General features: G+C 31.5%; 3 protein-coding genes across 6 annotated transcripts in view; 1 reads left to right on the top strand and 2 right to left on the bottom strand.

Moving 5' to 3' along the window:
- The window catches only part of LOC108764986 (putative odorant receptor 85d), a 3,150-nt gene extending 2,711 nt beyond the window's left edge, over positions 1–439 (bottom strand). Inside the window, exon 1 of the mRNA XM_018513435.1 lies at positions 353–439. Within this exon, the coding sequence (XP_018368937.1) occupies positions 353–439 (87 nt within the window). The remainder of the gene's footprint in view (positions 1–352) is intronic.
- A 6,217-nt stretch (positions 440–6,656) lies between these two features.
- LOC108765080 (peroxidase) lies at positions 6,657–38,010 on the bottom strand. Of its 4 annotated transcripts, none has more exons than XM_018513602.1 (13): positions 37,778–38,010; positions 22,038–22,181; positions 21,239–21,548; positions 20,174–20,391; positions 13,498–13,674; positions 11,928–12,124; positions 11,548–11,731; positions 10,854–11,193; positions 10,602–10,758; positions 8,930–9,103; positions 8,654–8,852; positions 8,061–8,166; positions 6,657–7,969 (listed from the first exon to the last, which is right to left on the bottom strand). In XM_018513602.1, the coding sequence occupies exons 2-13, from the start codon at positions 22,168–22,170 to the stop codon at positions 7,882–7,884; spliced, it is 2,283 nt and encodes a 760-aa protein (XP_018369104.1). In that variant the 5' UTR covers positions 22,171–22,181; positions 37,778–38,010; the 3' UTR covers positions 6,657–7,881. The 4 variants fall into 4 exon arrangements, with proteins under 4 accessions (XP_018369104.1, XP_018369103.1, XP_018369101.1 ...); XM_018513601.1 differs by lacking the exon at positions 37,778–38,010 and adding an exon at positions 31,261–31,437; XM_018513599.1 differs by lacking the exon at positions 37,778–38,010 and adding an exon at positions 27,048–27,439.
- A 9,875-nt stretch (positions 38,011–47,885) lies between these two features.
- Positions 47,886–57,117, top strand: part of LOC108765023 (synaptic vesicle glycoprotein 2B) — a 14,435-nt gene continuing 5,203 nt past the window's right edge. The window contains exons 1-6 of the mRNA XM_018513482.1: positions 47,886–48,235; positions 48,318–48,380; positions 52,061–52,222; positions 54,055–54,217; positions 55,326–55,447; positions 55,734–55,978. Of these exons, the coding sequence (XP_018368984.1) occupies positions 48,160–48,235; positions 48,318–48,380; positions 52,061–52,222; positions 54,055–54,217; positions 55,326–55,447; positions 55,734–55,978 (831 nt within the window). The 5' untranslated portion in view covers positions 47,886–48,159. The remainder of the gene's footprint in view (positions 48,236–48,317; positions 48,381–52,060; positions 52,223–54,054; positions 54,218–55,325; positions 55,448–55,733; positions 55,979–57,117) is intronic.

Below are 57,117 nucleotides of genomic sequence, written 5' to 3'. Positions count from 1 at the left end.
GTTTTTCTTCCCCAGCCACAGCAAAGAGACTGCAGACATGTTCAATGTAAATAAAGAACGTGCAATCATGGGTGACTTCCACTATAATAGCCATAGTCCCGAACACAAACATATGAATTAAAATATAGAAATAATATTTTTCTTCGTCCACGAAGTAATAAGCATAGTAAGGCATATTTATAGGCCGGGATTCGTTGAGGGGTAACACGATGTTCAATAATTTTGGCATAAAGGAAATTAATACGAATCCCCAAGAGCTAATAAATACATATACTGTAACAAAACGAAATAATTGTTCATCATTCGTTAAAATCAAAAGAATACAGATCGATTTATCCTTACTCAAATATACCACAGTAATCAATCTTGCGTTCGTGGCATACTTTTTCATAATTTCATATTCCTCCGCGCTATTCAACTTCTTCCAATCGTCACACATGTGGTCAGTAAGACTTTGGATCTAAAAACATCCTCGATGAATGTTGAATTATATCGGACAATTCAATGATTAAAGACAATCGAGATCTTAAAGGATTATAAAAATTTGAATAATTTTCGATCAAATATTTAATATAAATTTCGGTATTGGTATACTTTGCTACTGTTAAATTGGAATGTATATAGTTTCACCAGAAACGAAATCATCAATATAAACATCGGTATAGTCAGTTTAATACATCGCGAGTTTCCATCGCAATGAAAAAATTGGGCCACCTGGAAGTATTCTTATTAAAAGAGTAACTTTAAAGTATTTATGGTGTAGTTTCACAGAAAAAAAATGCTAAAATTCTATTTTTAATTTTATCTGCCGTGCATTTGGATATGTGTGTATTTTAATATAAATTTTTTATTCGTTTCATTAAATAATAAAAAGAATCTATCCTTAATTTTGTCGAGTTATATATCGTCTATAAGGCTAGCGTAACAGATACAGATACATTACGTATACACTGCGTACTTCAATTTTTTTTTTATTCAACCTTTTTGTCATCAGATTTATATCTAGTGTAACGAATTGTAAAAATATTATGAAAAACCTGTGGAACCATCAGCGATAAAATGATCAGAGTCAATGAGCTCACTCGGAAAAGCCTTATTCGTTTTTCCTGATAAGGCCACAGACCGCAGAATATCAACAATCTCTTTGTAATACTGTAGTAATCTTTCCACACCAGTACCATAATTTTAAAAGTAACGTTTTACCTTTGGCAACACGCAATTGACTAAACTTCTCGTCTCGTCTCGTCTTTGATATTTGAAGAACGAATTAATATTTTAGCAGGTGTAATAGAGAAAAATACTATGTGCGATGGAAACCCTAGACAGCAATTTTGCGTGTCATGCTTGATAAAAGGTGAACGTGAAAGGTAACTTATCAACGGGGAGATGGGGTAACTTTTTTCCGTGCAGAACGTATCGATCGAAATGTTCAAGGAAATGACAATTCCTCTGACAAGATGTATTTACGTGTACTTAGCTGCCAGATATATATATATGTTGTATCTGTCATATATAATTGCCTATAGAGTGTACGAGTATCTCCGTGTATGGTTTTGTCTTGTACGTCATATCGTTTATATTCAAAGTAACTATGACGTTCTTTGCTTCTAATCTTTTCTAGTTCTGACACTTTTCAACTGCAAACCTTTGCTGTACTTTGGGCATTCTTAGAATATTTCTTGAAGAACTGTGTTGTGTGATGAAAGGATTTGAATATGACAAAATATCTTACAATATTAATTGATATTAATGTACTGATAGGATATCCGTGGGATCACTTCGTCAATATGGGACAATTTGGGATATCCTCACGATAAAGTGTGCTGTATAGGGTAAATTCTACTTTTTACATTTGTTTATAAAAGTATATTAGTACTGTACAAAATTGTATTCCGTTATTAATACTTGAAATTATTTCGAGTCATATGTATGTGTATAAATTATAACTTCCCAAATAATTGTATCAGTTTGTGACTCTAAAAAGATTGACACTAAAATCGATATACATGGTCTGCCAATAAAGTTCCCGAACTAAGACAATAAAGAAACACAGATCTGTCCGAATATTATGTTATATTTTATCTTTCAAAGTAATCCTGCATGACGTCAGTACACTTGATACATTTTTGATATAAAGGGTCCAAACACTTTTTTAGTTCCGTAGTTGAAATGTGTTTAGATCACTAGTCATATTTTTCTGAATATTCTGTCTTGAAATTAAGTCTTGAAATTAATGTTTAATTTTCATGATAATTTTGAGCTTTGGAAACAGCATAAAATCCAAAAAAGAAAATTCCGGCATCTTTGAAATGATCTTAATAATGTTGAATGACAACATATTAAAATCTGTAAATAAATTTGTTAAACACAATCAATACTAGAAATTTAAATGCCTATTACGGACGAAGCTGGATCTTCGTTGCTTTTTAAATAATTTAATCTTGAATTACTAATTTACACTATATACGTACTTGCATATATACCATATTGTAGTCCTTTTCAAACTGCGCGCCGAATTATTTTTCCGGACTAAATAAATGCAATTAAAACTACTCTAATAATCGCGAATTAAATTGACAAGCAATTTAATAATTTTGATGCTACCATCAAGCATCATATATTATAAAGATGTTAATATATTAAAACTGTTAATAAATTGCGAAAAATATTACCTCGGTCGGAACTTGAACCCGGATCTCTTGTAAATCGTACGAGCGTCCTAAGCCATTAGACCACCGAAGCAAATGGCTTAGGACACTCGTACGGTTTACAAGAGATCCGGGTTCAAGCCCCGGCCGAGGTAATATTTTTCGCAATTTATTAACAGTTTTAATATATTAACATCTTTATAATATATGATGCTTGATGATAGCATCAAAATTATTAAATTGCTTGTCAATTTAATTCGCGATTACTAGAGTAGTTTTAATTGAGTTTATTTAGTCCGGAAAAATAATTCGGCGCGCAGTTTGAAAAAGACTACAATATGGGGTATATATGTAAGTACATATATAGTGTATATCAGTAATTCAAGATTAAATTATTTAAACAGCAACGAAGATCCAGCTTCGACCGTAATAGGCATTTTAAATTTCTAGTATTGATTGTGTTTCTCACATATACGGTCTAAAAATAAAAGATATTGTTTAAATGTAAAATTATTGTTTGTTAAATTGCTAGTCAATTTAACTCGTGATATTACTGCGGTAGTTTAATAGAGTTAGCGTTTCAAGACCGAGAAATCATTTCGGTGTTTCTGGGGACTACACATGTAATATATAAAAATTCACATAAGAATCATACAAGTATTAAGATCCAGCTAGACCCTTTAATTAAGCGTTGATTTCTACAGTTTGTGTTATCACATATACGGTCCTATAATATATTTAATATTTTATTGTTTAAAAATTTAACTTAGTTAAGATACAAGTTAATTTATAATGAAATTAATTGAATTAAAAGTTAAGTTAATAAAAAGAAGTAATTAAAAAGTTAAAAGTAAAATTCGTTTTTTTTTATTTTTTATTTCATGATTCCAGGGTTTCAGTCTTACAAATAACGGAAGTGACAAATATATACTTCATTTAGAAAATACTCTATTTTATTTACATATTTTGCTATACTTTATTCAGATGATATATTTAATTATTTGCTCGTACATACTCACACACTGTATATTGTTAGTCCACCTCATTTTCTTTCTTAAATCTCTATTATTTTTCTTATTCGGTATTATTTGATGATCATCTTATTATATTTTGAGGTCTAGCAACGCGCCAAGTTTTTTTACACATAAAAATTTTATTATTTTAATAAAATTTTCTCATTTTATGATGCTTCGTCTTTAATTTTTTGAGATTAAATGTTGTATTCCATTGCGAATATATGTTACGTCCAAATCCTTGGAAATTTTTAATTTTATGATCCTATTGGAGCGGAAAGAGCGGAAATGATGAGGGTAGTTGGAAGGATGGTCAGACTCTTGTCTCGCACGTATCCCCATGGAGGCGAGTACCGCGAGTCGAACGCACCCCTTTGTGCTCGCTTCGGAATATGGGTCAACGTCCCACGAGCACGCTTTATCACCTGTTTCCTACGAGCGGTGCGATTGTCGGCCCAAATTTCGAGTCAAGGAATCTAATCCTTTTAACTCAGGACTGGACCACGTGCGATCTCTGAAAAAGCAAGGCTAACGACTACGAGGTCTCAGAGTTTTAAAATTAGTGAATGAGAGAGATGTAAAATTATTAGCATCATTTATTAATACTAATCATTACTAATCTATCGTTAACAGGTTACAATAACAAGAAAAATAAAGAAATAAAGTAAAAGAAAGGTTACATATTAATAAAATTATCATTACGAACTAAAATCATTATTACAAACTAGAATTGTTATTACAAACTAAAATTGTCATTACGAATTAAAATTGTTATTACAAATTAACTTTGTTATTACAAATTAACTTACACACAATAAAGGATTCGATTTATTTGACGACGTTATTTATATTAATATTTTACATATAAATCGCCAGAGAATGAAATTTAGGGTGAGCAGTGCTGAATGGTTTTCTTTATTCTATTTCGCATATAGTAGCGGAGGAAGGAGGAAAAAGATCGAAGAAGAATTCCACCGGTACTAAATATGGATAGGCGGAATTCGGAATAAACACAGGAACATTGGAATGAGGAGGAAGAGCGGCAATTGCACACCGGGTTTAATTTAACTCGTGATATTACTGCGGTAGTTTAATAGAGTTAGCGTTTCAAGACCGAAAAATCATTTCGGCACATTTCTGGGGATTTCGGCACGTTTCTGGGGACTACACACGTAATATATAAATTCACATAAGAATCATACAAGCATTAAGATCCAGCTAGGCCATTTAGGCTGATTTCTATAGTTTGTATTAAATTTTTAAGTTTATTAACTTTAACTTAACTTAGTTTAAAAAAAAGTTAACACCCAACCCTGTGTCTTTCCATTAAAATATTGTATTAGAATTGAAATGTGTTAGGATTTAATGAGCAGAATATATATATATATATATATACTTATATAATTATATTCATATAGTATGTACAATTGATAAAAAGTAATTTATTTATGTATAATATTGCTTACAAGTTACTCGATATAAGTCAAGTAAATTACAATAAAATGATCGTATCTTCCAGTATATATATTTAAATACAATGTATAAATTGAAAAATTAAATTAACGAAATTATTGCCTGCAACTAAATAAATTGATTATATATATGTAACAATTATTAAATTTATTTTAAATTGTTAATTAAGTAATTATCTCTCTCTCTCTCTCTCTCTCTCTCTCTCTTTCTCTCTCTCTCTCTCTCTCTCTCTAACAAATTTTATGTAAGTTTTTAATGTATAAAATATTCTTTGATAACGCCACATAATGCGCGGAAATATTCATAAATTTATGTAAAAAGGTGAAAAATTGATTTTTTAACATAAGTTAGTTTTTTATGTAAAAGTTGATTTTTGTTTATTTTCATGAAAACATTCTTCTTCTTCTTGAGAGTGAGCGTGACAGGCAAAACTGACAACACACTGGTCTACTATGCTAGAGATCCCGGGTTTAATTCCCAGTAGAACCAAAGTATAATAAATATTGACAAAAGGGGACCCATCCCCAATGATCTTGACCTTGACATATGTTGTCAATGTCAACATGACACGTGTTTTCTCTTTGAAGGAAGCGGCATTCCACCGAAAGTATTTTTGCCAAACAAATAGAAGCAAAAAAATAAAAAAAGCCAAGCTATAAATAGAAGCAATAACTTAATGGAAGTTTGATATCATAGATTCTATGAAAACATTAGAATCTATAATATCAATATGTTATTATTTTTTCCTATTTTTTTATTTATTGCCTCCTTCTATTTATAGCTTAAGGTTCTGTCCACTTTTCGAGTTATTTTCAGAAGTGAAAGATGCTTTTTATTTCTTTCGTATTATTTTGTGTTTCTGTCTCGCGTACTACCCTATTTTTAATCTTTTTTATATATTATTCGTATAAATATTTGTATTTGATTTACATACCCCTTTATATCCCACATTTATTGACCAGATGCTTACAATCTTTTGTAAGGGCAAAATAACTGACTAATTATAATCTTGACAATGTTCTTATGACCTAAGTCTTTTGTTTTTAATAACGCACGATGATTGTCTTGTGACTCATGTCTTAAAGGTGTATATACAGGGTGTTTGGAAATTAGTGTAAGTTTTTCGCACATGTGGTAGAATGGATTAAACTGAGAGGAAAGTCCTCTACCATTTTACAATTGTCGCAATGATTAACGAGTTATTAACTTAAGAAAATAGCCAAATTCGCCCAGCCCACCGCCAAATGCAAGCGCGCGACAGAATAGTACCCGTCCCGCGAGCCTCGCCGCGCGGGACGGGTACTATCTTGTCGCGCGCTTGCATTTGGCGGTGGGCTGGGCAAATTTAGCTATTTTCTTCTTAGTTTAGTTCATTCTACCACATGTGCAAAAAACTTATCACTAATTTTCAAACATCTTGTATACATATGAGGTATCACACCTCGTACACAGGGTGTCTGGAAATTACCGACAAATGTTTCGTGCGTGGGTAGAACAGACTATACTGAGTCGAAAAGTCCTGTACCATTTTGCGGTGTCAGCAATAGTTAACGAGATATTAACGTTTAAAGATAGCCAAATACGCGCGTTCGCCCAACCTACTATTGCCAAAGGTACGGCCCACCGAGCGCACGGCGCGCGAGCCACGAGGAGCGGGGATGGCCTAGCAGGCGAGCCTCTAAGCTCGAACGGCGCGGCGCGCCTGACACACTTTTAAGACTTAGGTCACAAGACAGTTATTGTGCGTTGCTATAAAGACAAAAGATTCATAGTCTTAAGATTATAAGTCAACCAATCTGCTAAAGCCCTGAGGGAAACAATATGTTGCATTTTACTGAGCGCGAGCATGGCGTAGCAAACAGCGCACTGGTCTTCTATACTAAAGATCCCAAGTTCAATCCTCGATAGAACCAACAATTTTCGTACACGCTCATAGCTCCTCTTGGAAGGCAATGACAAACCAAGTAGTATGCTTGTCCTCGAAACTTCTCTACCAATTCGTCGTTCGGAATCAACTGTAGATCTCATATGACTGTATACAACCAGCGCGTGTATCACAACCACAGACATATGAGAGAAGTTACCATGTTCAACCACGAGTTAATAGGACTAAGAAGATATTACGGTTATCGTTTAAATAAAAATCATGTACTTCTACATTCTAAATCATCACAAATTGTTCAGTCGCTAAGTTTTTTTAATTTCAACTTCGATTCAATATAATCGTCTACAGAAACATAAGTACACCAATAATACTCTCATGTCCCACTATCTCCACACAATCTCAATCGTATGCATGAGACTAACTGGATGCGCTTATACACGTATATCAGACTATATATTATCAAACCGTCGCTTCGCATAATACAGTTCTTTAAGAGAAATCAGTCGCAAAGAAAAATCTAATGCTGATTTTTGCAAAAATTGGTCATTTACTTGTTTATTCACTTGCAATCGTTGATTTTTCACCTGAGTCATTCGGTCTCATTGCAGTTGCTGGGTATTTTCTTAATCGACTAGTCACGTGTTTTCCGCCGTTGCTCTGCCTTTTACTGTAATTACTTCGTCATAGCGTGCACGACATCATCGCTGCAGCACTTGTGATAATTCTGATGAGACTATTACGTAACCTCATACAATCGCTTCTTCTACACGCCAATTTTATGCGTTTGTCGTAAGCCTTCTTCCCGCAGCTCACAGTACGGGCGAAACGGACTGTTGTGTGACCAGTCAATTAATTAGAGACTTCAACGATATGCTTTTGCCCTCTCCGCCCAAGCAAAAAGGTCCACGCTAGGTATCGCCTCAAAGTCTGTGCAGCGTCTCAATTCGTTTCTGAAGTATTACAGAAGCGATATTGAATTAAGCGTGTAATAAATATTGAATATTTTATTAGTTAAGTTATGCCACAGAATTTCGAACTTACCCTGCCTGCGGCTTGAGAAACACATTGATCTGCATATGCGTGACGTTATTGCCGTTGTCGCAGAATATCCGTGCTAAGGTGACGTTACGCAGTTGAGCCAATTGTTCTAGGACAAAAAAAGATAATTAATCAAACTTGAAAATTTTTCTATAAATAAATGAGTAAAAAAATTCTCATATAAAATAATATTTTTTTTTAATGATCGTATTTTATTTTACATTTACAAAGATTTTTAAAATAATAAATTTTAAGAAAATATACTTTTAAACTTTTTTAGATTTTATAAATATTTTTTTAGAAATTACAAAATGAAAAATTTTTTTAATCTTAAATTATTCGCACATACAATAATATAAAGAATTTTAGAAAAACGTGGACTCTTTTTTAGCACTTCTGAAAAATATTTTAATTTGTATAGAGAATCTGAGAAATTTTCTAAAATATTATAAAAGTAAAAATATAAAACTTCTGAAAAATTATACAAGATCTACCACACAATTTCTACCAGGATAAATTTTGACCGAGTAAAATTTTTACCAGAGCAAAACGTACGATTTAAAACATTAAACAAATATAAATGATATTAGGCGTACCAGATGTGAAGGGATGCGGTTGCGTCGCTGAGTCATAAAAGAACCTATCAGTACGTCGGGATCTAGAGAATTGCTCGTAAATAAGACAACGGAAGGTCGGGCCGATCATGCCGTCGTCTGTTGGTCTTTCTGCCATACCACCCACGATAAGATCGACGTCATTGGGATGAGAATAGATTGTGCGAAGTTTCCTCATCATCTAGTAACCGAACGGTATAATCACATATTAACCATAAGAATGTCAAATGTAAAAGGAGCGATTTGTTTCAATCTTACCTCCATAGGAATGTAGTCTAGGAAATCGTCAAAAGTCTTAGCAGCAGGAAGTCCACAGTATCTACGATAATAATTATAACCAGAGAGACCATGATCACGGCCACGTGCAATGTCCAAGCTAACGGCGTCCAAACCTAAATTGTTTACATCGCTGGCATACAATTTGCTTGTCATCTGTAATGCAAGAATAACAATATCATAAAAATTTCTTCCTAGTTATCAAACAAGTGTTTTTATACACTCTAAGAAAAAGACAGTACAAATACAAAGTTGACAACTACGCAAGTTTTATATGTAGATTTGATACGCAGGGTATTCAGTAAGTTTATTGACAATGCGCTGCTGGCTAACCAGCATCGACTCCAAAACGAAATATCTATGATTACAAAACAATACTATAATTTGGTGAGATATGGAGGATGTCATTATGAGCTGTTGAAATCAAATGAAACAACTACAGCTTAATATTATCGACAACAATTGGAACGTTTGAATGATAATTTGATGCAAAAACGACGACGATCAATTGTTTCAAATCTTCTCTATTATGACACTCGACTCTATGTTGCTATAGCCACGAAATAAACACTCATGGAGCTTGAATGAAAGGTTCTCCCGCACCTAGCGTATTCTCCAGACTTGGCACCAATAAGAGATTACTATCTGTTCCGATCGATGCAACACTCTCTGGAAGATACATACTTCCGTAATTATGGCAAAGTCAAAAATTGAGTTGCCGAATGGATTGGTTCAAAAGACTTAGAGAGCCTCAAAGGGAGAAAGTGGCAAATTGCATCACGTGATCCGCCATCGCGGAATTCAACTTTTGCCAGAAAAGTGGGAAAAAGTCATATCTTCGGAGGGCAAATATTTTGATTGAGGTATTCACACATTTTGTTATTGAATTAAATGCTCAAAAAACACAAAAAACAGCGGCTTTCAATACAATCCCCTGATGTATAAGAATGAAACAGCATTATATAAAATTATAATTATATAATGTAATTGTAATTATGTATATTTTTTGTATAAAGTTATATAATTAAATATAAACAATTTTTTACTGAGAAATTGTTTATTTCATTACCAGAGAGAAACCTGAGAGAGGTCACGAGAGCCTTTTTCCCGCAACGCAAAATGCCCTCGTGCACTACTGTCCTCTACAAAAATAGATGTAAACTACACAACAATATCCATTTTTTTATGGTGCTCCCGATGGAAATAAACGCTGAAATTGTTGAAATCTCTATTAATTTTATTTAGATTTGTTATTTCAGCGATTTATTTCCATCAGAAGCACCGTAAAAAATGAATATCGTTGTGTAATTTACATCCACTTCTGCAGAGAGCAGTAGTTCGCGATGGCATTTTATCGTTACAGGGTACCTATCATAGAACAAGTCGGAATCGATTCCGATCGGAAATATTCAATTATTCCCTAGATTTCTATTGTGTTTTCTAGGGAAAACGGAATAATTCCGATCGGAATCCATTCCGACATGTTTCATGATAGGTACCCAGAAAAAAGGCCCTCACGTCGTTTCTCAGGTTTCACTCTGCAATACGCGCGTACATTAATTCTGCATATAAAACTTGTAGAGTTAGTTGCTACCAATGTGTTTTTCTCTAATTGTAAGTATACGAGAGAAAAAGTATTTAATGCCATACTTACGTCTGAAATGAGATTAATGTCCATCTTCTGACTAGTTTGAGTAGCAAGACCACGAAGCAATCCATCAAACACCTCCTCCGATTCGATTATGCGCGGATTAAAGAAATGCTCCGCTAGCTGTAGCGTTTTATTCTGTTGGCGAAAATTATCCGGCATACTAAAACAAAAAATTACGCATATTTCGCTATATTTGCGCTTTATAAATAATTTGTGAATAAATAGAATTCATTTTCGGCGTGTCGTAGCGCTTACCTTAGTTTTTCCTGCATCAACGAATTCAGGAAACGTAACGCTGCAGTGGCAGCTTCATTGCTGACCGCCGGCTCGTCATCAGAATTATAGTTATGACTGTAACTATTTCCTATGAGACCGATAGCTCGAGTGTACCTTCTGCCCAGAAGAATGGGCAACCACTCTTTGTATGTGATATGCTGAATCTCAGCGATTACAATGCGCCTGCTCTCTTGGAATAAAATCTCGTCCGACCATTCCGGATTCAACCTGGCAAGTTTGTCGGCGACACGATTATGCTCACGATGCCAAACCGTATGAATCACAGCTAACTGAGGATGAACGTTCACACGATCGTCACCTGGTCGACGCATAGTTGTTAAAATGTTGTAAAACTTTTTATGACAAATATATATATATATAAATGCTTAATTATACACGGAAAAAACGATTTTGCTGAAGTATCTAAAAATTTAGCTAGATAAAGGTTTGAAAGTAATTTTGTTGAATCATCAAAATAATCACGTACATGTTTCAAAAATAATGAATAATGCTGCAAAAATTTTACATTCTATATTCTATGCCAATCAATTTGAGCAGATTACACAATTATTTTGAAAATTTAACGAAATTATTTTTGTATTTAGCTAATATTTATAGATATTTCAGCAGAACGTCATTCCGTGTATAAATATATATATAAGATAAAATTCACCGGAATTATAGCAATTCTCTCCGCATTGCGATGTGAGTTCAATTTCTCCTCTTGGCAAGTACGTGTGATTATTTTGCACGTCAATGCGAAGACGTCCGTCTTCGAAAGTGCGAAGTTCGCGAGATTTTTTCATAGTAGAACCGTAAATCGTAGAACCGTCCAAAAAATGGCTTACTTGATTCATCTACAAATTATATGCGAATTCACATATAATTTTTAAAGTCATGAATTATAACCACAAGCAGTAAGTGATTATGCTCTAAAATTTTGAATTGTTACTAAGCAGTTCTGAATTTTTCAAATTAATTTTCTTATATACATTTCCTTAGAGCAAAAGGTTTAATTCCAACAATCTGATTTAATATATAACAATTATTTACCTGTTCTACAGGTCCAAAAGTGCACTCCGATCGTAAGACTGGTAACGACCGAACGTAATTCATGCACCGAACGTAATGATCGCCGTAAATGGGATCGTGATCTGGTACGCTGATCGGGGCACAATCTGGATGAACGTGACGCGGTGATAGAGTATCTCCATCTGGCTGACAGCAAGAGATTGGTTTTCTCGTTGAAACTACAATATATTAAGACATAATTTTTTTATATATATATATAAATACAAAAATATAATAAAAATAAAACAACAGCACTTCCTACATTCTTAAAGAAATGATAAAAACAATATTGTACAAAAAGAGGCCATAATCCGTAATGTGTCAAATTTATGACGAAGATTATAATTATTTTATATATATATATATATATATATACAGGGTGTCCAGTAAGTTTTGACAAAGCGTTCGTGTGCAGACAGGGCGGACTAAACTGATTGTGAGTATACGAATCTTCATGCAATTACTTCACGCATTTACAGATCCATCTTATATTGAGAAATAAGAAGTCGTCACTAATTTAAACACAGAAATACTTACATAAACCGGATTATGTCATTTCCTGATAAAAAACAGTAAACTTTATGTCGTAAATTTCTTGCAATACATAACATATTTAGAATTGCAGATGTAAACAGATAACATTTTTATCTGGGAATCTAACTATGTACCATGAAATGGAAATGCTTATATAATCAGATTTAATATTTACTTGGATGAACTTTATGCCAGTTAAAGACCAATTTGTCCATATCTATCCTGATGTGAGCATGTACTTTTTATTTGAACATAATTGGAATTTTTAACAGAGCTCTTAAATTTATGCTGTTTCATAAAAGAATAAAAGAATAGAATTTGAATTTACTTTTTTCAGAATAGACACAGAGGCGATGCCATCCAATTATGTAATTGTATGAGCAGCGCGTTAAAATACATTTGAGCAACGAATAAATCACCTTATATCTATATCATGCGGAATTTTTCAATCATTGTTTTGAAATTACTAACACCGCTGAGGATGACTTGAACCAATGCGCGATCAGACGAATGAACGATTATCATACACAAGCTCGTCACTTATGATTACTCTGATTTTAGCGAGCTCAGACGCGCGCGAGCTCTCAAAATGATACGCTTGGCAGAACAGCACGAGAGGCAACCATAATGATTATAGCATAAATATTCTGTTCTAATTATAAATAGGCGAGTGCAGTGTCGAAATGTACAGTGTATATAACTATATTCGCCAATTTGACACATTAAATTGTATTTAGTTTTGAAGAAAAAATTGTATTTTGCTCCAGTTACTGCACTGACTCTTTACGGCCCTCTTTTTGTACAAATGTTTTTATATTTTTTAAATTACTTATTTGCATCGACAAGAATTATTTTTACAACCGATACAACGTGTCTTTATTTGACATTTATCCAATTTTCGATTGGAAGAGAAACACTATTTATAATTCTTTCAGTCTCCGGCAAAGTTTAGAACTGCAAATATGGTGTAACAATTTTTTATGAGTTTACGCTTAAATTTATCCATTCAGCTACTCACCCATCTTACGAACTGGGGTATGAGCCATATCATGAGCGATGAATTGGCTCCATTCCATCACAGCCAGTGTTCTGCTAGCATCCGATTGATTATTCGCGGTAGATAAAGTGGCGCTTACAAGCCTTGGACTTGGTAGTGGTTTCTTAGAGTGTCCGACACGTCTCGGTTCTTGAATACCTGCTTCCCAAACCGAACATTAGATCTTTGTCGCATAAATGATTAAAAGTCGTAAAATCGGAGTAGATCGGTGCTCTATTTTGATACGCGACGTAACGCTTTACTCTTGCAAATCATTGAATCACGCAAGCAAAATTATAAAACGATACGATTTCGCGAGGTCGATTCGTAAATCAATTCGTAAATTGACGATCAGACGAACGAACGATCATTATACATAAGCTCGTCACTTATGATTACTCCGATTTTAGCGAGCTCAGACGCGTGCGCGCTCTCAAAATGATATGCTTGGCAGTGCAGCACGAGAGGAAACCATAATGATTATAGCATAAATATTCTGTTCTAACTATAAATAGGCGAGTGCAACCGCCGACTGTGCTAATCTTATGATCCTAACTGTACCTACAACCTGCCTTCTCCGCGCGATAAGTACAGGGAACGATCAGAGGAGTATAATTGCGAACGTATTCGAAATGAGAATCGTAAATAGGAATTATTATCACTAGACGGTCTACATCCTACATTAGCGGAGACAATTTTGCTCCTGGCGCCTGATCGGTCCCTGAAGGATCCTAAATCTCGTGCTGCAATGCGAGGCTGCTAGCAAGTATTGCTTCGACTATATATATCTAACTTCGACGTTCTGATGCGTTATCGAACGACGAGCCGTCTGTTGCGTCTCTGTTAAAGCATGACAAAGACGCGATTGTATAACTGCAATCTCGAAATAACGGCTTGCGGGTCTAATCGACGCCCTGTCATCGAAATTACGGCCGCTCGAATCGAAAACGCTCGCAGAAACGTCTTTGTGAACTTATCTACATATGTACATGATAGAGGAAGGCATTCGAACGAATGAACCAAGCTAGGAAGAGGTACCGAATGTAGCTTTAAATGTGTCGAAAATTCCCTACAGCAGAAACGTTGATAATTTCTAAAAGCAATTCTAATAATTGATTTATCACAAACAAGAAATTTGTGCACTGAGAAAAAATATAGTGTGATAACAACAGCACGAAATATTACAGCAATATTTTAATATTATTACACAATATTACAAAAATTCCAACAATATTGCTGCAATATTGAAATTTTAATATTTTATTGAAAATATTGCAAAAATATTGTGAAATAATGTAATGTTGATATCATAATTCAACATATAAGTATGCGGTTCCACCATGAGATGGACATGCTTCTCGTAACAAGAAAATATCCAGGTCTATAAAAAGGCGTACGCAAAACGAGTTGGTGACTCTCTTAGAAATTCTCAAGTTCTTTCGAATGTGCTTTCTAGGCCCCCGAATGTTTTTTTATCGTAACTTTATATCATGTGTATTATTTTGAAATGTCATGTTAAGCAATAATATTTTAACAATTAATAAAACTGGATTAATTATTGAAATGTTGCATAATATTGCAAATATATCTGTAATATTTTTCTAAATATTGTAAAATATTACAGCAATATTCAATTTTTGCGAACATAGGAATATTGTTACAATATTGCAGCAATGTTTTATGAAATATTGCAATATCTCAAAGTAATATTGTTGCAATATTGCTGTAATATTTTGTGCTATAAGGGCGGTACTACACAAATTTTATAAGTAGAATTACATAGTTGAATAAATTATTCTCAAGTTCGCAGTAATCTCACATTTGCAGTATTCTCACATTAACATTAATTATAAAATAACTTGGTGAATTTTTTTTGCTCGTCCATATGCATTTAAATAGAGTATAAAAAATCGGCTGAATTTTGAACAAACAAAGGCATTTGCTATAAAATTATTTCATTAATGAATTCAATCAAAAACGGTTTGACTTTACTTAATTTCAGAGTTTAACCGGATTAACGTATTAAATAATACTCCAAACTGACGCAATATAATTATAAAAAAAAAGAAAACTTAATGATAATTCTGTCATACATTTTCACGCAATCTTAATACATTTAACCGTTTATCAATTACAAACACTGATCTAGAGGTCATTCCAAATCACACCGACAATGTCAACATATTTTAATATTAATTTATATTAATAAATTAAATAATAAAAATTTTGCACGACTTTCTCAAGATTTCTTAATATTTTCTTCAATCCTCTTCAATACTTTTAATAGTTCAAATTTAAAATTCTTAATAATTTTGTTCTTTCTAACATATTCTTCGGTCAGAGGCGAGAATATTGTTACGTCCGAGATATTTAAAATGTCCCGTTGCTTCCTAAAAGGTCCATGAAATTGTTACTATATTTACTATATTTACTATATTACAATAATCAAATAGCAAATCTTTTTGTCAGTAATTTATAGAAGAAAGTGAAAATATATAAATCTGTAACGTGTACAACAGTAATTTCTAACATGTAAACAACAATCTATTATCTATAAATCGACTGCCCCTCTCTCTCTCTCTCTCTCTCTCTCTCTCTCTCTCTCTCTCAGCCACGATCTCTAGATCAGCGTTTGTAATTAATGAACTGAAGACGGAATAAAGTCGAAACGTTTTTGATTGAATTATATAATTTTATAATGAACATTCATATTCAAAATTCAGTCGTTTTTGTATCCTATTTAAATATAAAATAGCTGGTTCAATGTGTGTATATCAATTCTACATGTAAAACTTGTATAGTTATCAACTTCATAGTTGCTATCATTGTGTTTTTCTCTTCGAGTGTGCTGTATGTATAATATGTGAGAGAAAAGAGCATTCCATTTCATCAAATTTAAGCTAGAAATACTTCTATTTTTGCTTGGAATTATGCGTCACAATGCGTTGCATTTGTTACATATTGAATGTTGCAATTAGAATTATTAAATACAAGTGGATCGCACACTCCCAAGCCGAATCCTCTCATTCGTGTACCTTCGCGTGAGCCACGTATTGTCGCAAATTGAACAGAAAAAACAACTCGAACTAGTGTTACATAATAAATATGATACATTATTAGGTATATCCGAATTAGTTTACATACACATTCTACTGCTGGATAGAATCTCTCGACCGGGGCACCCTATTGTAGGCAGTATTATTCACTGCTACACTCAGGCATTTTATGCTCTATGTGCCTTATCGCACAACAACTGTAATGCAAATCACAGAATATAATTTGTTAAGCCAATCGACGAACGTTTATCCATTAGCGCCTAGGATCAGTGCAAACATGTTTATGTTTCTATACATATGTATGTATGTACGTATGTATACATATTATATGCATTCATGTAGTTGTATATACCGCGCGCGCGCGCGCGCACAGCCACACACACACACACACACACACACACACACACACACACACACACACACAAAGTACACTCTAAAAAATATGAATATTGATTTAAGGATATATTGAAGTCATTTTTACAAATATGTTAATAATTATACTTTAAACAAACAATACGTATGTATATACATATATATCTGTATATATATATACATATATATATATATATATATATATATATATAAGTTGCGTTGAAATCATTCCGTTTTTATTGAGTAACACATTTTTATAATTTGGTTATTTTATTTGTTATTATTTTTATTGTCATAAACTAAAATTTAGAAAATAACAAAATTCTAAATTTTTTTATAGGTACTTTAAATATTCAAAACAACTTATGCAAAGTTTTATTGCAATTCACTGATTAGTGAAACAGATATAGAACAAATAAATATTTTGTTTACTGGACAACTAGTTTATGCATCGCAATGTACCTTTACATAAATAATCTTGAATATATAATGTACTCATATTAAAAATTTGAGATTTCTGTCATTCATTTTATATATTTAATACATTTTTATTAGAGCACAAATTAAACAAATATTACTATTTATTAAAATAGTAACTATCACCAAATTTGTCGTATATATTTTTAAACATGATTTAGAATAATCTTCCTAAAAAAAGTAATTCTTTCATAATTTTGTTATCATTTTGAAGATATTTACAAAACATCTTTAACTTCATTAGTATTGAATATCATTCCCTGCACCGTATTTGTGTTGATATAAAACATAAATATAGCGTGAATTTAATGAGTTTTAAACGGTCATAAACAATAAATTCACATAATATTGGTGTTTATATCAACATCGACACGGAAAAATGCATTTAACACTAATGATGTTAAATCTACATTCATATTTGTTTTAGAATGCATATACATGTACAAAACATATGATGTACATACATACATACACACAGAACACAAATACATATATACGTGAGTATGTATTATGGAGATGTTGTAATAAGTAGGATAAATGGGTTAGTAGGTCGAGGTTGCTGGTTGACAAGACTGAACATCCAAGGCGCCGTTCTGCTCGAACTACCAGATCAAAACACAAGCGGCGACTTGTAATGATCGTTAAACTTCAAACGATATCGTACTCAAAAAATACAAAAAAAGATCTGCTATGACGCAAATCGCGCAAGTGATAATCTTTCATAAGATATACATTTTCCACAAACCTCTCTACGTCAAATTATCATCGCATCGTGAGTTCCACGTATGTAGAGCAAGAGCAATCTTTAATTGCACTTTCCAATATCGTTGCACTATTTATATATATAATATGATACATTGGAACTTACTCACGATATTATAATAAAAATATCAATTATTTTGGACCATTTATTTCTTATGAGAGCACGATATAACCGAAATAGTATTTATACATACATCTATATTCTATTTTACATATAATATTTGTAAAATGTCGAATCTTTCCATCTTCATTTGATATCTTTGATAAAATATACTAGTATATCTTTTATCTCATACTTATACGATTATACATTCGATTTTAATATTTGAAGTAAATTCGACATTTTATTATAGTTTTAATACTATATATTAAAGACAGAAGAGAGAGATATAGAAAAATAATGATAATCCCTGGCTTGTAATAATAATTAGCATTTAACTCTAGAATACAAAGCGATTATATTATGATTGATTATGTACATACAATTTGCTACAATTCTTATTTATATCCGACTAATTTTTTAAAAATATAAACATTAATTTTTAACGCGATATACAGAATCACGTACGAAATGTAATACACTTGGTTTAAATATAACATTCTATTTTTAGAAAAATTGGTACACAACTGGCATGAAGCTGATTATCAAGCCTAAACATTGGATAATTAATCGCTGTAACATTTCGTGCGCTACTTTGTATATAGATATCGAATTGATCCGTATTTCTAGAGTTAAGATATGTTAACAAAACGCTTAATCTTGATGAATCTTAAAAAAGGTGCTTCTATAAATTCACTACATCTCGAGGAGAGCGTGTAAAAACGCAGAAGTTAGTGTGACACATCAACGAAAGGCATATTGACGTAACGTGAGGAATGCAATGTGATGTTGAGAGAATTTTTTGTTCCATGTAACAAAAAGCTCGAGAATTTTGCGAATCTGCAGAAAGAGGATACAATAATGCTGGAATCCTTATCTGACTCGAGTGGCCCAAACAAACTAAGCATCTCTCTTTATCTCATGCGTTTCGGAGGAATACGGTATGACACATGTATCTATTATCGTTCCACTGCGACTATCCAAGCCAATAACGCGTAGTAGTCCATCATTACCATTGTTATTTTTGCGCCTTATTATTTTTACAAACGAAGTTTTGCCTATGTGCATGACTAACCGGTTCAAACTTTTATCGTCGTAAGTAGGTATCATTTATCCGATGACGCATTCCCATCGCTACATCTTCTACACACATGGTATCTAATAGATATGCAATTGCGACAAACATCGCATGAAATAATAACATTCAGCTAATACCGATTATCGTAACATATACGCACTAAATTCTCGTCCGCGTAATTAAAGATGAAAATTGTATTCTCCCCTATAATAGTCGCAATCTTACAATTTTTTACATTGTGCATTATTATTATATGCTGTCGTCATTACTTCCTGACACTGTTTGAACAACTGACATATATTTATAACTTACTTTATCTAGAAAAAAATTCATTTTGTTCAAAACTGACTCTATTATAGAAGGGAACAATCTCTCTCCGAAGATACAGGATGGGCGTTGGATCGGAAATCGAGGGAGAAAGAGGGAAGCGCCAAACGTTCAGAGGCTGCAAATAATTGTACGATTATTATTCCATACAAATTTAACAACAAAAACTTTACGAGAAGAAAGCGCGCGTTTTCAACAAATCGCTCTATTACACGAAATTTTTTCCCGTGCAAAGTTCGGAGGGAAGAAAAGGGGGTTGATTTGCGCGCGAGGACTGTTTACGATCCGCGACAGGGTCGAAAGTATGATGACGCGCGGTCAGTAATTATTTTCCTAGTATAGCGACGTACCGTCGGGATGTAATTCAAGCCTGGACGAGTCGAGTGATGAGAGCGATGTCATATCGCGAGCTAATGCAGTTGATAAATCCGGGAGTAGTAGGCTAGAGAAAGGGGGAGGCGCGACACAATCGGAGGTGACACTTACCGTCGAAGTATTGAGAGAATAGCACTCTGGTGTACGCAGTCATCGCGCTGCCCCAGCTCGGATTTTCAATATTATTACAAGTGCCGTCAATACTGCGGTATTTGGATTTCTCGTCGCATTCTATGCTATGCACCGCCGCACAAGATTTACCAAGCGGAGTGTCACGCAAGCCTAACGTCGATATGTAGCGAGCACAGTCGTTTTTATCTAAGCCAAATCTGCGATAAAATCAATAACGCAATCAGACATCGATTGAATTTTAGCTTTTGATCAAAGGGCGCCGATTCGAAAATCAATGATCACGTAACAGCAACAGCTAGTACCGATTAATATAGCGAATTATTAGTAAACGGCTAGTCCTATTACTTTAAAAGCGATGTAACAATTTAAGAAACATAATTTTAGAGTTATTACATCATTGCGCGAATGGGCTAAGTAAACATTATCCTAACAATCTTAATAAAAGCCAACTAACTTAATTTCAAAAAAATAATAAAAAACGTCTCAACTTTAAAAAAAATGATTTTAAAAAAACTAACTCACCAAAATCATCACAATTTAAAAACATATTTTATAATCTTTAAAAGATTATAAAACGGAAACGACAAAAAGATATATAATCATATTAAGTATATGTATATGTTCTTTGATATTACTTAATTAGTTATTAATACCTATAAGCAAAACAAAAAAACGACATCAAAATAACATCTAAAATGATTCTTCGATAAAAATCACTTTTTAGTTTTTGATCAATCACGATTCATATCAATATCTTTGATGTTATCGCATCATTGCTATTGTTTTGCTTGAATCATTTTTTGTTAAGTTGAAAAATCATTTTTCCTCTTTTCTGAGAAACTTAATTTCTTCAGTTGTGTCATTTTTAAAGTAAGCATGTGTGATATATTTATCACACAAAGTGATATATTATAAGATATACATATACACGATAATTTACGTAAAATATCACATTTTGATGGTTGATAATTAAAAGATAGTTCAAGGTAATAATTTGAACGGGAAAGTAATTTTAAGTTCGATTTTATCTATTCGAAAACATACCTTCGACAATTTTGGTGCACGAGATACGATGATGCCTTCGTTGCCACGATGGCATCGATGCTCCTGTCGACAGCATCCGCAGAAGGATAAGAATTCCAAAATTGTTTCTCGGCCGGACTTTGTGTCTTGAGTTCAACTCCGGCGTTCGCGATATTGTTCTCAAGGGTGCTCATGCGATCGATTAACATTTGCGCAAACGCGATCGAGTTGTTCAGAATTGTCCCATCGATTTTTGGAAACCTTCGATTTTGAAAACGACCGGTATCCACAATGGCTTCAGAACCATAATTGGATGGCAATCCTGAAAGCACTTATTTGAAATATTTCGGAATAGTAAATGATGCTGTTTAATTTAAACAACGGTTAAAACAAGGACGGCTGCAGTATGTAAAAATATTCTTTGATTAAACTTTCCAAGTACAAATCCTGATTTAACCTAGGCCTTCGTTCCGAAATACACCAGTTAATTTTGACAACATACCTGAACTGTTTCCAAATATTGCTAAATCGACTCGAAACCAAAAATAGATATTAGACAAAATTATGTAAAAATATAAGTAAATTCATTTCTTCGAAAACATACAACTTTACAGGGTAAATGTACAGAACGATGTAACGTATGATGTAATGCTTAAAATGCCATTTGACACGATATGATTATAACCGCAACATTTTTCCCAAATTTTTATGGAACTATTTATGGAAGATGAATCGCTAATACAACTTCCCTCCCTCGACTTTCCATGTTTTATGTCGTAAAATTTATACCATTTCATCTGTCTGAAAGGTAGATACTTACCAGTGTAACTGGCAAGATGATTCTGCAGAGATTCAGGCAACTTATAAGTGCTGATCGAATGAGAATGACCCAAAAGTCCCATCGTCTGCAGAGACATCCAAAGGATCGCCAGAGTGGCTACGGAGCCCGCCATGACACCGCCGGCTGCACAAAACAGAATGACTAACTAATATAAGATCATCGAGACGGACTCTTCTTGCATCCCAATACATGAGACTCACACTACGTTAAACTTGCATGTGCGGCGCAAAGAGAGCGACGCGACTCTCTCGCGAATGAAAATGTTATATTAATATCGCGTGCAGTTCGTCCGAAAGGATGTCACCATATGCCCTGCTTGGCTCTCGTCCCGTTGATAATGCCGAATATACACGCGTGTGTGTATAAGTAATCGTTGATTAATAATAAATAAAAAATACTCCGTTATATTTTTTTACTTTAATGTGTTATATGTCATAAATGGCGTACTTTGCAATCCCTTTGAGAACAAATAAAAAAACAAATGAAAAACATAATTATTATTGTTATTATTATTATCATTGTCATCGTCATCATCATTAGCCTTATTATTATTATTATTGTTATTATTATTGCAGATCTGTCATTATACAATATAACATTACTATATTTTCATTACACATTGTCATTAAATATGATTCGATAATCAGATCTTGATTCTTATCCTCATGTTTGAGATACCGAGCACGAGTGAAAATCTTTAATTTTTTCAAATAACACTAAGTTATTCGAAAAAATTAAAGATAATTAAAAAAATGAGATTTTCCACGAGGGAGAAAGTCCTTAATATAACATTAAATATTTATTAGTTTTTAAATAATAAATACACGCACAATTTTTCAATTTGACGTTTCGAATCATCATGGTACAATCACATGTAACATTGGCTTCGTCTAACTCATCTACACGCGCCATACGTATATGTATCTGGTATTTAGAATAGATTTCTATATTCTTATTTGTAAGATAAAAATATTCCTTACATTTTCACTTGAATGCTATAGTTCTTAAATACCAAATATTTTAAAGATTTTTGCCGAGACAATCGAAATGCTATTATCAATTTGTGTCGATTTAATATGAATGATAAAAGAAAGTTGTCAAGAAATTAGACATAAGGGAAATATCCCATATTATATAGAAAACAAAACATTCTTTAGGTGTGTCATATAATATCGCTTCTTAATAAATTAGGCGGTGTGAATACAAAATCATAGATGAATGGTTTAACCTCAATACGAACTCATGACAAGATACAGATATCTTATTAAAATAACGATGATACTTCCACATAAATATTTTTAAGAGCAGTACGCAAATCTGATAGATTTAAAAAAATGCGCATAATATTTCAATATTTAATAGATTTGAGTTTAGTTAGTTTTTTATTGCTCATATCTATAACTTATTAAAGATATGGGCAATAAAGAAATAAAATATTTTTTTCTTATCGGATGTTTTGAGTAACAATTAAGACAATAATCAATCTATGAGTTCAAATGTCGTGCATACGAATGATTCATTTGCTTCAACACAGGCATGGAACAACGAATTCTTTGATGGTCCTCTGCGACCTTCGCGTGTGTTCTTCTCTTGGTTATTTATAGACCATGTTTTAGCGATATTATCAACGAAACGGTACACACACGTCTGTGTGCAGTTCCTATATCCATATCACATTAATGTGGTAAACATTAAAGCGCGCGGATGTTCACGCGCGTTACACGTGACTATACGTAAATGCAGCTAGCTCATATTCGTTATCACTGATAATACTGCTAAAATGTGTTATCGTTGATAATATCCGCTAAAACGCGGTCTATAAATAACCAGGAGAACACACGTGAAGGTCACACAGAGGAACAGCAAAGAATTAATTGTTTGGTATGTGTACGCGTCCGTGAGGAAGAGAATGAACCCGCATTCGTACATTTGAACGCAGTTAGTGATTGTCGTGACAAAGTATGCGATAAGAAATATTTTTATTCCTTCATTGTCCATGTCTATAATTAGTTATACTAGTTATAAATATGGACAATATATACAAAGAACTGAATCTAGTGAAATATTATGCATATTTTTTAAATTTGTAAGATTTATTGTATACTGCTTACTTTAAAAGTATTTACATGATTTGGAAATATTATCGTTATTTCAATAGGATGCTAATGTATTTCAAGTTCACTGAAGTCAGACGATTCGTTTATGATTTTGCATTCTCATCACACAATATCTCGAGAAGCAATATTATATGACATAACTGTTAGAGATCATAGTAACTACTTAAAAAACTTAATAACATCACCTATGTATTAGTTGGACAACTTGTTTTACATTTATCGCTTATAAGTTGCCTCATTTATTTCTTTATCGCTCTCACGTTTTATTTTCTAAAACTACTATAACGTATCTGCAACTCTGAGTAAAATATAATCTTTTCTTTTGTATAATAAAGACTTCAATTGATTCTGCTCTATTGCCCTTCACTTCCGTAACGACTCAACAATAATCCAGAAAGAATGTTTCGTTTTATATATATATATATATATATTAGGTATACAACTTTGCTTCCGCCGTTTTTTTCCGAAATTCGAGGCTTTCCTTGCTTCTGAATCATTCCCATGGCTTTGAGGTGTTTTGAAATGGCTTGTTGAGTCACTCCCAATGATCGTGCCAATTCTTCTTGATTTTGACACGAGTCCTGATCAAGTAATGCTTCCAATTCTGCATCTTCGAAAACCTTCTCCCTTCCACCGCTATGCCGGTCTTCGACGTCAAAATCACCGTTCTTAAAGCGTTGAAATCATTCACGACACGTTCTTTCACTAATAGCGGCCTCACCATAAGTATTTGAGAGCATTCGATGAGCCTCAGCCGCAGATTTTTTCATATTGAAGCAGAAAATTAAAACCTCCCGCAAATGACGAGAATATGGCTCGTAAACTGACATTTTCAATCGAGAGTAACTTTATGATGCAGACACAAATCGACTAATGTTTCTATAAGGTTATATTGACAGATGCCCAAGTTTATTGTATGACGTCTATGATCTATTTATTTCGACCACCACTTACCGCTAAAGCCATCTATAGGAAAACGGCGGAATCAAAGTTGTACACCTAATATATAATAATGTAGGGTGTTTCTTTTATTTCAATTTCTTGACAACCTTCTCTTCTATAAATTTTATTCATTAAATTGATATAAGTCAATAATAGTATTTCGATTGTCTCGGCAAATATGATCTCTTCAAAATATCTGGCATTTAAGAACCTTGATATACAAACAGTGAAAACCTCGGTGAAAACGTAAAGGATTTTTTTATCTTACGAATAAGAAAGTAAAAATCTATCGATAAAAGATTAGTCCTTAATTTGCAAGTAAAAGTACTAAAATCTTATTGGTTCGTTATTAAAACGCTTGTTACATACAATGAAGGAGGAGCGGTGTAGCATCAACATCTTATCAGAAGGCACGGTAGTTAAGTCCGGATCTACAATAAGTGTTTTAAGTCTTAAGCCATAAGAAATTGACCAATTACAATCGAACGTGAAAAGAATAACCAATTATGATTCATCCATTTCTTATGGCTTAAGACTTAAAAATCTATTGTAAATCCGGGCTAAGCAAGCGCAGCGACATTACCGTGTTCCTTTACGCGAGACAACTATCTCTCTTAGGCGCCTATCTCATAATAGGGGGTTTTCCTATATATATAATTATTATTAGAAGTTAGTATGTAATTATGTATTACACATAGGTTAAAATTTTCTCGAACACCTAAGGAGAGATATGGATTTTTAATTGATAAAAAGTGCTACAGTATAGCAATATTATAGTATAACAATCTGTATTACAATTTGTTAATTAACAATGTAATTGTTACACAGTATAAAACTTGTGTATTTGTATTGAAAACGATCCACTCGATCACGTTCTGTACGTTTAACAGTTTGTGTTGAATTTTTTAATATATTTGAGTGTTAATTTAACATAATGTGATTATGTTATTTAAAGATTTTGTATGAAATTGATATTCAACGTTTCTCAGTATCAAAATGACACAATTTAGGAGTAAGTGAACAAGTAATATAAAAATAACGTGTTTTAAAACATAAATTCTGAATGAATGAAATACGTGTTATTTAACATATCATAAATGTCAATTTTCTAAAAAAAAATTCTTCGACAGTTTCTTTACAAACTCTGTCGATATTACCTTTTTTTGTATTTATTCTCTTACACATAATATTTGTGTAACCTTATAACATATTCATCTTGTGTTAAATTAACCCAAAAACTTGAGTGGACCGTTTGTGACATGCGGTATATGTTAAATTCGACATATTTTTTTCAACAGAGTACGTTTATTATATTTATATGGTTCAATAAGAAATTATAATATTGATAAAATGTTAATATTTGTATTCTGCAGTATTGTAACTAATTATAAGCTTGAATTTCTTCGTTTCTGAGCTCAAAAATTATCAGATAACTATATTTCAGTATTGAGTACGTTTCAAGTTAAAAATGTCTCAACGACAGTGTATATCACTTCTACTGTTCTAAGGATTGAAATATTTTGAGTCTCGAAACAATCCGTCAATACCAATGTTCTCCACATTCAAAGAAAAAATTATATAGTGGTAACAACTATGATATTAAGATGACAACTATATATTTATATGTAAAATTAATATGTGCATAGTTAAATAAACTAATAGTATGTAATAATAATATAATTAAGAATATAAAAAATTTTAAGCATATATATATATATATATAAATGTTAGTATTATTAGTAATAATAATAATATAATTAAGAATGTAAACTATTTTAAGCATGAAATAATTTATTTAATTATACGTTAATTATATTATTACGAATATAAAACTCATGTAAATGTTATTTCATATATACAATTCCTATCACTATATCTTTTTCTAGGTGTATCGATACACTCAGATATAGGTACATTGACAAATCATTACCGGACACATGATCCATGGGCTTTTCTAATCCGTGCATTGCGTAGACCCAACGATTATCGTCGACCGATGTGATGAGAAACATTCTCCGATGTGTAGTCAGATGAAACAACGGAACGTAATCTTTGTTATGATCACGTATTAATCAACTCGTCAGCACGATTCGCTCTCGTATTGTAGCGCACAGATCTATATTCTATTTCATTGATTTTCGTGAATTTGCCGGCTTTGAACGGAGACAAAATACGAAACTCACGACAATCGCAACGCGTCACTAAGTTAGCACACCTGTGTCAAATATACGTGAGTTGTGAGGAGGTGAACGCGTGGCGACCGATAAAGACGCACTTCGAAGATGGCAATATACAACGACGGAGTTTCGTGTCGCGAATACACGGATACCCTCTCCATTCCTTTCTTCCTATCTCTCTCGCAAGCCTGTCGGTAAACCTTCCTGCCATCTTATTCATTTGTTTATTTATATGTCTCTGTCTCACTTTTATCTCAGGGTCGACATGATTTGACCTGAATTGGAATATCGACTGAAACTGATAATACCCGATGACTGTTCAAGCACTTGAGTACGTGCTCACTTTTTTGACATGTACAAGTAATATCCGGTAGTCTGGATATTCGGAATAAATTAAATACGAATACTATATTAGCTACACACTAATGTCCTGATATTCAGGTAATAACGATAATCTAGGTATTTTGGATGTCTATACATTCAAACAAAACAAAAATCATTATGATGTTAAAATAGCTCTAAAATGACTATTAAAATTTATTTTTCGATCAGAATTATTGAATTTATTGTAACGTCATTTTTACATTACTTAATGTTGCTCTGTTTGAGATATTCCCTAAGCAGAACAATAACTAACGCAGAACACAAGCTAAACAGTAATGTTACATTAATATTGTAATTTCCCACTTAACAACATAAGTATAATATAACACACATATTATGTACATAATAATTATATCATTAAGTAGGAAATTATAACATTGACGTAATGTTACTGTCAGTTTGTGTTCTCTGTGGGCCTTTAATAAAACCGATATTTAGATGATGTAATTTGAATATTTTAATAAGGTTTTGTACTACGACGATTACCTCCACATTCATCCGGATGACTAATCAGATAACTAAAATTATTGAATTTAAATCATCAGATCTATTATGTTGATTCTTGTTTTCAGAAGATAAGAAGCCTATAATCCTCTGACATCCTAGATACGTTACTGGATACTTCGCACACATTTGTCCATCTTACTTCCTCTCGCGCTTATCCATATGTATTCTGTATTCGTTTTCTCGTACATTTAAATCCTCTCTCTCTCTCTCTCTCTCTCTCTCTCTCTCTCTCTCTCTCTCATTCAAACTGTCTCTCTTGATCACGTGCACACGTTACGCACACTGATTCCTCAAAGGTTCTCCAGCTCACTCGCTCCCTTCGCTCTTTCCATTCATCTCGCTTTACACGACGGCTCGCTCACGTATTCATTGGCTCGCTACTTCCCCACCAAAAGCAAGTTACCTTATTTAACTCGGAAAAAAAAATTCTATCACTCGGTGAGCACGTGCTCGTCCACCTCCATCTCTTCACCGCGGCTCGTTGTACGCCGGCTTTCAGAGCGTTGCCGTTAAGTTCTTTCGATAATACTTCAACTCTTTAATGGGCATTTCTATTAACATAGTAAAAATTTAAATATTTTTGATAATATTTTTTCGCAATAAGAATTAATTATTTACAGATTTTAATATGTTATTCATCATTATTAAGATCGTTTCGAAGATGCGAATAAGCATCAAAAATTTGTTAAATTGCTAGTCAATTTTACTCGTGATATTACTGCGGTAGTTTAGTAGAGTTTAGCGTTTCAAGACTGAAATGTTTTCGGCGCGCGTTTCTGTGGAACTACATACGTAGTATATAAATTCACATAAGAATCATACAAGCATTAAGATCCAGCTAGACCGTTTAAGGCTTTAATTTCTATAGTTTGTGTTATCACATGTACGGTCCTATAATATATTATATTAAAAATTTTAATGTTTGATATTTTACATTTTAAAATATCTATACGTTTAATATTTAAAAAGTACAAATATGATTTATCTAAAAATTTAATCCAAACAGATCCTTGTATTTTGCTTATCTTGATATTTGATATTGCAGTTGTAACGCTGCCCAAATGTATTTTTTTACTTATTAGTGTTTTCATGTATAATTAAGGAATCTTCTTTATTGTTATCATTGTATTTAAAATTGTAATAACATTTTGAATTTGCTATCTATTGTTACTTCTATCAAATTAAATTGTAAATCTTATCTAAAGTAGAAAAAAGGAATAAATGGTAAAGTATGGTAATAAATTTATATGCTAAATTCTTCCTTTATAATTTCCAAAAAAGTACGTCACTTTTATCGTAGATAAGATTCACAATCCAACTTTGATATATAATAACAACTCGAGCATATAATAACAACTCTGTACAAAATCTATAGCTTTGGTTAGAGACATAAAAAGAAAACTGAAAATTGTAAAATTTATGTAAAAGTATTATTGAGTACCAAGACTCACTTTGACAAAATGTAGCCTTCTTTGCTTATTTTTCTTGAATACAAAGAAAAATGTTTCATTGATCTCTATGTTTTTATATATCATTCCTTTACTTCGAAAACGACACATGTCAAAATACGTGATTTTTCGAGTCATTACCATGAACGAGTTAAATAAACATTGCTGTATCAATCCATTACAAGTGAATCAACTTAACTAACTTAATTAAAAAATCGTCAAAGCTTAAAAAAAAGGTTCACAAAAATCCTCACAATTCAAAAGGAATGGTTTTTTAAGAGTTATAAAATAAAAATAACAAAAATATAGTAGTATTAAGAATATATATATATGTATATCTTTGCGCTTACGACATTATTTGATTAGTCAATTTTCTATCATGATGAAAAATAATTTTTTTCTTTTTTCCAGGAAACTTATTTTTTTGTGTCACTTTTCAAGTAAGAGAGTAATACATTTAAGATTTTAATTTATTTTGGGCTTTTTTTAATATAGAAACCTATAGATCTTCTCCACTTTCGTGCAGTTCTCTACTCTATAGGTCTCCCAGTACTTTTCCACTACTTTCGCTGTAGAAATATAAAGGTGTTCCGGGAAACGTAATATGCACGCATAATACTGTCAGTTAAAATATAATACTTTTTTATTAAGTATAATTGGAATTTCTCTTTGGTAAAAATAGAAACAACGATACCTATTTTTAGTCTTGATAAACAAACTGTAAAAATAGTAGCATCACCTTTAAAAAGGATACGTTTAACGACACTTCTATATTTGGCATTGAGAAAAATTGCTCCGCTCGTGTATGACGTTCACCTAATTGACTTAACAAATCCATAAATAAATTGTTAATACAATTTATTAAATTACTGTCGAGTGATTTGCATGTGAAACAACATACTATTGTATATAAAATTTGTGTTTATATACGTATGCAATTGTCATGTAAGTCGCATAAAGACTCGATTAAAAGGCCTTATTACCAATGAAAGAATGATAACATGTATATAAAGTTCTGGCACTCACTTAATTAAGCCGATCGATATGGTCACTTATGCACAAACAAAAGTATAAAAATAATTATATAAGTAGCATTGCGTATTTTAGTCTTTTATTTATATTTATATTTGTATTTTTCTTAAAATGCTCTAGTATATTAATATGTGTATACATATATATAAATATATAAAAGTAATATTAGATTTACTTCTGTATGTAAATAACTTGTAAATAATAATTTAATAAACTTATTGATAACGTTAATAAATATTTGTACTTTGCTTTATCTTCTTACTAATAATAAAGATAACTGATAAATATCAATTACAAGATTAAAAATTCTTTTTCATATTTTTCATTTAAGCCTTGGTTTGCTCAGATTAGATCACAGCAAGTTAATCAATAAGATTGCAAATAATTATCCTTTTCTCTCTCTCTCTCAGAATTGTAATTGCAGTTTTCTAAAAAAACAAATCAGTTTACTCGATCTGGTTTAACGGCACAATGTTCTCGACAACTAATCGATGAATCTGTCGGTGATGGAATTTGCTCGTTATAATGATGGATTCACATGAACGATGCGACGCGTCGCGTCGCCGACTTGAACGAATCAGGAGTGCGGGCTTACCTAGGTACGATTTCTTGCAACGCTCTACTAGCAGATAATTGTTTAAGCAGTCGAACACCTCAACGCCCATCTTTTTTCCTCCTGGAATATACGTCAAGCGGGCCGTGGGCAGCCCTGCCTGCTCGCAGAAGTTGAACCGTCGACGACGAGACTCCTCACGGAGACACGTCGGTGCGCACTGGCAACGTATACAAACACGCCAAACGTTTGCCCTAGATCAATATAAGTACCCGCAGACACCGACTTTCCTCTTTAATGTCTTTTTCCACGCACCCTAAAATCCCCTCGCAAACACATAAATATGACTTCGATATGGAATTGCAAATTTTTTCTGCGTGTGAAATTAACGTAAACGCACTGTTCAAATCACGAAACAGCTGATTCTCATCGACCACCCAAATTCATTTCTTCTACCCTACCGTTGTATGGCAGCTCTCGGAAATATGGTACACACCTAGTGCCTTCAGATATCAATTTATCCTTGTTTAACATTCGATTAATAACAAGAATAGAATGATACTTGGAGGCATTCGGTGTGTATTTTCAAACGCAGCTTGTTGTTAATTCAGACGGATAGGTTTTTTTACTCCCCCGTAATTGGCGCATGTGTTAATGCAAAAACCAAACCATTCGTAGCATGCATCGTTTTTTATATTAATATGTAGATATGTATTAGGGATGTCAATATCATAACGCTAGAATTATATATCGATTGATATTAGAACACCATGTCTCAAAATCATTGACTTTAATTTAATAACGGATTTTGTTTAATTTCGAGTCAATACTGTTTTTATAAAAACAAAGCATTAATGATTTAGTATGATTAAAATAAAGGGATTATATAATATAATCAAATTTTTAAGATATAATTTCAACAGAAACCCATTATATTTTTAAAGAAATTAAAGAGAATTTAGAACTTTTAAGTGATTCTCTTATTAAAAGTTCTACAAAAATTCTCTTCAATTTTTTTAAATAAATAAATAAATAAAAATTTTTAATAAATTACAAATCTGTGTAAGAAATTTTATATGGAATCAATTCAATCTTGTAATCATCGCAATCAGAAATAAGATTTTTTGGAATAGAACATCTGATTTCGATGCAGGGTTGGTAAAACTAAAGAGTAAAGAGAAACAACCCACACATCACAGGGAGCTCCCGGGGACCTGCCCGGGAGCTAATAAAATTTTTGTGAGCTTCATTTAAGCTTAAAATAAACTCGCACGGAGCTCCCTGGGAACTCCTATGTCCGCTTTGGTGAATTTCCTGGAAACTTTATTTTGGTTCGCAGGGAGCTCTTTTTAAACTCGCAGGAAGGCTCGTAAAATTTTTTGTTTAAGCTCAGCATTATGAACTCCCTAAGAGTTCATTTTGTCGAATTTTATAAGCTCCTCGAGAGCTCAGCGAAATGAACTCCCAGGGAACTTGAACGGAGTTTTGTGTTGTGTGGGAGGAGGGAATGTATCAATAGCGAGGGGGTAGCTAAATCCGCTGACGGATGTACGTCACGGCAGCCATCTTAAGCGTCCACTTTTTTTTACGTTTATACGACAGTTTTAATAAGAAAAAGATCTTGAGCAACAAAACAGTTCATTATTAATAAATATTGTAAAGAGCACCATGGTTCTCATTGCTGGGCGTGTGGTGTAACAACTTCAGCTAGAAATTATAGGATAACCTTTCATCGGTTAGTATTATGTATAGTAATAATGAGAATTTTATATTTTGGAGGTTATACTTTATCGTATGTATACTAATGTATACTCAAAGAGTAAAGAGAAACAAGAGGGAATGTATTAATAGTGGGAGTAGCTAAATCCGCGGACAGATATACGTCATGGCAGCCCTCTTAAGCGTCCACTTTTTATGCTAGTATATATCATATAGTCATTTCCGTCCGCTTATTTAGGATGCGTTCCGATATTCACTGCCAGTGCTGAAACTATACAGTATATGTTACGTGTGTTACAGATTTTCAGTACTGGCAGTGAATTTCGGAATGCACTCTTAGAACCAAACATTCCCTCCTGTTTCTTTTTACTCTTGGGTAAAACAGTTTAAAACATGCTTAAGGGGATGCTGGAGTCTTCTTTTTTACCGATAAAGCAAGCGTTTATGTTCCTTGCGCGGTTCTTCGAATTAGTTGCACAGAATAAAAATTCCTTCTCCACGATTGAAATATCCGTGCTAATGTACCTGCTACTGGTGTATTTTGTGTCCAAAACTGGGAAAAATAATAAATTACAGATTCCTGTATCCATGTGCTATCAGCTCACTAAACATTTACTTCGTGAAAAAATTATATGCACGTTATATGCTCGAAATTAGGGCAGGAGCACATGTAGAATAAATAGACGAATACAATCGTATCTTTAGAATTAAGTTTTGACGCCTAAATAAAAAGATTAGTGCAAGGAACAAAATTGTGTGTCTAGCGCGTGAGAAATCGACGATGTGTACGATAGTTTAGACTGTTTAGCTATGAAACCGAGCAGTATTTTAGTTGATCTCTTTCTTAGAGATGGCGTTGCAATATGTTAGATAAGGACAGATGAATGCGTTTGAGCGAGACACAACGATATATAATAAGTATAAGAAATGAATGAAAGATGTCACTATTGTCGAATTTGAAATTTAAAAAAGTCTTTACTATCGACCTTGATTAACTTCGACCGTCACTCCAGCATCCCCTTAATTGATGTTTTTAATATGTTTTGAACATGTTTTTTTATAATATTATTTGAAACATATTTAGAGCATTAAAAATATATTTAAAAAAGAGAAGAAACATAATCATTTATTCTTAAAAAAAAACATTAATCTTTGCCAACTCTGTTTCGATGTAAGTCAAATCTTAGCTTATTGTTAGAGTCTACAATGTCTACATGAAAACAACGTGTTCGGAATGTCAACAAGAAGTAATAAGACTTTGGCCGATTAATAGCGTGTGATATGAACGTTATAATTAACCATTTGTGCAATATTCCTACGAACTTTCGTTGTTTTCCTTATTTCGTTTCTTATTTCTTTCAAAAAATCAATTACATCAGCTATATAATTTTATATTTTTTTTCTCGTTATTCGTTCCCTTTTGTGATTTTCATAAATTCGCAAATAGAAATGTAATTTCTTCCATCCTGATTTTGATTACCGAAATACATCGATTAAATTGCATACTATAAATCATATACATACGATCTGTTTTCTGTTCCTATACTAGACTGTTCTAGAACTCTCTTTCTCGCTTTAAACAAATGTCAAATGTATATCTATCTCACTTTAAGTTCCAAAAGTGTACACTATTTCAGCCACAGAAAACAGACCTATAGTAGCTAGTCTTCAGAAGTGATGCACATTTGGCTCCCGGCACCACGGAAAACCCGCCCAACCACTTTTACCCCCACCAAGCAGACACCTACTGGCACCGAATCAGCCGACTTTGCTGCTGCGCGAGAGCGAGCGAGACAGCGAGAGAGTGTCCATCCTTCTCGCTCTAATACTCGCTTGTGTTTACAAGTTACTGGAGCGAGAAGGGCGGACGCTCTCTCTCGCAGTCTCCCTCGCTCTCGTGCAGCGGCGAAGTTGGCCGACTCGGTGCCAATAGGTGTTTGCTTGGTGGGGGTAAAAGTGGTTGGGCGATTTTTCCGTGGTGCCGGGGCCCAAATGTGCATCACTGGTCTTCAGTTGTATTATAAATAAATTTCTTTTAATGCCTTTCCTGATTAATAATAGAAATATATTTATTTAATTGTTTGTTTATATTTCAGTAAAGATTTGGAATTTCTGTAAAATAGAATTTGTGAAAGAGATTTATTAAATTATTAAAATTCTTTTCTCTGTTAAAAATCATTCTATTCATTCGAAAAACATAAAACCTAAAGTAACTGCAACGATATACAAAATGGAGTTCCTCTTAGTAAGAGTTACAACTAATCAAAAGCTTTTCTTTCCTTTTATTCCATGGAAAAGAAGAATTTCGATTGATTGATTCCCTTATGCATTACTAACATTGTTAGCAAATTGCTATTAGAAATATGACAAAGCCTGTTAAATACATTATGCCAGCAGATTAGTGACAGAAACCGAGCAGAGTCTGTTCGAATTAAGTTCTGCTCTCGATTTGCTCTCATTGTTAATCTGCCGTCAGATTATACTGTAGGTATTGACGTATTACACTTAAAACATATAAAACTTTTTATTTAATTTAATTTTATTTGTTCCGAACTTTATATTTATATACACTATAATCTATGTTTCGATCTATATAACCTTTCCATCATGTGTCCTTTATCAGCTGTTATTCACAATATGACGACGAAATGTTGTAAGTTATTCCATTCAGCGAACCTGGCAGTATACGGAACATTTTTCATGACTACTTTCAATCCATATAGTTAGATCTCCTTATTCTTACTTCATGATCCTAACTCTCAAGAAGAACAAATATAAAAGGACCTACAGAGTCATCTGAACATTTACAGGAATATCCTATAGAAAAAGTCGAATGTTGACCTGACGATGTCGATAAAACAGACTTTTCAATTCTAAGAGCCCAGACACAAGCTTTTGCATAACGCATAACGCATAGTGCATAAAAGAATCAACCAATCGAAATTCTTCTTTTCCATGGAATGGGAGGAAAGGAAAGATTCTGATTAGTTGATTCGTTTATGCACCATGCATTATGCTTTATGCAAAAGCTTGTGTCTGGGCTCTAAACCTTTTTTTCGTAACCGCAAAATGGCCCACGCGCTACTGTCTTCTGCAGAAGTGGATGTAAACTACACAACAATATCCATTTTTTACGGTGCTTCTGATGGAAATAAATCGCTGAAATCGCTAAAATTTATTAAATTAATAGAGATTTCAACGATTTCAGCGATTTATTTCCATCAGGAGTACCGCAAAAGAATGGGTACTGTTGTATAGTTTACATCCATTTCTGTAAAGGGCAGTAGTGCGCGAGGGCATTTTACGGTTACGGCAAAAAAGCTCTTATGTCCTCTTTCAGGTTTATCTCTCTTAGACCGGAATCCATAGTCTGTCAAGACAATTTAAATTTACGGAAATTTCTAAAAAGAAAGTACCTTAATCTCTTAATAGTTTTACAAATATTCTTTAGAAATTATATAAATCTTAGAATATTTCGAAATTCACACATACATACAGACAAGTTGTAGACTTTGTTATAACTTATACTTCTGTGAAAAGTGTTCTAATTCGTATTTTAAAAATTTGAAAAATTTTTCTAAAATGTTATACGATTATATAGAAATTCTGAAAAGAAATTGAAATTTACGTAAAAATTCTGAAAAGTTGTATGAATAATTAAGAAAAGTTTTTACTATGGTAATCTACTAAATTTTGTAATATTATAATACCGATTCTCCATACCGCATTATAATATTGCAGATGATATAAATTTAAGATAGAGTCTTAATTTAGTATAGTAAAACTATACAGGTTTTAAATTATCCATTTTATCTGAGTGTTCAGTAATCACCGGATTTCCTCCAAACATGAAATAAAAATTTCTATAGATCGCGCATTTTCCCCATGTTATTTGAAAATAAAGAGAAAACAAAGGTCATCTCTAAATTTTGTAACGAGGCGGATTACTCTCCCAAAAACAACGAGCATCTTGCGTGTGTACGAGAAGCGTGGCCTTTGATAGAGAGCATCAACAGAGAGAGTTCCTGAGAATGTACCATATATACTTAGGATGTCCAGATTTAAGAGGACATAAAGACATCCCTTGGATAACTGTACTATCCCTAATAGCATACTTTATTCGAGGAACGTTCTAGCGAACGTTATTAGAACATAGGGATATTTTCTGAATGTTCTTTGGAACGTCCCTTGACGATCTGTACTATTAGGGATATGGGGATATAATTAATTCTTTATTATGAGAATTAATTCAGAAGCGACATATATTATATGCAAGCGTTGATTTCTAGCACAAACATTCTTGGACAAATGTAAAAAGTAGTTTATAAATTACAATAATTCTGACTTGACTATTTCATTTATGCGTATAAGTTATTTCAATCGATCGCAAATTCGGATCTTTGACATAATTTGCGGTAAAGAAAAAAAACAGATTTTTTTTTTATATTATAAGTTAATACAGTATTAATGAATAACGTATTGTCTATGTATTTTTTTTTAGCAAATTAAACAAATACAAAAGAAACGAAAGAATTTTATATTAATTCAAAGAATTATGTTTTTTATTTTAAAAAAAAAAGATTTCAACTTTCTTTACTAAACATTTCAAAACTACGTCCAGTGTTTTGCTGCACACGTGTGTATTTTATTTTATTCGATACGTAACGACAATGCAATGTCTCATTTCACCAACACATCATCTTTTAATATGCGCGATCGCATTCGACGACTTCGACTCCAGGTATCTTGTCCGCACAATTTCAATGATCTCTTAACTCTTTACATGCGCACTACAGATACTTGAAGCGCATTTCATTAATATATAACCAAGGATACTTACGCAAAATGATGTTTAGCGATCAATATTTTCGCCAGAAGACCCCAATATTGACGAAAGCAAACTGTCCACTTCGTCAGACAATATAGTCACTTTATATTGAACAATACAATTTTCAAACTGCCATTGGCAACGTCGTCTCCCTTTTTCTCTCAAAAGCAACTGAACTTATCTTGAGCTTTAGATAACGGGTGAGAAGATGGTTGTTTCCCAGAGTCGTTTTGGGTCAATCCTTACTCCTGATCAAAGAGTTTATCACGTCTTACGATATGGTCACGCGTTTATATAGTCCCAAGAAATCGACGGACACATTGTGACGACACAACAAATTGGCAGAAGAAATGTGTATGGTTAGTAGAGAGGGAGATACGATTCGCAGAAGCAACTGCATCAAACAAAGATCCGATCGTTATAACTTATTTATAAACGGACAGTGTCATTGCAAGATGTATTTCGCTAAAAGTGAGAATTTACATTTAATTAATACAGCTGTTATATTTCAGTTAATATATCTAAATAAAATCAGCTAACAACTATTCTGCAAAATTTTTGTTCTGTCAAAAGGGATATCTTTCAGAAAAAACGATTATTTTTAGAAAATAACCGCTATAATTGGCATTATTGGCAATTTATTAACAAAAAATAAAATGAATTGTTTATTTTTCAAAATTATTTTACTTAAAAGGATGTGTAATAATTAAAGTTTATTATCTTAACAATAAACAAAAATAAAAAATTGTATTCCTGATACCACAAATGTAATCATACAGTTGAACATGAATACGATTATTTTCGAGAAGCTCTTTTGTTTATACTAAAAGAAACGTTATACTGTTTATTTCTACAAATAAGACTTTTTTTATATCTTTATATTATATTATATCTTCCGTGTACGAATACTTTTTACGTTCACTATAAATAAACGTTGATGTAAGGTATTTTTTATGAACTTGATTTGTATAATGATAAGAAGTGGAGCAATCGGGGAAAAACTGCTACTATGAGTACCCTCCTTTTGCTGGAAAATGAGTAATCGTGAAATCCTACATTTAATTAATACTTACTCTCTGCCACAGCGAAGAAGTATGTTATTAAAAAACGAAGGTGTCACACGTAATAGGAAAAAAAATATATTTTTTATTTTGCCAATGCGATTTATTATTCCAGAAAATGAAAAAGAGCGGTGCTCTTCCCGATCCATTTTACGACGCGTTCGAGTGCGTAATCAGTAACATATATATCAGCGACGAGGCCAACGATCCTTTAACCTACGATCTTAGAAATTGTTTTCATTCGCGGTACAAAGTCTTCTTACGATTTGTAGAAAAACATACGCTCTTTCGTAAGTTAGTATATTATACGATGAAGCAAATGATATCTGTAGTGAAAGCTGTTTGTATGGTACGTGTTACTGATTTCGGGCAAAAATTAAGCGAGATTTATTACAATTTTTTGTATTTCTCGGAATACAAATTCTTGAAACAGTACTGTATATCTCTTTCCGATTAATTATCTTCTGAGTCACGTTTATTATAATTCACTTACTATCGTCTGAAATAATTATGAAGAAATACTTCTTATTTGTTCTTCTATGTAAAACAGAAGATAACTTTTCTTGCTTATTCAATTTAGTTTATATCGCTTATATATGTATGAAGATAAAAGTATCTGTTTTTCATAAAACCAAATTATTAAGTCCATTTTTAAAAATCTGAATTATTGCGTTCTCTATTAGGTAGTAGTGTCACATCATAATATGAACAATTTCGTTTAGGAAGAATTAAAATTAAAAAATTTAACGTTTGCAAAAAATGTTTTTGTTCAGATCAATTATAAAATTTTGTGAATAAAAGATAAAGAAATTATTGTTTAATATTTTCTTCTCCACTCTCTATCATTATTAATTTTATAAAGAAGGTAAATATGTAAAATATACGATAAATATAGGTAGTAAATGTAAAATTTCTGTAATAATAATCAAAGATGTTTTTTTACCCTTTTTTAATAGGATTTTTTAAACATAAGATATTAAAGTATAAAACGTTATTGTTATATATCTACTATACGTCTGGAGAAAAATACAATACAATAAATAATTTAAACATGAGAAGTATTTTTCGTTTCTCGAAAATTTAATTTTTTAGATTTGTTTAATTTTTTTGAAAAACTCTATATATGAATACTTCGTGTATGTTATTTGAAGAATATCTGACATCTGATAAAAAAATATATGATTAGCAGACCAGCTTCTTGTTAATTAAAGTTGCAATATCACATTACGATGCAAGCGAAAAAAATCAGAAAATAATGCAGAATAAATATTTGTATGATAAACGAGACTCTTTCTCTTACACGTGTAGCAATGTTTTCCATGTGTGACAAATTTAAATATCGTTTAAAATGAGCATTAAGTACCTTCCAAATATTCCTTTCTTTAATCCTTCCTTTAATCGGAGGAACTTTATATGTACACATTAAATTATATATATCAGATATTATAAAATTGTTATAAGAATATCATTAATATCCGATCTTTCTTGGATGCCATTGCACATTCGCAGGGTTGGGTAAATTAATTTTTTCTTTTAACTAAGTTAAGTTAAAGTTAACAACCTTGAAAATTTAACTTAATTAAGATATTAGTTAATGTATAACGAAATTAATTGAATTAAAAGTTAAATTAATGAAAAAAAGTAATTAAAAAATTAAAAGTTAAATTTCTTTCTATCTTATGATTTCAGAGAGTCTTACAAATAACGGAAATGACAAACATATACTTCATTTAGAATATACTCTATATTTTATTTAAACTTTTGTTTATATATACTGTTATATATATATAGATTTCAACCTATCAAAAACTAGATACATTAAAATATACGGTTTTTGCTAGATTGAAATCAATATATAATGTAAATAATATATACAAACAAAACTTTTAAGTAAAATATAGAGTATGTTCTAAATGAAGTATATGTTTGAGTCTGAGACTTAACTTCAAAAAATTTAAATAAAAAGTTAATAGTTATCGATAAAATGTAACTAAATAAAGTTAAAAAGTTAAGAGTCTAAAATGTAACTAAGTTAAGTTAAAATTATTTAACTTTTCAACTTTTTAACTTAACTTTTAGCTTTTTAACTTGGCACTACCCAACCCTGCACATTCGACGTTCCACGACCATCCAAGCATGAGATAAGATGCAGATCATTAATGCTCGTTCACTAATGCAAATAGCAAAGTGCGTACGCGCGGGGATTAACGTTGGAAATAGATTGAGAGTTATCGATGAGGTTCGTCGAATCGTTTGTAAATTACGCACTGGCAGGTGCGACAGACGCACAATATCATCTGATTTATTCGCAGTGCCACTGGAGTTAAGTGCTAAATAAGTTTTTGCTGCATCCGCATAACTGATAAGTGCACGTGATTGATCGATTAAATATTATTGATCAAGAACGGTTTATCTGTCCGGTAAATTCTTCTTACAACGATGAAAAGTCTAATGAATATTTTATAAATTTTATTATTAACTGGGATTATAAGAACTATTTGAATATAACTATACCGCTCGATTATTACTGTATTTTTCGTTAATGACTGACATTCATGACAATAATTATAGTAGAATTTTTTTAAATTTGATTTATCTAATTGATATTTTTCTTAATGTATACTTTCATAAACACTACAAATGTCGTACCCATTTTACATTGTGAAAAGGTATATTAAATTATATAAACAATATGTGTAAAAGCTACACAATTTTAGTAGAAATATGGAAAATTGTAATTTTAAAAAATTAGTATTCGTCTAACTGTATAAGTATATCTTTACATTAAACAAAAAATTATAATAACAATAGTATATTTTATAATTTTTATGTATATGTACAAATTTTTATAATATTATATAAATATATATATATATATGACTTAATGGTAATTTTATACATATTATATTTGCATTTATATTGTAAATATATTCGTATATCAATAAAACACACTGTTAAATTTATAGTGTTAAATTATATTCAATATGAGCTATTCTTAATCATTTCTATAGATTATCACTACTACTACTCAATATGATGTTATTTTTAAAACAATGAAGTTGAACAATTTAACTGAACAAAACCTATTGAATTTGACTCAAATTTAGTTTATAATTTACTAAGTACACACGCGCCCGGGAAAAAATGTTTCATATACAATTATATAAAATCATAGAAAATTATATAAAATTATATCTAGTTATATATGAAATACGTCCATATATAAAACATTTTTTCCCGGGCATTAATATGGTATTTACTTTGAAACTAATCATAAAAACAAATTGATTTACGTTTTAACACAAAAAATCACAAAATGTTATATAAGTCAGAGAATTGGTTATTATTGCTCCTTTGATATTTATAACACAATGTAGTTTCTAGAAAAAATTGTACATAATTCGTTGGTAAATTATTACATATAAATATGTCTCTAAGTTTAACTTTAATTGTAAATTTACTTTTGCAAATTGTTTAATTACTATAAAAGGTAATAAAAAGTTGTAGAACTTTACTTACATGTGTAAATAGATATCTCTAATAGTAGATCTCAAAATTACCTATTATAATTGTTGTAATTTTACATGTAATTTTTTACAGAGCATATTATAATGAGTGCTCTACTGGTATGCTCGTCCTTGTGTGAGAGTTGTTTCCGTAATTTTGAAATTTTACTTTTATCGTCCTATAGAATCAAAATTAAGGAGACTTTATTGTATAGATTTATTGTATACAGGATATATATAATCACTTCTGAAATAATATTAATCATGGTAATTCATATTAAAATAATTGAAAAGAAACATGACACGCCCTTCAATCAATAATATTATAGGTATTGCAGCAGCAATATTAATAAAATCCGCTATTGAAACTGTGGTAATTAATTAAAAGTGAATTAAATGCAAAGTGAGCAAGTGATGATATAGAAGTGACAAGATCGATTTTTCCACAGATAATAAAAAAGAAGGTACTGCATGCGTTACCATAAGTTAATGTGCTATAACATATACTTCCTGTCTTGTAAATAATTCATATGGTATGAGCAAATTTGTCTTAATAGTTTCATCAGAATTGCATGCTGTAATTTTAATTTTGTGTGATTCTGTATATGAAGGAGACACATGGTTCTCTTTTTCTAACAATTACAACACTGGCCGAGATCGTCATTTCATAACATGATCATCGGTTAATCGGCTTAAAAGCCAGAAGGTCAAACGTAATTAAAACGATGCGTTTTAAAGCCGCCTATTCTGTGCCTCTTTGCAAATCACGATAAAATACACACGTATCATTAAAATTTTTTTAATTATATGGCTGATATTAGCTTTATTATCTTTTGCTATTATCTTTGACTGATTATTCGACTGATACTTTTAGCTGATGTTGTACGGACAAAACGCTCCTTAAACGAATACGAAATCGTATTTTGATACAAAACACCTAATAACGTCTCAATGATATAATTGTCTATATTTACATTTATATGCGCAATCGCGATAAGTATAGGCATTCATAATATTTATCTGCAGAATAATTAATATTGTATAATGCAACATTATCTCTCGAAAAATCTGCTCCTAGATAAATGTAAATTCGTTGACACTTGAATTTGCAGTGATTCGTTACATTTGATTCACGGTAGTCTTCCAAAAGCTGCGTGTCGTCTTGACGAATCACGCATCCTTGTACGTAAAGATAAGATAAATTGTAATTTGTTACCATAAGGCAAACAGTGAATATAACGACTTTATGTGCAAAGGAATTTGGAATTTTACGTCACAACACATATCGTATACTGGTATAATTTACATATTAACACTGTTTCGCTCACATTATAAAGTTAGCAATATATAATTCGTTCTCTTAATTGTGGGGCTGGTTTATCGATGCAATGATCATACCAAAAAAATTTTATTCTAGATTTCAGTATATCCGACTAAACTACAGAATGTTTTCTACTAAAATACGCGCCAAGTATATATTATAAAAATTAGAGGATTTCCCTCTAATATGATAAGATATTCTAATTATTTAGAATATTCCTCTATTGTGGAGTAGAATATATTTTAATCTTTACATGACACACACGCACGCACGCACGCACGCACATGTATATATATATATATGCATATGAATCTATTTATACATCATTCTGTGGACTAATACCGGATATCGAGTGCTCACTGAACTGCTTTTTTCGTTGAACGTAGCCAATTTAACTGATAACATGCAAACGTAATATGTACATGATACGCGTACACTCACATTCCAATTAATACACAAAAATTCCGATTCGTACTTACTCTCAAAACGACTGACTAATTCTGGTAAATTGTGCTCAAGCAACCACTTCTCCACCTTTTCCATTTCACGATAAACAACTACGTGTAGTCTATTCGAACACAGAACTCGCGGACATATCAGGACACGATACGGTATATAAACATAATACGCGCGGGCTTGCACATGCATAAACACGAAAGCGAGTATTATTTGTTAACCAAGTGTCGACATATTTTAGAATATTTTCTTTATTTCATATTATTCTAAACAAGATATATCTATAGAGGAATATTCTAAATATTTTAGAATATTCGATTAGAGGATAGCTTTAAACGGAATTATCCTCTAATACAGAATACGATTTTTTCGGTGTCACTTTATCTCGCTCTCACAACGGTTTGAGTAGAAGCTGCGGTAATTCACGCATTTTTGTTGTACAGACAATGCCAGGTATGCCTTAACACCTAAAATTGTACGAGTATTGTACGATATAATCCAAATGCATTATGATCCCAATACTCGTACAATTTCAGGTGTTAAGGCATACCTGGCACCGTCTGTACTCGTAAAAGTATATACAGTTGATTATCATTGGCTTTGTTTACTGAATTGTGATAGTACAGGATATTAGAGCGATGTACGGAACATATATGGCGCTATGCCGATTTTGGCATTATTTTTACGATGGCACTCGGGAAAGGTGAATCCATAAAGAGAGAGGAATTTGATGATGGTGCAATTCCGAGCGGAAAGACACCGACGAAAATAAAATGTACGTAAGATGTGATCTATGACACCTTGATATTAGTTTCTCCCATTTGTACACGGAAAGAACAATTTTGCTGAAGCATCTAAAAAGTTAATTGTAGATATAGAACATGTATATATTATATATATATATGTATAATAATAAGATTGAAAATAAGACCGTTTATGTTAGAAACATTACTTTAAATACGAAGCGCCACTATGTTAAGATGTTCAACTATTATATACCTATATTCATTTAAATGAATTAATTTCAGAAATCATAATTGCGTATCGATATGATTATCGGACTTTCAACGCAATCAATCTGAAATATTAATAATCCCCCCGAATTTCTCAAATTTAATCTGAAAAACAGTAACAAACTTATTGCGAAAAATATTACCTCAGCCTGGAGTCGAACCCGGATCTCTTCCATTCCGTGCGAGCGTTCTAAGTCTTTAAACCACCGAATAATTATGATTTCTGAAATTAATTCATTTAAATGAATATATATAATAGTTCAACATCTTAATTATAATGAATATGTCTTAGCATATAAATACGTTAATGACTGAATTTCTCGAGCGTCCTCTGTGAATCGCGCAGGGCCCTCGAGCAGAAATTCGGACTATTATAAATGTGCTAACTAGTGAAATATATGCGATCTGTATAAATTCTATGGATTAAAATATTAAATAAATATTTCTTTGCTCTATCTGGCAGGCCACTTGCAAGCGATTACAAAGAAACGCAGTAAAATTTTTCTAAGGAATGCGGGAGAATTGTATTCACGTGTTATCGCGCGGGTGTGAGTAATGAGAGATGGCTTTTCTTATTGATCTGCGAAAAAATTGTACACGTTTTGCCGGCGGAACCTGTTTCGCCCCACCGAGTAACACGACTGTCGCGACGTCGTCATCGTCTTCTTCACACTTCTTTCATGTCGACTATATTTGTCTAGGGAATCGATTTAATCAGTTAAAAGGTTGTCGCACTTCATTCTGCATGTGCAACTGAAGAAGAATACCTACCTAAAGGACATTCTTCTCAAGGTGTATGCGCAACAGCTGAGAGCGAAGAATAAGAATTATCGGTGCGGTGGTGATTCATTGAAAAATCAATTTACTACGTTCCAAATTGTTGTATATCTTGCCCAAACATTTCACGAGGGAAGAAATCATCCGACGACAATAATCAAAAATATTTTAATGAAACCTAAAGGCAAGTTATCGCCAAATTCTCTATTCGTAATATTTTTGCAAATTTCAAAACTTTCAAAAAATTTATAATTCAAAAAATTTCAAACGTACCGGATCAAATATACCTATCGAAAAATATGAAAAATACATAAAAACGTTTCTGCAAACAAAAGTTGCATCGCTTGAAGGGGTGCAATAATGGTTTTTGAAAGAAGCAATTTTATAAGGTTATATATATAAGGTCTTCGTCATTTTTTATAAAGAATTTGTAAGACTTTTTTTCACACAATATGACTCTAATTATTTTGGGTATAAAATACCTAAGTACCAAAATAAAGATATCGAAAAATCAAGAATAGTCGAAGATACAGACTCTGATTTTAACTAATTTACGGAATATATTTTATGCTTTATTTTAGAACATTTTAATATGGAATATGTAGAATATCTCATGAACTGTTAATTTTTTATAATCGTACCTGAATTTTTATGCACAAAATAATGGAATGAATCAATATATGTATAAAGAAAACATATGGCTGCTTATATAGAAGAAACATGCATTTCATGTTGTAAAACTCATAATCTTTTTAATTATAGCAACTATGTAAAAGATACATAGTTGCTTATTAAAAGAATTATGCATTTTGTATACATAATGTAATTTATCTAATTATTCTGCATATATGCATAAGTGTATTAAGATAGAGATATTGAAAACGCAGTAGTTTTCGAGTTGTTTTATACCTTATTCTGCCACATATGGATATAAAATATAAAATTAATACTTTGTAAACTACATTAATTTTTTGATAATCGTAATTTAATACTTTTACGCATCGAATAATGAGATGATCATTAATTTCTTTACATTGATGATTAACAATTAACATTGATATCATGTTATTTTTAGTTTGTCAACTGGGCAGAGTTCCATATCGTCCTAATTCTTCACAAACAGTGTACTTTTTATTGGAAGGAAACTTGTGAAATAAAGATTTTTTATTCTCACTTTATTTCATATCTCCATAAATAGAATTTTAAGAAATAAAATTAATTAAATGGGTATTATTCGGCTCAGGTATACCTTATTCTCAATTAAAATATTACAATTTATAACTTAATTGCAATTAATTATTAATTATTAAGGTAAATCTCTCTAAAAGTTAATAATTTTATTGCGTTAAAAAAATTCGAAGAGCATTAGTTTCTCTTATCAATTAATTTCATCAATCAGTTCCTAAAAATTTCTCAGAATTCGATAATGTTTGTAAATATATTTTGGATAATTCTTGTGTGTGGATTCTCGTGTTTTGACTATATTTTGAACAGCATATTAAGGACGAATGCTATCAATAAATCGTTAGTCAAGCTCGATCCATCTCACGGTATCCATGTGTTGATCGATGTTATACGTTCCCGATTACGCGTAATCTTTAACTTCAAGATAATGGCATTGCGATTAAGAGTAATACGAATTATCATGCAAATTGGAAGTACACCTAACAAACTGCATCAGTATTTTATTCTAAACTTATAACGCTTCTTGAGAAGCAAACTTTGACGTAATTAATATAAGCCAGGCAAAACGGTTATCATAATTATTTTAATTTCTTCCACATTGCAAATATATTTCCATGTATTAGTGAAGGCAACTTGTGTAACTGTTCGCAACTACATGCAACCACTTCATCACATAGAAATTCAAATATATATCAACAAGTTATCTTGTAATAGTTTAGTGTAAAGAATATTGTGGTCTGACGTATATTCTATGAGAGATTTGTCTTGCACAGTTATTGTATAATAACGCCTTTATAAATTAATTTATTTTCATTAAATGTGACAGTGTATTTGTATTAAGTGAAAACAACGGAATTGTACAGTAATGTTATCGTTACGATATCGAAAACTACATCCACACAGAGATAGTTCTTGTTTTAAGTATAACATTGGCGTTTCATTAACGGCAACATTCATTTATCGTGGCAATATCGATTGTTGTTCACAATAAACTCGTATGTACAACGAATCAGTCGATCATATGTGCATAACTAGTCGCAAATGTGTCTGAGTTTGACGAGCGTTGGCAAGAAAAATGGTTTTTGGACGCTTTGTTAATCTATTTACTATGTATAGATCGTATAGATACAAACGTATGCGCCGTATATCAGGTGTCAATTTAGTTTTAATTATATAAATCTGAATCAATCATATCATCGAATTACCATAACTGATTGCTGTTTCTGCTTCTAGGTGAAGAAATAAAGTCTGAGGTTTCAGGTCCTGCAAACTTCGAACGAGCAATTATAGCAACAGGTGAGTAAATTATATAATATTATAGGAGAGAGTTATCAGATGTATAACAATTAAGTAACTTTTTATTATATTTTCCTTTTGGCATTGATTTTTGTACATAAATAAACATTGAAAATTGCAGCTTAATGCTTCAGATATCTATTACTATATGTTTAACCTTTCAATAACAAATTAACTTAGTTAAGTCTTTAGCTAAGTCTTTTTACAATATTGTTTATGACGTATCATTTCGCCCACGTGTATAAAAATATAAAGGATAATAAAGCTCGATAATAATAAATAAAATCAGAAATTGGAAGGGCTGCGAGCCAGAGATACAAAAACAAAGGAAATATATTATCAAATTATAAAAATGAAATTATAGCAAAACAAACGTTTCGACACCTTAGATTTTGTTGCGGTATATCGTCTGAGTTACATCGCTCTTTGTTGAGACGCTATATATTTTTGGCACATCTTTTCTTCTCATTGCAATTGCTCCAATATAGGATTTTACAAGCGACTGTTACTTTTTCTCCTTTTAATGAGATGTAAATTCTTCTCTTAAGAAGATCTTTTTATGTTAATCTTCTACATTGCTGGAATGCTTTTAAGGTTTTTTTTTATGAGAATTTTATCTTTGGACTACTATGAGAATCTTAACTTTGGACTAACATTACAAAATAGGACAACTTTTACAAGAACACACGCAAAATGCCATTGCTTTTCGTGGGTTTCTGGATTATTTAGAAGGATTAAAGGAATGACTACATTGTTGCAAGCATTTCAGTAATTAACAAATATTTATATTATATTATATTATACACGTATTAAGTGATAGATAATTTATATAATGATTCCGTTTGTAATAATTTAACATTTATAAATAATTTTTTGTCAACATTGAGAATGACCCGATCGGTGTCGAAACGTTTGTTTTGCAGTAATTTCATTTTTATAATTTTATAATATATTTTCTTTGTTTTTGTATCTCTGGCTCGTAGCCCTTCCAATTTCTGATTTTATTTTTACAATATGTTGCAAAAGATATGATTTATGCAATTGACTCTTTATCTAAATCATTCCTGGTATAGATTTCGTAAATTGTACTGTTTTTAGAAATATCTAAATATTTACGTATCTAAATATTTACAGATAAATATAATTAAAAGTATAAGATTAATAAATTAATTAATAAAGGGGATCATCAACTAATATTTATTTTATTAATAATTTATCGAAAAATGTCAAATGTTTAACAATTAATACATAATAACGAGACAAGAACATCGAAATAAAACTGACTCGAATTTATATTTTTGCAATTTTTAACATATTTTTATGATATTTTTATTAGTTATCCACTATAATATAGTTTTATTATTATCAATATTTTACGTTAATATCATTCAGTATAATAAATTTGTGGTGCTACGATTTAAGAAACTTGATAGATTTTACAGAAGTATATGTAAATGTATATATGTATATATATATATCGATTTAATTTTTATAACAATTACAAATAAGTATATACAATAAATGTAAAATATTTTACAATAATCAGTATTTAATGAAAATATAAAAATTCAGAACAACATTGCATGATTACATTATTATCAGCAACATGAAGCAGTAAAAATTAATATCAATTATACGTGATATTGATTTTTTAAAGTGCCGTTTCGCACACATACAGCAAGATATAATCTGTTAAATTTTTATTTATATTACACTGAGAAAAAAAATAGTTGTGGCAATTATAAAGTATTTTAATAAGTAATGAGAACTAAAGTAGTACCAAATACTATAAAAATATAGTATTCAGTACTACTTTAGTTTTTATTACTTTGTACAACTAGTTGCAAGTAACTATATTTTTCTCTGAGTGTATACTCGTTCCTCGTTTAATTCATATTTTTGTAGCACCAAATGCTGCTTATTAAGTGTAGAAATATAAAATATTGATACAATTTAGATCACGCATTTGACAACTCTACCCTCTACATACAATTTATAAGTTTTGCCATTACTTCATGAAAAATTACAAATTAAAAAAAAAACTAATAAGTTTTTATAGACTCCTTAAATTAAAACAATTTAGAAAAAACATACAACATACAGTAGAGACAATAGGAGTCAACGCTGGTTATCAATTAGCGCAATTCTTCTTAATATTAAAAATATAAACCTTGTGAATTTGAACATTTCCACTCATGGTTTGAGTCTTCATCAGCAATCTTTCCCCCTAGCGCAACGGTTGGAGTATTTATTTTGAGAGGAAAAACGTTGGAAATATTATTTTGTTATGCAATACTTCAACCGTTACGCTAGGGGGAAAGATTGCTGATGGAGACTCAAACCATGAGTGGAAACGTTCAAAGTCAAGGTTTATATTTTTAATATTAAGAAGAATTGCGCTAATTGAAAACCAGCGTTGAATCCTATTGCCTATACTGTATGTTATATGTTTTTTCTAAATTGTTGCCATTACTTATTTTATAATATATTTATCGCTCTGCAATAACTTTTTTTAATATTCTCATTCTATTTTATCCTCGAAAAGAATAAATTGTTGACATATACCTATTTAATTTTTTAATAAATATTTGTAACACATAAATATCAAAGAATGTGATTAAATTGATGTTGACATGTGCATGTGATTGATTAAATATTAGATGTATTATCATATATAGGTATATATATATATATATATATATATATGCATCTATACATCGATGTGGAAGACTTGGATTTATTGGCACGATTTTTACAATTCGATCGTTTATACTTTAAATAACTAATTATTATAATTAAACTATATTAAAGAGAGACTTCTTCTGTATTTTTATACCAGGAATGATCCTGCGTAGGTTTTTTGTAGTAAATAAAGTACGAGAATACGCTGCACTGTAGCCAAGATCTGCGTATTATCGCCGTGTCCTACTTCATGATCAATCTTACCGTTCACTTTATTAGGACGAGGAGCACATTGCACTGATACAGTATCAATACGCTCCTCGCCCTGATGAAATAAACGATAAGATTCACGAAACATTGGCATTAGCAATAGATCACGACACGGCGATAACTCACAAACTCTTTAACACATTTTTATGTTAATTTGTGTACGACGACTCTAATGTGCACCGTTGCGCACAGAGTGCATCTAATCGAATTCATTTGTTTTTTTAAATATGAGTCGTATGTACTCTACGTGTCTACATACGTTTGACTTTATTATTTCATTATAAATGTTACTGTTATTAATTAAAATAATATGTAAAGTATAATGACAGAGAAATTTTTCTTTTAACTAATTTTTCTAAAATTTAAATTATTCTCTCAAGCAGTGCGACATTTTAAAACACTTGAAGACTATAATTACTTATTGTATCTCTTGTTCAATCAAATTTTCTTTTTTTATTGTAATATTTCTTTACTGAACTTAGGGAAAAGTACTTACATTATAAAAGAGATAACTTCTCTATCCTTTCTTTCATCATAAATAGGTATATAAACTAAATGTAATGTCAACTTACCTTTTGTGCCAACAATTTCCTCTATTATATCGATAATTATTGTTGATTTTCACGATGTTAAACGTGTTAATTATGAATATTTGTCATTAAAAACACTAAAAACAAGACTAATTCAATGTGTATAGATACGTTAAAATATTTTTATCTGTGTGCCAGGATATGGAAAATTTAATTATTTGCTATTACTGGCGGTGCTACCGGCCAGCTTCTCCAGTATCTTTTCGTCGTCAGCAATATCCTACGTGCTACCATCCGCCGAATGTGATCTTCAGTTAACGATGTTCGACAAGGGACTGTTGAATTCGATGGCATTCGCAGGTAGTACCTTGATCTGCTTAACAATTGCATAACAATACTTTATTACAGATGCCAGAGAGCTCAATGAGAGCCCTGGAACCCTAGAGCTTGGCATACTTAAAGTCTGTACAATTATCGTGCGGTGTACACTGCCGGTTCATTCGTAGGCAATAGTGAGGGCAATACGCGTGAACTCACGGTAAATACCGTACTATTTTTTTTCTTGTCACATGCGAATTCTGACCAACGAATTTTCGGTCGTCTGTTTTCGATGCTTTTGATCCGTGAACAATTAATGGCCGATTAATGCGCCTCTATATAGGCCTCGAGGTACAGTTATCATGGGGCTTTCCTCTGCAACGACTTTTTATTAAAAGAACTTTGAACCAATTGTAAACGTTTGTAATCTGTCATGGCTATTTGTCTTTCTAATTTAAAATTAATAAGATAAAAGTGTTAGCGCGCGCGTGCGCTACACACACACACACACATTTACGAATTGTATTTAAAAAACTCGGTAAAAATTTTTCATGCATGAATATACATAAATATGTATAAATGTTTATAAACATATACAATTGTACATGAAATTGAGGGGATAACCACTAGCTGAAATATTGTCCCACAGATTACATGATTTTATCTGATTACAAATAATATTTTTCACTACTATGAAGTAATTTGGTGAAATATACGATTTTATTTAATATTATACAATTATTTCTCGTGGTTGCATATGTAATTATCGGATTATACATAGAGATTTTATATAAATTTTATAATGATTTCAAGGATTCTGTCCCACGATTACATCAAGTGGTTACCTCCTCGCATGAAATGAATGTATATATGTGTACAATGAAATATATGTTCATACATATTTATATAACCTTCTTTCTTTTTTAAAATTATCTTTTAATGTAATAAAAGTAATCATGCGCTCTCTCACCTCGCCCTGATGAACTGAACGGCAAAATTCACGAAACGTTGGTATTAGCTATGAATCATAACACGGCGATAACCTGTAAATCTTTTGGCACCTCTGAAGAAAATACTCATGAAAACCTCAAAAGTATTATCAATAATAATAATAATAATGATGATGATGATGATGAAAATATAAAAAATAATTTTACAAAAGAAAGAAGAATATATAAACTCTCTTTCTTGTGCGGATATATTTCATATATTTGTAATTGTACGTGTTTATGTATGTTTATATATATTTACATATATATTTACATACATTTATGTATGAAAAATTTTTTACCGAAAAGTAAACGTGATTACATATATTTTTACGTGTTCTCAAAAGGTTGTATGTGTTCTTATTTATCAACAACAAAATTTTAATAAACCAGATATTCTGTCGCAAAAATGCAAACAAAACGGTAAGAAAGAATATATTTAAATATTTAAATTTAATTTTTGAAGGTACAAAAAATATGTAAAATAATTTAAATATTATTTTAGTATTATGCTCTCAAAAATGATAAGAAGCCTCTTATAGAAAAAAGACATTAGTTATATTTGCATTATATGTATAAATTTCCATCTTGTCTCTCGAATCTCTGATTAGAATGGATTTCTTACAAAACGAAAAGTAGGTATTTATCTTCTTTAATTTTAACCGAAATCAATTTCTACCTAGGAGGCCTTTAGGTACGTACTTATCAAATAATCTAGCATCGATTTTGTAAATTCATGGCATGCCGCAAATGCAGGAACAATGTTACTTCAAAACATAAACGTTTTATTTTTGCTGAGTTTCTCGTCCTTACTTTAATGTGCAATTCCTAATGGAAAGTTCGTATTATGACAGCAGAATCGGCTAATCGTTGATTTGTTTTCAGGAATGATTATTACGGCATTCTTCTGGGGTTGTGTTACTGACATATTCGGTCGTAAGAAAATAATGTTCTATGGTTACCTACTTACTGGTCTACTAAGCGTGGCGATGTGTTTCTCACACAAATCTTGGCATTTAATAACGTTTAAATTTTTTGACGGTATGATGTAAGTTGAAATTGAATCAGTCGATGTAGTGATATTACAATACAATTCACATATTCTAATTAACACTGTGTTAACTTAATTGAAAAATGATACAAGTAAAAATTAGCGTTTTGGAGTGAAATGCAATTGATCACTTAAGGACTAATATATCTTTGTGAGAAAATGACACATTTATATAACTTATTTATAAGGATGTAACAGATAATTTATGTAAGATAAGATTTATCGGATAATCGTATATCCAATAATTTGTCATTTATTGCTATCAGATAACCAGATTTTTATCCGGCAATTACACAAAGAGAAAAATTGAAAATCTGATTGTTTTTTTACTGTAGGAAAGGGGATTTTTTATATGTAAATATGCTAAAAGTTTAATAATTAATGCTTATTGAACGGTTTTTCAATATTTTATTATTAATTTTTAATAAATTTAATTATTCAAAATAAATTTATTGGAGACCTATTATAATCTGTAAATTCTATTTTAAGAATCAACAATATCTGTATTAAATTTATCTAAAGTTAAATACTCTCACGAGTCAATAGTAAAATTAAATAGTGCTTTGAAATATATTGAGCAAAATATCATTTAAAATATTTGAAAAGATAAGGTTAAAGTTAAAAATTTAATTATCACACGAACTTCTTGTTATTATAACAAAACCAACAACGTATAAAAAACTAAGAATAAAATTACTACGTTTTCAACTATATAATGCTAAAGATGAGCTGTTTTCTTTAAAAGTGATCTTTATGATACGACTGTGGAAAATATTTGAAAATGTTTCAATAAAATCGCAAATCAAAGTCAGATAACGATACAAGCGTACAAAGAGGGGAGAAGTCTTTTACAAGAAATATTTTTACAAGACAACCTAGTGATAGAACAGAGACAAAAGCAATTATATATTTACTGCAGAAATAGATGAATATCTTGCGCTATTAAAAAAAATTTAAGAAATGCTCTACTAAAAAGTAGCTAATTTTGAAATCTCTCACTTGCTATAAATGTGTGTAGCAATGTATTTTATATTAATTTTTTAAAAATTGAATATTTGTTGGATACTTTGTTATTATTACGTAACAGTTGATTAACAAATTATAGTATATCTGGTCCATATGCGGCACTTATGTCGTATTTAGCGGAAATACACAACGAAGCACATCGATCGAGGTCGTACATGTGGCTTGGCGTGTTCTTCTCTCTGGGAAACATTTCTTTGCCATGTAAGTACAGCTTTGATACACCTTATCGACGTACTTCATCGACGAGAATTAAATTATAAAGCGTCAAATTTTAACGCCGGTAATGTGTGCAATGTTGCAATATACGTGATGCTGATGTTGTAAGAGCTGGAAATAGAAAGAGTTAAAATTGATTTAGAAATTTGTAATAAAAGTGTTGAGAAAACGCATGACAATATTTCATTTTTATGTCAAATACTCAATGTACATTTTGTGACAAATAAATTTTGAACAAAGTTAAATATGATTTTAATTTCTTTATTTGCAGGTATAGCATGGCTTATAATACCTCAAAAGTGGTACATGAAGTTTTTAAGCGATACATTAGAGATAGCTTCCTGGAGAATGTTCTTAGCCATTTGTTCCCTACCCGAATTTTTAGCATGCATAGCCCTTTTCGCTTTCCCAGAGAGTCCGCGTTTCCTTATCTTAAAGGGTCGACATGACGAGGCATTGAATGTCTTCAGAAAAATCTACTCACTCAATACTGGCAAGGATCCCGATACATATCCGGTACGTGCATGTAGAAAAGACGTTTTTTTGTTAAAATATCTAAAAAAAAATTTAGATACTGATCTGAAAATAGTTTTATTGGATTATCAAAATATTTCTCTAGGGCATTCAAATTGGTTGCTGAAATATAAAAATTTTTTACATTATCATTATTGCTTAAACTGCAAAATTATTTTAATGGTCCATCAAAATCATTTTCTAATCTGTTCTAAATTTTTGTACTTTCCATGTTATTATGATAATACTATGTGCATTGTGCATACATCATATTCGAAAATGTATACATATATGTATTAACCAATGTATTTATTAGAAATAATATAAAATTTCAATTGCGTAAAATTAACAAAAATTATATGTTTAAATTGCTTGATTGTGCTACTTATTGGCACAAGTAATTTTACGTTAATTGAGGGGAACGTATAAAATTTGATTGTAAAAACATAATGCTTTATCTATTCACATTTTGGCAATATTATAAAATATGCACAATACACACTGCACATAATAATTACGAGATTGTCGTCGTATTATATTTATTTAAATACATTATGTAATTTATTGTAATAACTTTAATGATTTTAATAATCTTTTATATATAGTGAAGAAGTGGATGAATATGATGAGTATAAAAAACAAAGATATACGTGCAAAAAATGAGACGATTACTGAAATACTTACTTGTACTAAAGAAAGACATGTTATTCTGTACATGAAATGGATAGGAAAGTAAAACACGATAAAGAGAACTCAAAATAGACAAAAAATTAGAATAGGATAATATACACTGACAAGTAACACTAGGGAAGTGATAATCACCGATTACTCTGTAACTGCGCATATAAGTAGTTCCTTAGAAACTATTTGACACGTGATTTTTTGTTTTTCTCCAAAAACGGTTTTTGGGGTAAAAATCACCCTTGCAAGTTTTGGGGTGAGTTAAAATATTATATTATTTTATTATATAATAGTATTTGTAGGATTTCTATGAAACTTGGTATCTAAGGGTTTTTAGTGCCGCTGATATAGAATTTGAAGTCAGCTTTTGAAAATTTAAAATGGCAGGTCTAATATGGCGGATGAATTTTCTAATTTTTTCAGGATTTTTATGAAACTTGGTATTTTAAGGGCTTTTCGAG

The sequence above is a fragment of the Trachymyrmex cornetzi genome, unplaced genomic scaffold (genome assembly GCF_001594075.2).
Source record: "Trachymyrmex cornetzi isolate Tcor2-1 unplaced genomic scaffold, Tcor1.1 scaffold47, whole genome shotgun sequence".
Classification (NCBI taxonomy): domain Eukaryota; kingdom Metazoa; phylum Arthropoda; class Insecta; order Hymenoptera; family Formicidae; genus Trachymyrmex; species Trachymyrmex cornetzi.
This window is presented reverse-complemented; position numbering and strand designations above follow the sequence as displayed.

Coding starts and splice junctions, on each gene's coding strand:
- LOC108765080 (XM_018513599.1), bottom strand. CDS start 27,129: ATGTTTCTCATCACATCGGTCGACGATAATCGTTGGGTCTACGCAATG. Junction 22,182..27,047: donor GCCCATGGATCATGTGTCCG/GTAATGATTTGT, acceptor TGTTTTGTGCAG/CCGGCGGTGTCATGGCGGGC. Junction 12,125..13,497: donor TACCCCAGTTCGTAAGATGG/GTGAGTAGCTGA, acceptor AATATATTGTAG/TTTCAACGAGAAAACCAATC.